The sequence below is a fragment of the Stegostoma tigrinum genome, chromosome 6 (assembly GCF_030684315.1).
Source record: "Stegostoma tigrinum isolate sSteTig4 chromosome 6, sSteTig4.hap1, whole genome shotgun sequence".
In the NCBI taxonomy this organism is placed as follows: domain Eukaryota; kingdom Metazoa; phylum Chordata; class Chondrichthyes; order Orectolobiformes; family Stegostomatidae; genus Stegostoma; species Stegostoma tigrinum.
In genome coordinates, this window is record NC_081359.1 from 101,627,113 (window position 1) to 101,695,534 (window position 68,422).

Here is a 68,422-nt window from a genome sequence, read left to right on the forward strand (position 1 = left end):
GTGGGAGGAAACCCACGCAGACACGGGGACAATGCACAGGCAGTTAGCCGAGGCTGGAATCGAACCTGGGCCCTTGGAAATGAGGCTACAGTGCTAGCCACTGTGCCACCCCTTGTGTCCTAGCCTCCTGCATTTTGTAGACAAGCACCCCAAAATCCCTTTCCGTTGCAGTGGTTTTCCACTTAAATAATCATCCTTCCTTCCTTCCCAAAACGTCCGGAGCAGCCAGGGCGCGGTCGTGATGTTTACCCGAAAGGAATTGCTAGTAATGACACCGCCCCTTTACTGGGAGGGAGCACCACTCCCTTCCCACGATTGGCCAAACTGTGACACACGGAGCGTTCATTGGAACAGCCTGCTGCCAATCAATTGGATTGACAGACCCCCCCAATGACTCTCACCCTTAACCACCCCCCACTTCTGCGGGTGGAGTCTCATTAAAGAAGTTGAGTCGCTTTTAATGCGGGTTACAGGCGTGCGGCGCTTATTTTATATAAAGGTGCTTTGCATGAAAGAGTGGGTAAGTTTTCTGCGGTAGGAGAGTGGCGTGTTGTGTAAGGGGGGGGAAAAAAGTTTTTTGACTCCGTGTTTCTTGAGAGGGATTTTTGTTTTCCAAGAACTTTTTCTTGCCTTCAGGAAAGCCATGTTCCCTTCAAGAGCTGTCCTCCTCTTCGGTTTGGCTTTTGTCTTCGTTGGAACGAAAGGTAAAACATTTTTCTTGATCTCCGCTCGTTATTTTGCGGTTTGTGTTGGTGTTGTTTTTATTTAGAAGCCAAAACAAAAGTCTGGAGGCAAGTCACTTGGGCGGATTGAATCCAGTGTTAGTAGAAGGAACCGCATGGATTTTCCGTTCTGAATCTTTCCCTTTTTTGTGCTTTGCATCTTCGTCCCTTTCTATGAGTTGAGAGATTTTCTTTAAGTTTGGTGCTCGCCGCAAATCGATTGGTGAGGCTGAACGAAGACTGGAAAAAAAATTAACTACGAGTGAATCTCAACAGCCAGTAGTTGAAACTCTCTTTTATAGTTTCCCACGCTGTACTCTTTTAAAAACTTGCAAAATTCCAGCCTGTTTTTCAAAAGGGCAGATTTTTCTCTTTAGTTTAATGAAGGAACTCGTGCATGGGAAGATACTTTTTTTAGTTGTAGCTCACCCTTTCAGTTCAGTGGTGCCAATGCTCCCCTCGTATTTATTTGAATAATAGGTCTTCACCCAATCCGCCCACTAAAACACCTTCCACGGATGTCAGTCGCCAGGAATTTGTTGCTACTTGCCCTTGAGAGCATGAACTTATGCTTTTTATAAAATATAGAACATGGACGTTGCTATTTTTAACCGAAGTTGCTTGGTGTGCTACTAAACGCAGAAATTGCTAGTGAGACTCTGCAGATCTAGCAGCATCTGTGGGAAGGAAGCATAGGTATTTTTTTCTTTTGACCCCAGTGACTCTTCCTTGCTAGGAAAAGAAATTATTTGTGCTGACTGCGAGGTTGGTAATAGGGGTAGGGGGATAGGTGAGCTGAAAGGTGGAGATGGAGCCAAAAAAGAGAGATGAAAGGGATAGATAAGGGAATGATGGATAGCAGGCCAAGACAGAAGAGAAACTAACTAAGTGATAAGATTGAGAAGAGCAGAGAATGGGTAATCTGTGCTGGAAGCAAACTCTGTACTGTGGTCATAGGCCTGAGAGCAGGTGAAAATGGGTTGGCAGTGCTGAAAGCAAGCCATGTCAGAGCAGGACTTGGTGTGGGGTTTGTGTTTTTTTTTAAAAAGTAGAAAGATGGAATCTGGCTATGAAGTTGTCGAGCTCAATATTGAATCCCAGATCTGCTGAATTTTGCCAGAAATTTGTTTTTCCATATCGCCAGCTTCTGCAGTACTTCATTTTAGTTTGTATACCTTGGTGTACATGTCATTCTTGGATATGTGGCTCTGCCAAGGTTAGAATTTGTCACACACCAGCTTGTTGCTTTTCTACCCATTTGAAGCTTTGAACATTGCAGTGTGTGAGGCAGACTTTATTCTAACAGGACCATTTTTTTTCAAAAAAAGTAAATGAAATGGAAAATGTTCAGCCACAGGAATCTGAAACCGCAATTAAATACACACACATTGCAACACAAAGTTTTCAGCTTTCTAGTATCTGCTCATACTATGTTTTTGTAACTTCCTGCAGTAAATCTCCTTCAGCTAAATGTGAGTTACTGTGGTGATTACAAAACTGGGCCAACAATATAGTGGTAACTTAATAATCCAGTGAGCAGATTACATCTTTAAAAACAAAACTTGGTATTTGTTTTTGAAATCAAGTCAAAATGTAGAGATCCTAATGGTTCACTTATTCAAGAAAATGGTCTTTTATTAACAACAAACATAGAAATTCCTGGAAAAGGTAAGCGCATCTGGTAGCATCTGTGGAGAGAGATCAGTTAATGTTTCAGTTTGAGAGTCCCTTCCTCAGAACTCTTATCTTTCATTAGTTTGTTCTGTGTGACTGATCCAATTCTAATAATAGTTGACCAACTGTATCAGAGATAATAGGAACTGCAGATGCTGGAGAATTCGAGGCAAAAGTGTGGAGCTGGATGACCACAGCAGGACAAGCAGCATCTTGGGAGCAAGAAGGCTGACGTTTCAGGTCCAAAACATCAGCCTTCCTGCTCCGAAGATACTGCTTGGCCTGCTGTGTTCACCCAGCCCCACACTTTGTTTACTCGGGGTTTGTATTTATTTTCAATTTTTTGTTAGTTTTCTATCATATAATATGCGTAGGTTTGAATTGAACATGTAGTTTATAATTTTGTCTGAGTTTTTCTGAACAGTGTGATGCATGAATACACAAATAATTAGCATTTTCTTGAACAAGTGACAATTTTGTAAAATAAGGCCCTATTGATGAGTATTTCATTGTAAATTTACATGTCACCTATTCTCAAGGTTTCATCTTGCAGAACATAAGATTAAAAAGGGTATTCAATTCTTTAATTTAAGAATATTGCTGAACAGCCCTGAGAATGTATTGGCCTGGAATGCATTAACATTTTTTCGGTATGAACTTCAGAATATTTACCAAATAATGGGACAAAAGTGTTTGAATCGTTATCAATAAATGCCACTCCTCTGAAGCCACAGGAAAAGCTGTCTGCAAATCTATGTGATGTGAAGCGTCACTGGACGTGAAACGTTAACTCTGCTTTCTCTCCACAGTGCTGCCTGACCTGAGTTTTCCCAGCAGTATGATTCAGCTTTCTAAGTCACTAGTTTTAATTTGTAAGCAATGCAAGATGGTGCTGTCTGAAAGGTTGGGACTATGAAGCTGATGAAAACTTGGCTAATTCACTTGGAAATGTCCTTTTGGCAATGAGAAGGTGTCTGCAGCTGCCTATAGGATCTGTTATTCTATCCTCACTGTTCACACTTTTCCTGGGGTGTTGGTGTGTGTTCAGACAGAAATTAAAAACAGAAGAACACAGACTGTGTTTGTTCCTTTTGATTTTTAAAAAAAACCTGGAGAGAGGTTTGACGAGTGTACATGATTTATGGAATCGGAATAATTTAGAAAGTTGATTGTTCGGTATTGTCCAGCTTCAAGTCCTTAATTATTAGGAATGCATTATCTTAAAGATGTTCTTATATTTTGAAATAAGACAGTAATCTGTTTGCTTCAATGATAACTTCAAAACTGGAATATTGCTTAACTGTGTGAGAGCTCTAACAAATGTGATTGCAATGGTCAAAAAGTGATAAAGATCTACAGCACAGAGATGTTTTGGTCCAACTTGTCTGTGCTGACCAGATATCCTAAATTTATTTTGTCACGTATTTGGCCCATAATCCCTTCCTATTCATATATCCATACAGATGCCTTTTGAAATGCTGTAATTGTACCAGCCTCCCCCTTCCTCTGGTAGCTCATTCCATACATGCACCACCCTCTATGGAAAAAGTTGGCCTTCAGGTGTCTCAAACCTTTCCCCTCTCATCTTGAACCTAAGCCCTCTAGTTTTGGACTCCTACGTGGAGGAAAAATACCATGGCTCTTCACGTTATCCATGCCCTTCACGATTTCATAAACCTCTATATAAGTGTACCCCTCAGCCACTGACATTGCAGGGAAAATAGCCCCAGCCTATTCAGCCTCTCTATATAACTCAAACCCTTCAACCCTGGCAACATTCTTGTAAATCTCTCTAAACCCTTTCAAGTTTAGCAACATTCTCCCTATAGTGGGGAGACCAGAACTAAACACCGTATTCTAGAAGTGGCCTAATCAATGTTGATTTGAAAGTCTGCAATAATGATAGTATGGAGTGTTCTAATAAATAAGTTGATTGTAAGTGAGTAGAATGAATGCAGGGCCACATATTGCCTGTTACAATGATGAACAGTCACAAGATATCTAAGGCTTGAGAGGTGTATTGCTTGAGTCACTTTGTGACTTTGAATCTTTTCCAACTTGAGTACCATAAGGAACAGAAATATGGAACTGTCGAGACCTTATGGATGAAAGAGGGTTTTCAAGGGATATGTGAATCCTTGGAATTGGTCAACTGTGAATTGACTGTTAATGACTGGAAGTGCAATTAACTTTGAAAGGGAGACAAAGCTTATGAGTGATAAGATGAGGTTTGTTACACCAATTGCTGGACAAGCTTATTTTGGAATTGATGGGGTGAAGTACTGGGCATGGTTTCTGTTTTTCCCAGAACATCTTTGTCCGTAAAGTGAAAAACTTGTCTGTGTGCCTCAAAGGTAAACACCTCTCTGTCACTCCTGAAAATATAAAAAGCCTTGCAACAGAAGAAGCTGTGCCGATTTCTCTGAAGCATTTTCGGGAACCTTAAAGTCTCCAAACATCAGCATTTCTGACATGCTCATAAGCTCAAGCTGATCTACTACTTCTATTTAAAGATTTATTTTTTTCCTTTGCTCATAAACAGGATGAGGGCATTGCTGGTCAGGCAAGATTTATTGCCCATTCTAACTACCCAGAGGGCAGTTAAGACTCCAATGCATCGCTGATTTAGGCCAGACCAAGTAAGGATGGAAGATTTCCTTCCCAAAAAGGACATTAGACAATGGATTCATGGTTATCATTTGGCCTCTTCGGTCTAGATATTTATTAAATTCAAATTCCACTGTGCTGTGGCAGGATTTGAACCTGGGTCCCCAGAACATTACGTAGGTCTCTGAGTTAAAGGTCCGGTGAGAATACCACTCGACCATCGCCTCCCCAAACTTAGACTATAGATGTTCAGGAAGACAGCTTACTGCTACCTTAAGGGCACTTACAGATGGACAATAAATACTGGCCTGCTATACAATTGCATGAATCAATTTTTAAATCAAGCCACAGTGTAAAACAGTTAGATTCCCTTGTTGATCAAATTATGTGATATGCTAGTTGAGAAATCTGCTAGGGAGCTGCCTTCCCTGTGTACAACAAGCCTACCTTCAAGTAGTTATAGATATTTTAATGACAATTAAGTCACACTTATGGAGTAGCTGTGACTTAAACCCAAGTTTAAAGAAGAACCTGGTCTCAGATTTGCCACATATTTTATCATGCAGGAGGAGGCACGACTTGAACCTGAGACTTTCAGACCAAAAGTAGGGATGCTATCACTTGTATGCCCTGTGAATCATCTAGTCCATACACACGAGTTGGCCTTTTAAAAAGGACCCAAGTCGTTTGCTCACTGTACTAAATTGGTGCTAAGTTAGGTCATATCAAAGCCATCCTGCGGGGTATAATAGTTATCCTGATGGTATCTTGTTTTGTTCTATATTGTAAATTCATGAACAGGACTAATGCTAAGGCATTGGTCCTGGAAAGTGCCCAGCCCACCTCTGTCTACCCACTCAGTTCAAGGGCAAATTGCAGATGCGCAACAAAGGCTGTGCTCACCAGTGATACCCAAGTCCCATGAAAGAATAAAGAAAGTCCACAGATGGAAATTAGTGGAGAAACTCGACAGGTTTGGCAGCTTCTGTTGTGAGAAAAGTGTTGAACTTTCAAGTCCAGTCACCTTTCTTCAGAACTGAGCAGTTAGGAAGAGATAATGGGAACGACAGATGCTGGAGAATCCAAGATAACAAAGTGTGGAGCTGGATGAACACAACAGGCCATGCAGCATCTCGGGAGCACAAAAGCTGACGTTTCGGGCCTCGCCCCTTCATCAGAGAGGGGAATGGGGTGAGGGTTCCGGAATAAATAGGGAGAGAGGGGGAGGTGGGACCAAAGGTAGGGAGGGGATAGGTCAGTCCGGAGAAGACGGACAGGTCAAGGAGGTAGGATGAGGTTAGTAGGTAGGAACTGGAGGTGCGGCTTGAGGTGGGAGGAAGAACAGGTTAGGGAGGCAGAGACCGGCTGGGCTGGTTTTGGGATGCAGTGGGGGAAGGGGACCGCTTTGCAGAACACCTCTGCTCGGTTCACAATAAACAACTGCACCTCCCAGTCGCGAACCATTTCAACTTCCCCCTCCCAGTCTTTAGATGACATGCCCATCATGGGCCTCCTGCAGTGCCACAATGATGCAACCCGAAGGTTGCAGGAACAGCAAATCGTATATGTTCTGCTTGTGAACCCTGCAGCCCAATGGTATCAATGTGGACTTCACAGCTTCAAAATCTCCCCCCCCCCCCCCCCCCCCCCACCGCTTCCCAAAACCAGCCCAGTTCGTCCCCCCCCCCCCCCCCCCCCACTGCAGCCCCAAACCAGCCCAGCCTGTCTCTGCCTCCCTAACCTGTTCTTCCTCTCACTCATCTCTTCCTTCCACCTCAAGCGGCACCTCCGTTTCCTACCTACTAACCTCATCCCACCTCCTTGACCTGTCAGTCTTCCCTGGACTGACCTATCCCCTCCCTACCTCCCCACCTATACTCTCCTCTCCACCTATCTTTTCTCTCCATCTTCGGACCGCCTCTCCCCCCCCCCCCCCCCCCCCCCAATTATTCCAGAACCCTCACCCCATCCCCCTCTCTGATGAAGGGTCTAGGCCTGAAACATCAGCTTTTGTGCTCCTGAGATGCTGCTTGGCCTGCTGTGTTCATCCAGCTTCACACTTTGTTATCTTAGTTAGGAAGAGATGGTGTGCGTGCGCATGGTGCTGTTGTTGGGGAAATAGGTAGGGGTGGAAGAGAGCTGGGTTGGTGGGAGGTGGGCAGGAACAGGAGGCAGGAGTGGGTCGGTAGAGAGGGAGCCCAGTGAGACATAAAGCGTGGTCAGAGATAATGGGAACTGCAGATGCTGGAGAATCCAAGATAACAGTGTGAAATGAACGCAGCAGGCCAAGCAGCATCTCAGGAACACAAAAGCTGACGTTTGGGCTTTGACCCTTCATCAGAGATAAATGGTGGGTGGTTATAAGGACTGTTGGTATCAAGCCGGGGCAGAAGCGAAGCTAGATAGTAGGAGCTATGAGAAGTTGGAAATGGACTGGCTGAAAGCAACTGCATGTTGAGAGAGCCTAGGAGTGAGTAATAGATATGGAAAGCAGTGTCAAGCTCTTAAAATTAATCAATTCTCTTGCTGATTCCTAAAGGTCACATTATCCCCAAGCAGAAAATGAGGCAATGGGAAGCTCAGGATCATTTTATTGGAAAGGAAGGTGTTTCACAAAGCAGTTACCCAGTCTGCATTTTGTGTCCACTGCTAGGAGGAGGCTGAAATGTAAAGGAAAACCTGTTCAGGAGAACAATAGCAATTACGTTTGAACCTCAGCAAAATAAACATTCATTAACCCTTAGTTCTGTCAGGCTTTTATTATTTGTGTAGTTTTAGCTGTTTAGGCAACTCCTGCATAGCAATAATTACTAGGTAACTGTTCTGTCTGCCTGTCTGGAGCACTTAACCTGCATCCAGAAAGATCCAAATTGTTCTCAAAGTATAGGTTTGAAAGCCTTTTTAAATGTGCTAGTTGTGCTAGAGTCGCAAAAGCAATTGAGAATGTTCTATTTATTTTAGATTAGATTAGATTCCGTACATTGTGGAAGCAGGCCCTTTAGCCCAACAAGCCCACACCACCCCTTGGAGCATCCCACCCAGACCCATCCCCCTATAAACCAAACGCCCCTGAACACTACGGGCAACTTAGCATGGCCAATCCCCCTAGCCTGCATGTCTTTGGACTGTGGGAGGAAACCGGAGCACCCGGAGGAAACCCACGCAGACACGGGGAGAATGTGCAAACTCTGCACGGATAGTCACCCGAAGCTGGAATCGAATCCGGGTCCCTGGCGCTGTGAGGCTGCAGTGCTAACCTCTGAGCCACCGTGCTGCTTGATGTACATTGACCTCTGAGAGCACTGGCTTGCTAATATTCACGCAACGTGTGGGGAAATCTGAATTTTCATGGTCTTGTAGAAATGGCATTCCTGTCTGAAGATGTTCCCCAGGCATTCTGGAACCCAGTTAGCTCCTTGCTCTGTGGTCGTAGCCCAGTATGTGCATGAAGTTTTGCCTAGAGTCCATCTTGTTGCATTGGCATTTTTCCAACATCTGGATGTTACTCTACCTGTGGGGAGAATGCTTGTTCAATCAGGCTGAGGGCAGCAGAGTAAGAGGCTAAATGCCTCCATGACTACACTGGGCTGATGGCTGCATCCTCGCCCATTTTAAAATGTGTGGTGAAGGGCTTTCCTTCCAACCCTGGATTGTGGCATTATCTGTATGTCTGTAACTGGAGTTGCTGGCCTGCCATGATTGTGGGTCCTCTGGGCATGCAGCCTTGGGAATGCATTTGCCACCCTTTTTTAAAAAAGATAGGGTTATTAGAAGCTTGCCTTTTAAACTGTTACGCACAGTGCTACACTGTCAGCACGGGTGTACCTGGGATTCTGTATGATATTGGGGTCCTGGCATTTGTAAGCAAAGTCCACTAATTAGTGGCCTGGTATGCTGGGAGGAAGAGAAATGTTAAACTGATGAACTAGAAACCCAACAGGCCCATAAATTCTTCATAGGTTTTAAATAAAAATGTCAGCCAGTTCTGGGCTAAATATTTGGTTGTCTGCAGGACATGCTGGGAAAGAGCAGTAAAATGAGCATTTTCAACAAAAAAAATCTTGTTATTTGTGGGCTTTATGAACTTTGTCACATTCTGTCAATGTGCTGAATTGTGCCCTTTGCCAGTTAATGGCAAAAATATATTCCAATTGCAACTAAATGCATTGTCAATTTTTGTTTTCAAGTACTTCTAACTCAACAACCATCATTTGTTGGCAGGGTGGGGGTGGGAGAGGTGTTGGGGGAAGGGTTGCTATTACTCCTTCTTAGAATTTGATTTTTAAGCTAGCAGCACATGAAGATTTGGTTTTTTAACGGGTTTTAAAAATGACGAGGTCAGTTTCTCCAGAGCCATGACCTGAAACCAGTACATGTCAGAGCAGGTCACCTAAGGCTTCCTGGAATGTCAATGGAAGCATGTTTATATTATGAGGTTCCACAACTAGTGAGTGAGAGGGGGCAAATAATTCAGGCTATATGCTGCAGCGGAATCTAAGATGAGCAAGTATTTTTCTTTTAATTTTTTGCACAGTGCTTTAGGGGGTTCATTCAAGGGAACTGGTAATGCAGTGGAAGTTGAGGCAAGTCTGCAGAATTAATGGCAAAGGAACATTTCTCAGGATTTTCAGTGTTGGGAGTAGATGGAATTTAGTTGTGCCGCATGTTTTGAAATCTTTCACAGTTATTTGGTCTGTATTTTTTTAAACTTGTTTTATACAATTAACTGCTGTTTTTATTGGAATAAAATCTTGTGCTTGTGTATTCCAGTGAAAGACTAAATTCAAAAATCCATCAAGCCAGATTTTTTTTCCAGGCTCTGACTTGGCCAGTAGTAACATCTGATATCATAACACCATGCGAGGATAGCTTTCTAGGGTGCTGGAAGTGGCTTTTGTTCTCTTTAGGTATGAAATGGGAAAGGATGCAAATTTTTAGGTATTATTTGTGTATTTAAGCCTAAATTTGAGCTCAAGATCTGAATATCAGGGTGTGGTTGATCAAAATGTAATTTAGATCAGGAACTGAAGATATCTGATCACTGCATGAATAATTTTGACCTTTGGTCTCTAACCTTTGGGTTGTGCTTAGATTTGCGTCTCCAGTCCCTTTACTGTAGATTCCAGTAAATCTACTGGATTGCAAAGGTCATTGGGAAGTAGACCGGCCCTTTTGGAGTATGTGGAACAAACGAAGCAGGGAAGCCCCAGATGCTGATATGATCCCAGTAATGGGAATGTTGCTGAAAATGGAATGTTGGATTTGGAATTAGTGAGAGATAATGGGAACTGCAGATGCTTGAGAATACAAGATAATAGTGTGTAGCTGGATGAACACAGCAGGCCAAGCAGCATCTCAGGAGCACAATTAGTGAATTGGAATTAGTGAGTTTGTAGAACAATACAGCACAGTACAGGCCCTTCAGCCCACGATGTTGTGACGAACTTTTCCCCTAAACCTGAGGTCTATCTAACCTCCACCCCTACCTTATACTATCATCCATAGGCCTATCTAATAACCACTTAAATGCCCCTAATAAGGCCGACTCCACTACCCTTTCCAGCAATGCATTCCATGTCCCTACCATGCTCTGAGTAAAGAACCTATCTCTGTTGTCTCCTCTATATCTACTTCCACTCACTTTAAAACTATGCCCCTCATAATAGCCACCTTGTAAAAGCATCTTCCACCAGCTACGCTACAGCCATGGAAATAGCATTGTTAGAAGCACTACACACTGAAGACAGGCACCAGGACAATGCACCTAGGTGAGCTGCTGACTTCTGCAAACCCTTTGAATTATTTGCTTTTGAAACTTTGTTTGGAATTGTTGTTTTATTTTTGCACTTTGGACAAGAGGACCAAATTCCTGTTGGTTATAGCACATCTCGGAGTTGGCATGTGCCACCCACGCACGTAGGGAATCTTAGAATCCCCATGAAACTGTGTGTTCACTCCAAATGGTTCTCCCTGACAAGGGAGAGCATAATTTATTCGGCTTTTAAAGAAGTGTGTTCTCAAACTAGTGTCCATATCCTCCTGGGGTATGCCGAGACTTGTCAGAGAGTCTTTGGGGAAATGTATAAGTGCACACAGGCTCAGTGCTGAAGGCAAAATAATTGAGTGTTGGCAACTTTCAGGAACTGTTGTAGTAAGCCAGGGTTGAAAACAGACTTCCTTCATGCTCTGAAGATAGAATCAGACCACAGTCTGCAGCCTCGTTGGAGTGTGTGAATATTTGGTTTTCAGGAGAGGAAGGAGCGAGCACTTGAATCTGATAAATACTGTGGCCGTGGCCACATGTTCGGCTGGGAAGTTCTAATGGTTTTTTTTCATATTGACTACAGATTGTGTCAAAATAAAAAAAAAACTAGTAATGACACAGCTTGTTTCCCTGACTGGAGCAGCCAACACTCCTGGGTACACAAAGCAGAGCACACTTTTGATTGGCTCATTGGCCTATTATAGGAATATCAGACGTGACAGAGCAGAAAGGAGCCATTTGGCTTGTCATACCCATTTTCATCCTCTGCAAAAGCAACTGAGCAAATCCCTTCCCCTCCCTTTGTAGCACTACACTTTTGTTTTCCCCTTGGGTGTCAGAGAGACACAGCATGGAAAAGGCCATTTGGCCCATCGAGGCAAAATCTATACTGATCCCACTTTTCATCGTTTGGTCCATACCTTCAAATTTTATGATATTTCAAGTGCTCATCCATGTACTTTTGTTTGTAAGAATGTTGAGGTTTCCCACCTTGACTGCCCTTCCAAGCAGTGCATTTCAAACACTCCCCTCCGCCTCTAGGTGAAATTGTCAAATCCCCTCAGTCTGTTGCCTGTCACTTTAAAATTATGCCCACTTGTCATTGACCCTTTACTCCCCTGTAGTTAGCAAGTATGTGTCAAAAATGCTCACCATAACAGGGATGGCCACTATTTATTATTCTTGAATGGATCATCAGTATCCACCATGGTTACAGTAATGCAGTCCAAGAATTTCACACCACTGTGGAGAATAGGTGTTTGCAAATCAAAGCCCTGCAAGAATTTTCACCATTTTTTTGAATTCTGAACATGAATGTACAGGTAATAAAATGTGAGGCTGGATGAACACAGCAGGCCAAGCAGCATCTCAGGAGCACAAAAGCTGACGTTTCGGGCCTAGACCCTTCATCAGAGAGGGGGATGGGGGGAGGGAACTGGAATAAATAGGGAGAGAGGGGGAGGCGGACCGAAGATGGAGAGTAAAGAAGATAGGTGGAGAAGGTGTGGGTGGGGAGGTAGGGAGGGGATAGGTCAGTCCAGGGAAGACGGACAGGTCAAGGAGGTGGGATGAGGTTAGTAGGTAGCTGGGGGTGCGGCTTGGGGTGGGAGGAAGGGATGGGTGAGAGGAAGAACCGGTTAGGGAGGCAGAGACAGGTTGGACTGGTTTTGGGATGCAGTGGGTGGGGGGGAAGAGCTGGGCTGGTTGTGTGGTGCAGTGGGGGGAGGGGATGAACTGGGCTGGTTTAGGGATGCAGTGGGGGAAGGGGAGATTTTGAAACTGGTGAAGTCCACATTGATACCATATGGCTGCAGGGTTCCCAGGCGGAATATGAGTTGCTGTTCCTGCAACCTTCGGGTGGCATCATTGTGGCAGTGCAGGAGGCCCATGATGGACATGTCATCAAGAGAATGGGAGGGGGAGTGGAAATGGTTTGCGACTGGGAGGTGCAGTTGTTTGTTGCGAACTGAGCGGAGGTGTTCTGCAAAGCGGTCCCCAAGCCTCCGCTTGGTTTCCCCAATGTAGAGAAAGCCGCACCGGGTACAGTGGATGCAGTATACCACATTGGCAGATGTGCAGGTGAACCTCTGCTTAATGTGGAATGTCATCTTGGGGCCTGGGATGGGGGTGAGGGAGGAGGTGTGGGGACAAGTGTAGCATTTCCTGCGGTTGCAGGGGAAGGTGCCGGGTGTGGTGGGGTTGGAGGGCAGTGTGGAGCGAACAAGGGAGTCACGGAGAGAGTGGTCTCTCCGGAAAGCAGACAGGGGTGGGGATGGAAAAATGTCTTGGGTGGTGGGGTCGGATTGTAAATGGCGGAAGTGTCGGAGGATAATGCGTTGTAACAGTCCATCTTCCGCACCTACACAGGCCCCAAACCCCACCTCTTCCTCCGGTACATTGATGACTGTATCGGCGCCGCCTCTTGCTCCCCAGAGGAGCTCGAACAGTTCATCCACTTCACCAACACCTTCCACCCCAACCTTCAGTTCACCTGGGCCATCTCCAGCACATCCCTCACCTTCCTGGACCTCTCAGTCTCCATCTCAGGCAACCAGCTTGTAAGTGATGTCCATTTCAAGCCCACCGACTCCCACAGCTACCTAGAATACACCTCCTCCCACCCACCCTCCTGCAAAAATTCCATCCCCTATTCCCAATTCCTCCGCCTCCGCCGCATCTGCTCCCACGATAAGACATTCCACTCCCGCACAGCCCAGATGTCCAAGTTCTTTAAGGACCGCAACTTCCCCCCCACGGTGATTGAGAACGCCCTTGACTGCGTCTCCTGCATTTCCCGCGACACATCCCTCACACCCCGCCCCCGCCACAACCGCCCCAAGAGGATCCCCCTCGTTCTCACACACCACCCTACCAACCTGCGGATACAACGCATTATCCTCCGACACTTCCGCCATTTACAATCCGACCCCACCACCCAAGACATTTTTCCATCCCCACCCCTGTCTGCTTTCCGGAGAGACCACTCTCTCCGTGACTCCCTTGTTCGCTCCACACTGCCCTCCAACCCCACCACACCCGGCACCTTCCCCTGCAACCGCAGGAAATGCTACACTTGTCCCCACACCTCCTCCCTCACCCCCATCCCAGGCCCCAAGATGACATTCCACATTAAGCAGAGGTTCACCTGCACATCTGCCAATGTGGTATACTGCATCCACTGTACCCGGTGCGGCTTTCTCTACATTGGGGAAACCAAGCGGAGGCTTGGGGACCGCTTTGCAGAACACCTCCGCTCAGTTCGCAACAAACAACTGCACCTCCCAGTCGCAAACCATTTCCACTCCCCCTCCCATTCTCTTGATGACATGTCCATCATGGGCCTCCTGCACTGCCACAATGATGCCACCCGAAGGTTGCAGGAACAGCAACTCATATTCCGCCTGGGAACCCTGCAGCCATATGGTATCAATGTGGACTTCACCAGTTTCAAAATCTCCCCTTCCCCCACTGCATCCCTAAACCAGCCCAGTTCATCCCCTCCCCCCACTGCACCACACAACCAGCCCAGCTCTTCCCCCCCACCCACTGCATCCCAAAACCAGTCCAACCTGTCTCTGCCTCCCTAACCGGTTCTTCCTCTCACCCATCCCTTCCTCCCACCCCAAGCCGCACCCCCAGCTACCTACTAACCTCATCCCACCTCCTTGACCTGTCCGTCTTCCCTGGACTGACCTATCCCCTCCCTACCTCCCCACCCACACCTTCTCCACCTATCTTCTTTACTCTCCATCTTCGGTCCGCCTCCCCCTCTCTCCCTATTTATTCCAGTTCCCTCCCCCCATCCCCCTCTCTGATGAAGGGTCTAGGCCCGAAACGTCAGCTTTTGTGCTCCTGAGATGCTGCTTGGCCTGCTGTGTTCATCCAGCCTCACATTTTATTATCTTGGAATCTCCAGCATCTGCAGTTCCCATTATCTATGAATGTACAGGTAATTGGGTCTTAGTTTGTTGCTCAACCCCAGTGAAAATGCCTGCCTGGGGTCAGGGTGGATTGCATGGAAAGCTATTTTACCCACAGAGCTTTCAACATAAAAATAAACACCTACCTTCCTATCACAATTATTAGGAAAGAATACAAGCTTCGAGTTTTTTTTCTAACCGGACTGCCTGTGTCTGTCATTTTATTCACCTCCAATCAAGTCCCCTCTCAGCCTTTACTGCTGTAAAGAAAAACAATTTGAGCTTCACCAGAGTCTGTCTCTTTCTTGTAGCTACAATTGCTGTATTCTGGGCAGTGCCATGGTGAATTTATACAGCGTGTCTGGTGCAATCACTTCATCCCTATAATGTGCTGACCAGGACTGCACATAGTACTCCATTGTGGCCTAACTAAAGTTTTGTACAGCCCCAACATAAATTCTTGCTTTTATAATCTATGCCATTACTGATTAAAGGCAAGTGCTTCTTGACTACCTTATTAACCCTGTTGATAAGCATCCAAGATCCCTCTGTTTCTGTGAGCTTCCTAGTACCTTTTGAGTGCTATTGAGTACTCCCTTTTCTTCCAAAGTGCATCATCTCACATTTATCAGAGTTAAATTCCATTTGCCACTGATCTGCTCTTCTGACCTACTCATGTACAGCTTCCTGCATCCCAAGACCTCCTTCCTTACTATTAACCATCCAGCCAATCTTAAGTAGCCTCGACTTGAAAGGCACCTTCTTGGGCAGTACACAGATTCGAGTTAAGGGTTTCTCAAACTGTGTTGTGACTGTCCTGGGAGTTGCCAGTGAAAAGTGTTGGGTTGTGAGCTCTGACTTGGCGAGAGCTCTCTGTGGAGGTCCAACCAAACACTAACTTGATGAGGCTCTTTCAGAAGTGTGCAGGTTTTATTATTGGTTGAGTTGACTCACCTTATAGGCTTGTATTTTTTGTAAAAATTATGGTAAGTTCAGTGCTTTTTTTAAAGTTCCAAAGCTGATGGTAAAATAGCTTTCCCTGCAACCTCCCTCTCCTGCCCCTTACTGTGCCTGAAGCAGGCATTCCCTCAGGGATTTAACCATCTTGAGAGCGACATGATTACCTAATTTCAGAATTCAAAAAATGTTTTGGTTAAAATTTGAGGCTTTGGCATTTAAACTCCTTGTGTTTGATTTGGGTTTTTTATTATTGCATGTACTAAGATACAGTGAGTAGAGAGCAATGGTAATTAACATTTGAGAGGCTTGTTCAGAAGTTTGATAACAGCAGGGAAGAAGCTGTTTTTGAATCTATTGCCGTGTGCATTCAAACTTTGTCTTTTTGATGGGAGTGGGTGGAAGAGTATAACTGGAGGAGAAGGTGTCCTTGATTATGTCGGTTGCATTTCTGAGGCTATGGGACGTATAGATTGAGTCAATGGATGGAAGGCTGATTTGCGCAATGGGCTGGGCTGTGTTCATGATTCACTGTCATTTCTTGCAGTCTTGGGAAGAGCAGTTTTCAAACCACGCTGTAATGCGTCCAAATAGAATTCTTTCTATGGCGTATCAGTAAAATTGGTAAGAGTTTGAGGACATGCTGAATTTCCTTAGCCTGACAAAGTAGATGTTATTGTGCTTTCTCGATTGACATGAGTGGACTGGGACAGATTGGGAGTGATCACAAACAGGAACTTGGCCAGCTTGACCATCTCCACCTTGTGTTCTCTATAATGTATTGAATTCTTGGATTGCTAACATACTGCATTTTGTATCTGTATGCTGAATATTGATACCCCATTCAACAATATAAAGCAGTGAGTGTCCCTCTTATGGCCAGCATTTTTGACCTTCCATACATGCTCTTGAAAGCAGCGTGTGGCCTCCGTGAGCTACTGCAATTCATGCCGATCTGGTACGGGGAGGAATTATTTGCAAGGAAGATTTGAGGATTTGTTTGGTGTCTGTGAAGGTGAATTGACATTTTCAAGCCACAGTGGTGTGCAGATTGTTAGGAAACATGCAGTTGGTGGTGCTGTCCTTTATCTGCAGCTGTTGTCCTTCTAGATGGTAGGGGTTATAGGAAGCTGGAAAAGCTACTGCAGTGCATCTTGTAAATGGAAGGCGCTGTGCATTCTTGATGGAAAGAGTGATTTGTTTATTATTTTTGGAGTAAGCTGTTTGAATGTTGGAGCTGCATCCATCATGATGAATAGAGAGTATACTGTCTCTTTACTGGTTTCTGTCTTTGTAAATAGTGGCCATGCTTTGGCAAGTTAAGTTGTTTGCATAAATTCCCACCTTTTGGACTTGCTGTTGTAATTGTGGCTGGTCCAGTTCACTTTCTGTTCAGTGGTGACCAATTGGATATTAATGCTGTAGGATTCAGTGGTGTCGATGTCATTAAATGTCAAGGAGAGGCAGTTAGATCCTCTTGTTGGAGGTGGTCATTGACAGTGAATGTGTGAAGCGATTTGGATATGACTTGCTGAACGTGCACTAGTTCACTGGTAATGCTGCTTCTGTTGGAGATGACCAAAATGATGAGTCACTGGATGTACTGGCTGAAGCATTCCAATATTACTGTTAGCAAATGGTGGTGAGCTCTTGCATTGGAATTTGTTTGACTAAACCCTGCATAACAAAAGCTCCCTTTTCACACCAGAATGAATTTGGAGACTGATAGTGGAGAACTCCTGAAGAAGTGGGTCTGAAGTTTTTTTGCAATGATGGGACATCCATGAATATGATATATTTAGGCTTAGTTTTTTTTAAACTTCTGTTTTTGACTTGAAGTAACATAGATATTATGCTGGCAGCCATTCAACCAGGGCATGTATTTTACAGTTTTAGGAGTATTGTGCTTAAGTACACGGGCCTGTAATAATAAATAAAGACTTTTTCTAATCTATAGGAAATATTTGATAGCCTGTTAGTGTATATCTACCACATGAGTGGATACATTACAGTCAAAACTCTATTGAGGAGCTAATGTATTATTGATGGGCTATGGTTATTACCAGACATGTTCTGTTGAATCAATATTTTAGTAGGCTGTGATAATGTTGCAAGTTGTAGTGTTTAAATGCAGGTTATAATGCTCTGTACCGAGCTTGTCTTGTAAATTTTGTATGTTCCTTCTTCCAAAAATACTGTCTCTTGAACTTCAACTTAGCAATAAGGTGCTTTTTTCTTTTGGTTTCCATTAGAGTTGTCAGCGAATTGATTGCATAGTAACCCAGCCCATACATAATGCTATATTTTTACATTATCAGTATGGCAATGCTACATGGAGCACTAGAAAAGCCCGTTGTAGCTTGTTATGGTAACAATGAGGCCCCATTTGGGTGTGGAGCCAGCCGTGAGCCTCTGATTTGTCACTTGGTACTTACCTGTCTGAACACTTTTTTTTCCTCCATATATATTTTCGAACAGAACAATGAAAATTACAGCGCAGGAACAGGCCCATCAGCCCTCCAAGCCTGCGCCGCTCCAGATCCTCTATCTAAACCCCCCCGAGCCTATTTTCCAAGGATTGGTACTCTTCTGCTCCCTGCCCATTCGTGTATCTGTCGAGAAACATCTTAAATAATGCTATCGTGCCCACCTCTGGCAGCATGTTCCAGGCACCCACCACCCTCTGCGAAAAGAATTTTCCAGGCATAGCTCCCTTAAACTTCTCCCCTCTCTCCTTGAAGTCGTGACCCCTAGTAATTGAGTCCCCCACTCTGGGTGGGGGAGGAAGCTTCTTGTTATCCACCCTGTCTGCACCTCATGATTTTGTAGACCTCAATCAGGTTTTCCCCCCTCAACCTCTGTCTTTCTAATGTAAATAATCCTGATCCACTCAACCCCCTCTGAAATTGAGTCTTGAGTTTTTAAAAATAAATGCTGATTTCCATTCTCTGAACCTACTTGTGGCTATTTGTGCTCTGCAGTGCAATCCAGTCAGCCCCATTCCCCTTGCTGTGTCCACCCAGCACTTGTCCTGATGTGCACCATCCAATTTCCTTTTTGGGAAAAATCGAGCATTGTTTCCACTTCCACTGCTATCCCATGGCAGAGCTCGAAGTGATGAATGACTATCTACATTTTCTTCTTTTAAAAGAAAAGTTCTTCCTGCTGTTTCTCCTTCTCCCCCCCCCCCCCCCCCCTATATTTCTTGCCCATGTTCAAGGACTGTCTGCTTTGGTCTTGCATCATTAGCAAATGGGAGTAGCTTTTTCTTTGACTGATTAAGCCATTCATAATGTTATGGTTCTGTCATTCTGTCAAACCACAGGGTTGAGAGTCCTGATCTTCTAAACTCCAATGAGTACAAGCCCACCTACTCAATGGTAATGAATGATCTTCAAAAGGAAGTTGAATGGCTGCTTGAAAGCAAATTGGCCTAGTTCGAGCTAGGACAGTGTTTCATTGTGAACTGAATGACTTCCTTCTGTCATCCTCCCTTCTGATCGGTACATGTGACAATAAACCAAAATACAGAGAAGAGCCTTGTTTATATGTGGTACAGGAAAATCATAGTAAGTGAAGCTTACGTTGCACAAGGTGTGTGCTAAGCAAGATCAATGTTAAGCAAGCCTCATTATTTGAGACTAGAGTCTATTCATCAGTCTAACGAAGGCCAGAAAGAAACTGTTCCTGAACCGGTTCGTGTGTGTTCAGGCTTCTGTATCTTGAGCAATGGGATTATGTTTCTGTCTTCCGATCTGGTTCTGGAGGCTTGGGGTTTTTCTTTGTTGAGAGCTAGTGTTCTTCATTGTGGAAACCCAAGGCTATTGACTATCTGACACTGTTTGCTTAAAATTATTAATTTCTCCAGTATGTTTTATTTGCTAATGTTCAATGGCTTTAAGTTTCTCAATCTTGTTGTCTTTTTGTTTCTCAGTATTTCCTGTGCAAGCTGTATTGCTTTCTACTGTGAAAACAAACAAAGCATTTATAATGAAAATAGAAACCTGAAATGGTGGGGGGGCACGGGGAAGAAAGTACTGGAGGAACTCCACAAGTCTGGCAGCATCCATGGAGAGAAAATCTCTCAGCAGAAGAATCGCATGAAACTTGAAACATTTTAACTGTCTCTCTGTACACAGGAGCTGCCAGACCTGCTGAGTTTCTCCAGCAACTTCTGTTTTTGTTTGATATCCAGCATCCACAATGTATTTTTATTTTATAGTATTTAGTCGAGTGTGAATGTCACTGGCTAGATCAGCATTAATTTCCCAGAGGACAGTTAAGACTCAACCACAGTTGCTGTGGATCTGAAGTCTGATGGAGCCCAGGTCAGGGCGGGAAGACCGATTTCCTTCCCTAAAGGATGATTTTGAACCAATGAGCTTTTATAGATGACAACCGCCAATGTTTTTGAAGTTTGTTTTGGAATCTGAATTTAGATTGCACTGCCAGCCACAGTGGGGTTTGAACCCAGGTCCTTGGAGCCATACCTGGTGTTCTAGATTCTGAATGTGATCACCACTATGTCACCAGCTCCCAGATATGTTTAATATCCATGCTATTTCTGAATTTGCAATTCTAATTTCCCATGTCAACTTCTAAGAGGCCCAATTATTTTGGGGGCAACAGGCAAAAAGCTCAGCCAAAAGTGGCTATGTGGGTGATCGAGAGAGTGGTGAATTTGTGATGGGGGTTGTTGAAAGAGTCAGGAGTTGTAATAAAGTGTGGAGGAGGAGGAGTTAGAGATGATTAAGAAGGGAATTTCTCATTCACTTGTGGGATATTGGCAGTGCCATCTTTGTGCTAACTGGCAGTGGCAACATACTGCCCCGGTGTTCCTGTGCGTAAGTGTGTTGCTCCACCTGACGCTAGTTCACAATAAATAGTATTTTATAATTGCAAATCGTTTCCATCTAACTTACAGTTCTGCTCGACGCAGCTTTGATAGCCTACAATGGCCTGGTGGCCCATGTTCAATGCTTCTAGTTGGCAAGCAGGTGACGGGGTGTGGATGCTGACTTCCTGCAGAGACAACACGGTGTGGAGCTGGAGGAGCACAGGTCAGGCAGCATCAAAGAAGTCGGAAAGTCACCGTTTCAGTTTGGCATCTTTTTCTTCTCTGCCTGACCTGCTGTGTTCCTCCAGCTCCATGCTGTATTGTCTCTGACTCCAGCATCTGCAGTTCTCGCTATCTCCGACTGACTTCCTGTAGCTATTGTTTGGGTGAAAATGTTTTAAACTAACTCTGCTTTCACACCTCTGCATAATAATGTGCACATGTTTAGAAACTTCCCTTTAATTCTTTGTACAGGAAAACATGAAAAGCTTTTGTCAATCAGCCCACTGTCACGAATATGGGCCCCAATGTGTTTTCTAGATGTTGAATTGCTAACTCATTTGGGATTTTCTTTTCTGGCATTTCAAAAGGAGAAAACTTGTGCAAATTGTTCTTAAACTTGCAGTCATGTTTGACCATGGAGTGAGCTTCTGATCTAATTTGTAAATTTACTATGGACACCTATTGCTGTTTCTGTAACTTTGCTTGACTTCATTTCTTTCTCAACTCATCCACTTCATTCAAGCCCTTTTACCTTGAGACTTGACTGTTCCAGTGCTATTTTGCTGGGCTTATGCATTTTTAATTCTGGAAGCTGGTCATCCAAACTCCAACTGTGCCTTAATCTGCAGCAAACTCCATTCACCTTGGCTTCTGTTCAAGCAAGTCTCGATGACTTTTATTTCAAAGGATTCTCATCTTTGGATGATACTCAATATCAACTGTTCCATGTTTAGCAGCCATGTCTTCAGTTGTCTAGGCCTCTAAGGCCTTGAACACCCTCCCAACATCCCTTCACCTCACTTTCCTCCTTTTAAGACATACTTTAGCTTTTGGTCACCTTGACTTAGGATCTACTGATGTGGCTTAGTGCCACACGTTTGCTTTAAGACTCCTGCCAAGTGTTGTAGGAAATTTTACAATGTTAAAGATGCTTTATTCATGTATTCCCCGTGTTGGTTCCGTATTGATGTTCAAGCATCAGAAAGCTGCTAGTTGTACAGGTGATGAGCCTTAAATCTTAAGGGCTGAATGTGTTGGTAGGTTAGCTCACCAGTGCACAGTGTACAGCTTAACCAGATTCTGTTTGCTGTTCACCTTCACCTCCTAACATTAGTTTAGACACAGGAATGTGAATACTTTATATTTTCTATTGCTGTTCCCTCTGGCATTCAGAGGGGAACCTGTCTCCTGTAGAGTTTCTCATTAGACTAATTTCCAACAGAATTTGAGCTCCTTGATTGCATGTGTATTTTTGTTGTTTACCACTTTTTTTGCTTTCTGTGGTTTGAGTCCTTACTTGCATCTAAATCTAAAAATGCTTGATTTCAGATTGTATATAAAACCTTAGACTCCTCTCTTCCCTTCCCTAACATCTGTTTCCGTTTCTGGGGATAAGCTGTCCATCAACATCCACTACAAATACCCTGACTCCTTTTTGGTTATGTGACAATACATTTTCAAATCCTTCTTCCTGTAAAGACTCCAGTTTGTTCTCTGTTTCAGAGATAATGGGAACTGCAGATGCTGGAGAATTCCAAGATAATAAAATGTGAGGCTGGATGAACACAGCAGGCCAAGCAGCATCTCAGGAGCACAAAAGCTGACGTTTCGGGCCTAGACCCTTCATCAGAGAGGGGGATGGGGGGAGGGAACTGGAATAAATAGGGAGAGAGGGGGAGGCGGACCGAAGATGGAGAGTAAAGATAGATGGAGAGAGTATAGGTGGGGAGGTAGGGAGGGGATAGGTCAGTCCAGGGAAGACGGACAGGTCAAGGAGGTGGGATGAGGTTAGTAGGTAGATGGGGGTGCGGCTTGGGGTGGGAGGAAGGGATGGGTGAGAGGAAGAACCGGTTAGGGAGGCAGAGACAGGTTGGACTGGTTTTGGGATGCAGTGGGTGGGGGGGAAGAGCTGGGCCGGTTGTGTGGTGCAGTGGGGGGAGGGGACGAACTGGGCTGGTTTAGGGATGCAGTATGGGAAGGGGAGATTTTGAAACTGGTGAAGTCCACATTGATACCATATGGCTGCAGGGTTCCTAGGCGGAATGAGTTGCTGTTCCTGCAACCTTCAGGTGGCATCGTTGTGGCAGTGCAGGAGGCCCATGATGGACATGTCATCTAGTCATCCCTAAACCAGCCCAGTTCATCCCCCCCCCCCCCCCCCCCCAACTGCACCACACAACCAGCACAGCTCTCTCTTCCCCCCCCCCCCCCCCCCCCCCCCCCCACCCACTGCATCCCAAAACCAGTCCAACCTGTCTCTGCCTCCCTAACCGGTTCTTCCTCTCACCCATCCCTTCCTCCCACCCCAAGCTGCACCCCCATCTACCTACTATCCTCATCCCACCTCCTTGATCTGTCCGTCTTCCCTGGACTGACCTATCCCCTCCCTACCTCCCCACCTATACTCTCTCCACCTATCTTCTTTACTCTCCATCTTCGGTCCGCCTCCCCCTCTCTCCCTATTTATTCCAGTTCCCTCTCCCCATCCCCCTCTCTGATGAAGGGTCTAGGCCCGAAACGTCAGCTTTTGTGCTCCTGAGATGCTGCTTGGCCTGCTGTGTTCATCCAGCCTCACGTTTTATTATCTTGTTCTCTCTGTTTCTCCGTTACTCATCTGCTACGATGATGCCAGCATCTACAACAAGACTTCCAAAATGTCTGCCGCCTTCCTCCCCGAGGATTCTCTCCCACCTTCCCCACCCCACCCCTGGCGTACACTGTGGTTGACCAAGGTCCTCTGCCATGTCTTCTCCTGCACTTCTGAACCTCTCTCTCCCTCCAATGATTGATGAAAGGGTTCCTCTGATCCTGAGTAATCACCCCGCCACCATCCCCATTCAAAGGACCATGAGCTTGCATTTCCACCGCCTCCAATAGGATGCCACCATCGGGGACACGTTCTCTTCCCCAACCACCCCCCCACCCCCACAAATTCCCATGCAATCGCAAAAAGTGCAACACCTGTCCACTTATTTCCTTCTCACCATCAAAAACCCCAGGTATGCCTTCCAGTGAAAGTGATTTTTCTTGCACATCACTCAGTCCAGTATTCCCTGCTCAGTGTGATTTCACCCCGTACACTGGGAAGATCAAACACTGACTAGGTGACCACTTTTGCCAGAACATGAATGTTTGGCAAAATGACCCTGAGCTTCCTGGTGCCTGTCACTTCAAAACACCACCATGTTCCTTTTTCCAACATTTCTGTCTCAGGCTTAGAATCACAATCATAGAACCAGGCCATTTGGCCCAACAAGCCCACACTGACTGTCTAGAGAGTGTCCCACCCAGGCTCAACCCCCAACCTGTTACTCTGTATTTCCCATGGCTAATCCAACTAACCAACACACTATGGGCAATCTAGCATGGCTAATCCAACCAACCAACCAGCACATCTTTGGACTGTGGGAGGTAACCAGAGCACTCGGAGGGAACCCACGAGGACAATGTGAGGAGTTTGCACAGACAGTCACCCAAGGCTGGAATTGAACCAAGCCCCTGGCACTGTGAGGCAGCAATGCTAACCAGTGTGCCACCAATCACCGCTTGCTGCCATGCTCCAGTGAAGTTCAGTGCAAGCTTGAACAGCACCACATATTTTCTGCTTGGGTACCCTGTAGCCTTCTGGACTCAATATTGCATTCAATAATTTTGGGGCCTCAGCACCTTCTCCCCATGTCCCCCATATACCAGGCTCTCGCGTGCGCGCACACATCCTCTGCCTGCACCTGGCTCCATCTCCACCTATCATTTAATCGTTCTCCCTCATCCCACCCTGTCTTCATATATACCAACCTTTTCCTACCTAATATCAGTTCTGAAGCTGGATCTGAAATGTTAACTTTGCTTTCGCTCCACAGATGCTGCCGGACGTGCTGAGTTTTTCCCAGCAGTTTGCTTTTTCTGATTTTGAGCAGCTTTTTTTCCTGTATTAGTCTTCCAACTGCTGCTCCTGAACAGTTTTTCTAACTGGCATTTCAATTGGCTTTCCTGGTTCTTTCTCAGGCTTTCGATGTTTACTAACTTAATTGCTGAAGTAGTTATGGAGTACTCCCTGGTCCTTTTCTTGTCTGATCTTTTGTCAGCAGCTTGCTGCTACTCCGAGTCCAGTTGAGTACAGGAACCTGAGATACATGGGCAGTATGGACATGTGTATACATGTCTGTAGTTCCTCACTCCATCATTGGGCAAGTGATTGTTCGCCCATTAATGCTTTGCACTAGGTGTGGACTGAACAGCTATGAGTCATGAATTGCTGGCTGATCTGGTTTGGAACAAAAGAACTGAAGCAGGAATGTAGCTTGGCCTCCTCTTTTAGAAAGCTGCACTCACTTTGGCTGTGTTGTTTTCCCTTGTAAAAGTGCCATCCCAGCTTAAGTTCTCTGACTTAGAAACTGTGGAATCAACTGCTGGTTGGCACAGACATTCCTTAAATGTTTAAATCTGTGCTGCATACTCAATCCTAATCCTCTCAGCTGACTCCTTCACCTTTTTATATACTGCATTACTGTGGTTTCAAAGGAAGAGGTTGGAGTTACAATGTAATTTGCCCTCCCCTGTACTCATTAAAACTCCTCCCATTCCCAACCATAAACATTTGACTCAATCGCTGTGATTTTGGTATCATGAACTTCTCACTGTCACTTTTCTGTTCTTGTGAATTTCAGCTGCAAAGTAAAATTATTTAGTGACCATTTACTTATCAAAAGATTAAATAAGCAAAGGCTCTACACCTTGAGCAAATGGTCACAACAGTGAGATCTGGGTAAATGTCATTTGGCCAGAATGTTTGCAATTGGCTGATCTTTAGATTTTCTCAGTGCTATCCTGGGAGGGCTTGGGCCACAATTTAATGTGTTGAGACTTTTTTAACCCTGCTACCCAAAGAGTCACTGGGGAATGTTTGGGGTGGGGTGGGGGGAGGGAAAGAAAGAACAAGAGGGGGGAAGGTAACTGCTACCCCTTGATTTGTCTCACCCTCCTGAGGGAGGGGCAGGGACAGGTGGTGGTTCTGCCTCTGGACTGCTGGACAGTCTGATGGGTTTTGGTTCTGTCATGTAGACAGTGACCCACATATCTAGCAAATTTCAGTGCCGTGGCCTGGAGAAGAGATCCAGGGATTAGGATGGATGGTTTGTAGTGTGTGTGTGTCTCCGTCCTGCTGGAATTCGTCTGCTCCAACCCCCCACCCGCGCCTGGTAATGTTTGAAAGGTGGAGGCTGGACAAAGGGCATTGGCAGGACCTAATGCTGGCTACTTTTGGCAAGGGGCTTGCATGATTGGTGCTTGTAAAGTTTTGCCATCTGCTTCCAGGTGTTTTGAGGCTTTGGCAAAGGACATTGACTGATTTATTGTCAGTGAAGTGAGTTTACATCTACAATAAAGTACAAGTAATTGAAACTTTAATGGAATATTTCGTCGGGTTTTTTTGGAAAAGTTCAATTGCACTCCATCTTGAACAGCCTTCAGATTTCGTCATCTCAGTGGTATACATTGGCACATTTACTAAAATATGACTAGAGAGTGAAAGTGTTGAATTCTGAGGACCAGTTACACACCTTTATTTGGACATAGAAAAGTGGCTCATTGGATCCATATTTAAAATGTAGATAAAGCCACAGCTGATTTGACTGCCTTTTGTGCACTTGATGTGAGTCATCTTCCCATTAAAATGTTAGATTGAAGTGTTTAGTTAGCTTTGACTTGGGTAGCTCATTTCCCATTGACCTTGAACTGAGTGACTGCCCATAGGTACAGGGGAAGGTATATTGTATTGCAACTCCATCTTTCTTTCTGAAATCCACAGTGGTGCAGAATATAAAGGAGTCATCATCTGAGATAACAAAGTGTGAAGCTGGATGAACACAGCAGGCCAAGCAGCATCTCAGGAGCACAATGCTGCTTGGCCTGCTGTGTTCATCCAGCTTCACACTTGTTATCTTGGAATCTCCAGCATCTGCAGTTCCCATTATCATCTGAGATGTTTGGTTTAGAGTGTGCACCCACATGAGTATGGTTTTAACTGTTTTCAGGAACATCTGGACTGTCTTCCAGTCTATAGACAGCTCAAGCTGAGATAGCACTTTATCAAAAAAGGACATGCAGCCAAAGTAAATGCAGCTTTCAGAAAGAAATGGCCAAGTAACATTCCTCTCCATTTCAGAGGGCTGTTCAGAGTTAACCATATGACTGAGAGTCTGGAGTTGCATGTAGGTCAGATAACGTAAGAATGGCAATCACCTTCCTAAAGGACATTTACAGCATTCACCGTTCTTTCGGTTTTTACTTAATGAATGTAAGGTTTATCATGTAGGGCTGCAGAAGTTACAGAACTACCAAATGAAGGAAAAACGTAATGGATTCAAATGTAGTGAATGCTCTCAATTGGATAAATTAATGCTGAACACTTTTGTTGTTGTTTTGAAGATTTGTATTTGTTTGTATGTTTACCTCATAACTAATTGTGAATTGCATTATATGCAGTAACTGTTAGAGGCAACAGTGTAGCTGTGGTGTATATCGAAGTTGTCAAAATAGTTGTAAATCTGCAATAATAAACAAATAGGAAAAAGTATGAATTTGAATTAATTTAATTTATTGCAGCATCTATCAGGGCTTTGCAATGCAATGACACACTTGAAATCTAGTCAATGCTGTAATTCAGGGAAAGTTTACAAATCTGCTTCTGTAAAGATCTGCCCTGTATATGGTCATCTCATTGTCTTAATTGTGTAAACGTTCCCACACCATAAGTAAACCAAACATCTGTCTTAAAATAATCTTCAAATTTTGGAAAAAAACAGTAGGGAGTAGGCCATCTGGCTGTTTTGCCATGACATCGTGGCTAATCATTGACTTAAATTCCACTTTCCTGGTTGATCTTCTGATATTTTAATTCTCTTAGTGTTCAAAGCATTATCCACTTGAGCTCTGTGCTCTCTAGATAGAGAATTCTCTAGGATTTTCACCCCACTGAGTGAAGAAATTTCTCCACATCTCCATTCCAGAAGGCAACTGGGCATGCTGAGACAATGTACCCTATTTGTAGACTCAAAAACCAACCTCCAGGCATCTATCCTATGAAACCGTACCAGAATTTTGGTTTGTTGAGTCAGATTTGTATGTGCCGACCAGGTTTCCAGAACTGAACTAGGCCCACTTGGCCCATTTCCCTCTCAACCTTTCCTATCCGTCTAACTATCCAATGTTGTAATTTATATCTTATCTACCACTTTTGGCAGCTCATACCATTTTGTGCACTACTCTCTGAACAAGTTTCCCCTTGGATTCCTCTTTTAAAGATCTTTCTCCCCTCACCTTAAACCTATCCCCTTTAGTTTTGGATTCCCCTACCTTAGGCAAAATACTTTGGCTGTTCACCCAATACATGTCCCTCATGAATTTATAAATCTGTCACCCCTCAGCCTCCTACATTCCAGGAAGAGAAAGGTCCTAGCATATCCAGCCTCTCGTTCATACTGCAAACCTTCCAGTCTTGGTAATGCTCTTGCAAATGTTTTTGCAACCTTTTTCAGCTTAATGTTCTTCCTATAGCAGGGCAATCAGAATTCTAAACATTATGCCAAATGTGATCTTACCAATGTCTTGTACAGCAGTAACGTGACTTTTCAACATCTGTACTCAATGCTGTGACTGAAGGAAGTGTGCCATATGTTGCCTTCATCACCCTGTCTACCTGTGACACAACTTTCATGGACCGATGTATCTGCATCCTTAAGTCTCTGTTTAACAACACTTCCAGGGACTGACAGTTAGCTGTATTAGTCCTGCCCAAATTTGCCTTGCCAAAATGCAACCCCTGGCATTTATCAAAATTAAACTCCATCTGCTGTTCCTCAGCCCACTGGCCCCTTTTAATCAAGACCCTGTTCTATGCTTGTATAACCGCCTTCACTGTCCACTATACCCACAAACTTACTAACCATGCCTCTTATTCTTATCCAGATTGTTTCTATAAATGATGAACAACAGTGGACTCTACACCAATCCTTGTGGCATACTGCTGGTCACTGGGCCTTCAGTCTGAACAACAGTCCTGTACCACCACCCTCTCTGCTAATATCAAGCCAATTTTGTATCTAGTTGGCTAGCTCTCCCTGGATCCTATGTGATCTAACCTTACTAACCAGTCAACTATGCAGAATCTTGTCAAAAGCCTTGCTAAAGTCCATGCAGATCATGTCTACCGTTCTGACTTGAGCTATCTTCTTGATCACCATTTCTTTAGAAAAACTGAATCCAGTTTGTGAGACCATTTTCCACTCTTAAAGCTGACTATTACTAAAAGTCCTTGCGTCTCCAAATGTATGTAAATCCTACCTCTCAGAATCCCCTTTAACAACTTAGCAAGCACTGATGTCAGGCTCACCAGTCTGTAATTCCTTGGCTTTTCCTTGCTTCCTTTCTTGAATAATGGCACATTAAACCATCCTCCAGTCTTCCAGCACTCACTGGTGGCTGCCAATAATATAAATATCTCTGGGGCCCTGCAGTTTCTTCCCTAGCTTCCCACATTGTCCTGGGGGTTTGTCTACCTGTGTTTTAAGAACTCCAGCACCACCTCGTCCATAATGTGGACTCTTTTCAAGACATCACTATTTATCTCCCAAGTTCCCAAGCTACCATGCCTTTCTCCACAACAAGCACTGACATGAACTAAAGTTTAGGATCTCATCCATCTCCTGTGATTGCACAAATAGATGGCCTCATTGATTGCTAAGGGACCCTGTTCTCCCTAGTTTTTTGCCCTTTTATATAATTGTAGAATCTCTTTTTGGATTTTCCTTTACCCTACCTGCCAAAGCTGTCTTATATTCCCTTTTTATTTTGCTTTTGCCCTCCTGATTTCCCTCTTGTGTAATCCTACACCCCCTATATCAAGGAATTTGTGAGATCTCGGCTGTCTATACCTGTTGTATGCCTCCTTTTTTGTTTTCTTGACTAGAGCCTCAATATTTCTAGTCATCCAGTGTCCCCCTATTCTGCTGACCTTGCCCTTCACACTAACAGGAACATGCTGGGTTCTGAACTCCTGTTACCTTGCTTTTTGAAAGCCTTCCACTTGCCCGACATCCCACAACTTGCAAACAGCCTCCGCCAATCAACTTTTGAGAGTTCCTTCTAATACCATAAAAAATGAATGAGATTAGTTCTCAATGTTCTAAACTCGAACATATTTAGACTACTGTGCTCAATGTCCCTTTGCAAGGCAAGGCTGTCATTTCAGAAATCCCCCCATACAGTGACTCTGTTTTGGTTGTACGCCCTCCTCCCTAGGAGACGTTGCACTGTCACAGGCACAGACTAAGGCAACAATGGTGGCTTCTGAATTCTGGCCTCTTTGACTTTTATGCCAGAACTGGATTCCAATGTCAGTGGCATCTTGCAATTCCTGCCATGGCCATGGGTGATTGTTGCTCGTTTAACTAACAATTGTAATTTCAACGTGTGTTTTTATCTTTCAGGGCAGGATGGTTTTGACCTTGCTGATGCTTTCAAAGATGGTCCCACTAAAGCCCCAGGTATGTGTAATGAATAACTTTTTGTTTTCTGAAGGAGGGTCTAGTCCCAAAACGTCAGCTTTCTTGCTCCTCCATTGCTGCTTGGCCTGCTGTGTTCATCCAGCTCCACACCTTGTTATCACAGATTCTCCAACATCGGCAGTTACCATTATCTTTGAATCAATTAATCATATGTTTGGAAGAAATCTACCCATACATCAAAGCTAAGATCCACCAGAAATAGGGTGTAACCCTCAAATGTGTGGTAATTAGGACCGTTTGATACATGTAGTCAAAGTGCATGTGTTAGTCTGCAATGACAGCACAATCAAAATAGAAGAAGCTTGCTGGAAATCTCTGCTTAATGGATTACCACCAGCCCCTGTCCCTGTCCCTGCTTAACAAACATGGATAAGATATTAGAACAGTCATTTTGAGAGTCTATTAGAGATCATTGAGTGCAATAGTGTATGGCAAGACTTTACTTTTTAATGGATTGAGTCTTAAAGGAACCTACATTAACCACTCAGATAACAAGGTGCAGAGCAGGATGAACACAGCAGGCCAAGCATTTTTGGAGACCCTCTTAGCGACAGCACCATGTTAAACAATGTGCCAAGAAATTGAAGATGCTGCATTGATGTTGGGGTTTTTGTCTTGAAATTTAATCATTGTTGTTATCCTAAAGTTGGAACGATATATCAAATCAGTTGTAGGTTGCTAAGTGCATCTTTATTTTTCGAAATACTTTTGCAGCGTTACTGTATGTGAAATGTTACTTCGCCCTAAGTCTCTCTGCAGTTCCTTTCTGCAACAGGGAAAAACTTTTCAAACCCACACTGAGTAGCTAATGTATTTGACCATATTTTCTGCAGATGTCCTTGAGAGAGTATTTCATGCAGTAAAAGTTGCCTTTCTAATTGCATACTATTCTCTTGCAGCCGTTGATCCTGATTTCCCTGATATTGGTAAGTTGTTTATAAATGCCTTTTACATGGGAATGGCTGCACTTAGAAATGTTTTGTTTTATTTCATTTGACCCTGTATTTGTAGGCTATTGTTTTGTGTTTACTTGGCAGTTTTCTTTGACCCGATTCAAGAAAAGAACTGAACATTTTAAGAGTATCATTTCAAGTACTTGACTTAGAATTACTTGTATACACATAACCTGAATGATGAATTAGTTTTGAATAATGTGGTACTTGCTGCTTATTGTGAGCATGTTGATGCTAGTGTTAATTCTATTAATTAAAATAATTATTGCATTAACAACTTCATTTAAATGCTGTTTTTCCCCTCACCCAATGCTTTAATAACTTCTTTCCACGTGATGGCAAAAATCTTTCAGATAGTTATCTGCATCTTCTTTCACTCTGCGCTGTTTTTATTTTCTAGTGTATTCACAAGTTGTACTAACTAACAATTGGTTTCTGTCCTCACAAAAGAGATCCAATTAACAATTTTTCCATTTCTTAAAAAAAAGTTTACACTGCTGGATGTAGATTTCTGGGGCGCTTTCCACTTCATGTGGTGATCCATAAGCTACATTGCTTATTTAAAAAAAAAACTTGAACTGTCACTACTTCTTTTATCGAATCCTCACAGCATGGAAACAGGCCCTTTGGCCCAACAAGTCCACACTGACCCAGACTCAACCCCTGTAACATATCTCTGAACACTATGGGCATTTTAGCACGGCCAATCCACCTACCCTGCTCCTCTTCTAGACTGTGGGAGGAAACCGGAGTACCCGGAGGAAACTCATGCAGACACAGAATGTGCCAACTCCACGCAGTTGCCGGAGGGTGGAGTTGAACCTGGGTCCCTGGTGTTGAGGCAGCTGTGCTAAACTTTGAGCTGCCATGCCACCCCAAGGCTTTCTGAAAATCCAAATTGTATAGTATCCTGGTGAGTTTGTGTTTAGCCAGACTGCAACTGCAACATCAGTTGAATTTATTTTAAGCACACTCTCTTCCTAGTTATAAATCTGTATTAGCTGTAAACTAGAACTCTGCCCATAAGGGCATAGGCAGTCTGAGTAAGAATGGGCCAGACCATGCCACACTTCTAGCTAACTCCTCCATTTTACTAAGACCATGGCTGATCTCCAATCCACAACTTGATATCTTTCTCAATCCTTTGCCTTCTGAAGGTATTTAATTATGGTAATCAGTGTAACTTGACAACACCACTGAACAATATATTACCAAAAATTCAATTGCTCTTTGGCAGCTCTGACTAGCACATTGCTGAACTTGACCAAATTCAACTTGGCAGTCCCAGTAAGGGTTATTTCAGAAGTAGGTGTCCATTGCTTGTCCTAGCAAGCTAAGGACAAGTGATATAATTGCAACCAGAATTGACTAACCCTGCATAGGGCAAAGTTTGGAATGTGAAAACTTAATTAAGGTTAAATCTTGCACCTACTTAATTATTACTATCTTTATTCTGATCATCTGACCATTTTGTTTATTTCGTAGATTTAGATTTTGATCCCGAGGTTCCTGCACCCCCGAAGGACCGCAATAACAATCGTAAGTTTATGCATGACTCCTTTGAGGGATTTCATGTTCCATGCCTTTTTTCCTTTCTCCTTACAATTTCTTAAGAGCTTCCTGACAAATCTGAGGTCCTTTCTACCTCCAGTGAAATAATTTCAAGCCATGTTTACTATTGCAATGTGGTGAAACAAAGCAGCAAATTTGTACATTGCCTCCTTAAGCAACAGTGGGGCAATTGGAACAGTAATTTTGGTTGGGGAGTAAGTATGGGCTAGGGGCACGGGAGGAGAAATAGTCCTCTATTGTTCAAGTAATGCTGTACCACCTCTGTCCATCTAAATTCAGCATTGCCTACAGTGCGACATTCTCTGTTCTGAGATAACAACCAAAACTCTGTGCAGAGTTCTCTGAAGCTGTTTAGGGCACAAGGTTCAGCTCCAGAAGTGCACATGCCAACGCTGAGCCTTGACTTGTGTTAAGTTCTTTTTTCCAAATTGTAGAGGAGTTGTTGATTAAATGTAGTTAGCCACATTCATGGACTTAAGCACACAATCCTGACTGACAATCCAGTATGACATTGAATGGCTGTGATACCGTTTGGAACCAACTACTGCGTAGGATGTTGCATCAAGTCTGTGTTCTGGTAGTTCTTGTATAGATGTTTACGATCTCATGGCACAGTTCACAGGCAAAAACAGGAAGAAATCTGGTTTTCCTGACAAATTTCCAACCCACCCCCTACGTATTTTCCCCCTACCAACAGCCCAGAAAACAGGAATTTCTGTTTGTGGGCTTTTTAAAAATTTATTTGTGGGATGTGTCATTGGCTGGTCAGCATTTCTTGCCTGTCCCTAGTTGCCCTTGAGAAAAAGGTGGTGAACTGTTGCAGTCCACCTGCTATGGGTTGACTCTCAATGCTGTTAAGGAGGGAATTCCAGGAATGTAGAGATAGGAATTTCTACAATCTGCTTTATCTTTGAACATGAGGGTTGTAGGGGCACAGCCCTCCAGAGTACACGATTCCAAAAATCTTCCACCTGAGTGAAGGAATTCCTTCTCAGTTGTGTACCTCGTTCCCCTTTTTATTCTGAGACTGTTTCCTGATTTCCAGTCAACCATCCAGGGCAAAATATTCTTCAGTGTAAATACAAAGAATATTGTAAGTTTTGTTTTTTAAATGAATACCGCCTGTCATTTTTCTAAACACTTAAAAATCAATCTCTGTCCTCATAGAACAGTCTGACCGTGCCAAGAATCTGGTGAAACTCGTCTGCACTCCTGTTTGTGGCAAGTGCATCCTTTGCTGAGCACGGAGATCGCAATTGCTCACACAGGTGTGATCGAGCCAATGCTGCCTGCAACTTGACTCTCATTCGTCCAGGGGAGTGTAACCCACTGCCCTCTGTCAAAAGTCGTGGATCCAAGCTTCACTCCAGTAACAAGTGCACTATGCAGACTTGACAGTGTAATTTGGAAGGTGTTGTCTCCCTTCAGACAAGGCTTCACCTGTTCTCTCGAGTGGATATTTTCAAGAAAAACAATCCTATTACACTTTTCTAAGACAATGTGGGGTACCCTTGTTACTGTTCATTCCTCAGCCATCCCCATTCCCCACTAGTAGGGGGTATCTCAAGCTAGAGGATGTAGTTATAGAATAATAGAACTAGAACAGTGCAGCACAGTACAGGCCCTTTGGCCCACAATGTTTTGCTGAACTTTTACCCTAAACTTAAGGTCTATCTAACATCCACTACTCCCTTATATTGATAAGGCGTCACTCCTTTAAAACTGAGATGCAAAGGAATCCCTTCTCTGTAGGAAGGTGATATCCAGGAGTTGAGGGCTGTGAAGAGTTGGAACAAAAGTGCAGTTGAAGTCTGGGTTAGACCAACCATGCCATTATAAAATGATGAGGCAGGATTGACCAGCCTACACCTGTTATTCCTATTGTTCTTGAATTTTTTTCCAAATGGATTACAGCATCCACCATGCTACTTGTGAAATCTTTATTTGCTCTGCGTTTGAGAAGGCGATAGCTTTGTCATTGTAATAACACCGTTTCAGATTCGTTCCTTTTTCTAAATGGTACACCTGATGAAATTGGACTTGTTAATGCTACTTTCTGTCTGTGGATGTTGCCAGACCTGTTGTCTCTCCAGCAATTTCAATGTTGCTTGTTTCACATCAGTTCTAAAATGGTTCTTTAGTTCATTCGCTAATCTTGCACACATCTAAAACAATATAACTCTGAAGAAACTTGTCTTAATTAATAACTTGATTGCACAACTTGATGTTTACTTGTGATAATGCACTGCCTAATGTGGATACCTTTTGAATGCTGTCTGAATCTGCTAACATCACTTGTCCCTCTTTGCCCCAGCTGATGAATTTGATTTAAATGATGCCCTTAACAATGAAGGTAAGTCCAAATGTTTTAAATTCATTGGCATGATAATGGAATGTATTTTACCCTTTTCTGTAATGCTGATTTAACTTTGGGCAGATATTAAATTGAAAATCTATGAAAACATGAATTGCTTCGCCTGGGCAGGATTAATTATAATGAAGCTAAATCGTCTATCTGTGGGGAGATTCAAAGCATTTAGTAGCCTAGTCTTGTATGTAATGAATGTGAGCCTGTTTATAGGAGAATTCAGTCCCTCCTGTAATTCTGAGATAATGGGAACTGCAGATGCTGGAGATTCCAAGATAATAAAATGTGAGGCTGGATGAACACAGGCCAGGCAGCATCTCAGGAGCACAAAAGCTGACGTTTCGGGCCTAGACCCTTCATCAGAGTTTCTGTTTTTTTTAGTTTCATTCGGTTGGTGGAACAGACAGAACCTTTTCTCATTATTTATTTGAAGAGGTCCTAAACATTGTTGGTACAAGCATACATATTTCAGCAGCCACTAAACTTTCTACCTCTTTTAATTTGTCAAGTTTTCATATAGTTGGCTCCATGGCCCATTCAACTGGCCTAGTCAGATTTCATTCTGAAGGAGGGTCACTGGACCCAAAATGTTAACACACTCCCACAAATGCTGCCAGCCCTGCCAAGATTTTCCGGCAAAGTTGTTTTAGTTTCAGGTATCTAGCATTTGCGGATCTTTTTGTGTTTTTTTTGGTCTCAATTTTATTGCTGCTTTAAATTCCCACCATGTATGTACTCAACAATGATATCCCTGTTATCTACCCCTCTGTTTTGATGTCAGTCCAACAGTGAACAGTGTTCCAAAGTTTGTGGTTCAGTTGTGGCCACTTTGCTCACTAGGTTCTGGGGGAACTGTTACCTTGATGTTCTGCTTGTTTGTATGTCAGTGAGCAATTCATTCAGCCCCAGCTTTATCATTAAAGGGTGGCACGGTAGCTCAGTGGTTCGCACTGCTGCTTCACAGCACCAGGGACCTGGGTTCAATTCCAGCCTTGGGTGACTGTCTGTGTGGAGTTCGCACGTTCTCCCCGTGTCTGTGTGGGTTTCTCTGGGTGCTCCAGTTTCCTCCCACAGCCCAGAGATATGCAGGTTAGGTGAATTGGCCGTGTTAAATTGCCCTAGATTAGGTGGGTTATAGGGGGATGAGCCTGGGTAGGATGTTCTGAGGTTTGGTGTGGACCTGTTGGGCTGAAGGGCCTGTTCCCACACTAGGGATTCTATGATTAAATATTTAGAGGATGTGAGCATGTATATTTCTATTTGGTTATTAAGGGTTCAGCCTCCCATTCTGTGCTCACGAATATACATGTTACTATTGACCTTAGCAAAATGCACTGTTGTAGAGAATACCTTGGCATATTTATAATCTGCTCTTGACCAATGATGGAATTCAAACCTCATACAGTATTTTTACTCTTGACAGACAAATATACACCAACAAAGCTTCCAAAGCAGCCAGCTAATGGTGACCCAGGTAATGAAACAAGATTTTTGATCCAGTGTAACTTCTTCTGGCTTTTTTTAGAAAAGTTGCACTGTTGTCAAAGTTTCTGGAAATTTGAAACTGCTTAATTGGAGTGAAATTAGCACTGATGCCTCAATGTAAAGATTAAAAATATGCCCTGTCAAGCCCCTTAAGAATCTTGTTTTAATATAAGTTATATGTTAACTTTTATTATATAATATAATATAATACAGTACCACGTGGAATTTCACAACAGCTTTTAAATGTCAAGTATTGGGCACCTAACCATAAGGATATAATTGGCCTGGGCTTCATTGCTGAGGTGGGTATGCTGAACCAGACCTAGTGCCAATACCTAGTGACTCCCCTACTTATCCCTAGGATTCTCTTATAATATCTGTGCCAACCCAAGATCACCACCACCCCCCTTCATTACTGCCCTTTTGTTCAATGCCAACTTACCTAGAATGTACAGATCTCGGAGTTTTGTTGTGTAGAAATTAAGTTCTCTGTATTTGTTACAGACATGAATGCGTACAAGTGTATGTATCTCATTTTTTAAAAAAGCCAGTCATGAAAGCAATTCCAATGCAGCCAAAGTCTCTCAAGTACTTAGTTTCTTTCTTGGTTCCTTCTTTTAGTTCCACATCAAAGACAGCTAATCCTTTAAACTCTGAGCTGTCGATCAGAAACTTTCACCTCATCTACAATGATAGCGGTCCTGGAAAATAGCTGAATGCTAATAATATTATAATGACATCACCTTGGGATTATATCAACAAACAATTATTGAAATTGGTAGCAGTTGGTTTTAAAAAAAAACTTCAGACAAAGGTAGTTTTTCCACTTTTAATGAATGCCCTGCCTGCCAATGTAATTAACTCAGCCACATTAGGGGCATTTAAACAGTCCTTGGATAAGCATATGGATAATGATGGGATAGTGTAGGGGGAGGGGCTTAGATTAGTTCACAGGTCGGCGCAACATCGAGGGCTGAAAGGCCTGTTCTGTGCTGTATTGCTCTATGTTCTAAAGACTGGCAACTTAATTTGACAGTTCTGCAGCCCTTATCTGCATTTCACAAGCATTTGCCACTATTCTAAAGAATTTAGATCAAATGCAATAGGGTGAGGTTCTTGCTGTAGTGAAGGTGGCTTTCATTTGAACTCTGCTCTAAATCAAAACGGCTGGAAAGAATTGAGTAATGAACCTTTCAAAGTAAAGACAGCTTGTTGGGATTGAGAAACTGCAGTGGCTGTTGCTGGGAAAAGCTGTTGAAGCTATGTACTTTTTATAATCAAGATCTTTGTGAATTGACCTGTGTGTTTTATAGCATGGCCTGTTAGTTCAGTTGGCTGCATGGCTAGTTTGCAACTCAAAGGGATGCTAACAGTGTGGGTTCAATCCCTGCATAGGTCGAGGTTGCTATGAAGGGCTTACCATCTCAACCTCCCCTTCACCTGAGGTGTGGTGACCCACAGAGTAAAACACCATCACTCATCTCTAATGGGAGCAGTCCTGGCAAAATCATTATAACATTTAAGGAATTTTCTGTAATAGACTTGTTCTTTCAGTGAAAAAGCATTGCAGCCCCATGTGAAGATATTCAGTAACTGACTGCCATGTGAACACATTTTAAAATGATAAAACGTATGATTTATCAAGCCAGGCTTTACACTGGAATTGGATTATCATCATCAGCTGGGGTTATATTGCTGCTTGGTGCTTTTTTAAAGCCCCTCCCAGTCTGATGTAACTGGAAGTCCATGGTGGCACTGCTGCCACCCAGTGGTTGAGTTGACAGCTGGATATGTATCTTGGAATCGTGACCAATCTGTGCCAGAAAATGATGTGAATGGTGCTTGTTTTAATGTTTTGGAGCAAGTGCTTCCTCAGTCTCTAGGAACATGATACTCATTCGGTGTTTGCTTTTAATATGGCAGATCGTCAGTTTGGGGACCTAGACCTCCTGGATGCTGCAGGCGTTGGCCCTGACAAGTTCATTCCCAAAGGTAATAGTCAAGTCTTTATTTGGTTCTTCTACAGTGTGCAAACACTTGAATAGATGGGTCACTTTTTCAGACTGTCAAAGTGTGTAACTAGTTAATTTGTAAGGAATCTGTGCTGAGTCCCTGACTATTTACAGGGTCAGAATTTTTATGGGACAGCGGGCCATTTGGTCCATTGTGTCTGCACAACCTACTTTAATTATTTGAATGAAGCAATTGGCTGCAGACTTTGTAGCCAGGACCAGACTATATCTTCCAACGTGACACCAGTCAAATGAATATGTAACAAAACCATAAGTTTATCACTGTTTAATCTCTCCACTGAAATGTTAACCATTTCTAACATCATTTAGTTGCATAGTACAAGCCCACCCTTCATTCTATGTTGCACAATGTTGATGGATTCCTGAAAATGTTCACTGAAGGTGGAAATATTGAGATGGCATTATTATAAAATTTTTACTTTTTGTTGCTTGCTGGACATGTGTGTTTGTGTTGCATAGCTGCTTCTATCTGGGACCTATGAATGGGGATGGAAGCTGTGGAAGTGCATGGAGTCAGGATGCGTTCTCTCAGCGGAAGCATCAAATTTAAAAAAAAAAAAAAAAAATTCTTAGTGCTTTTGTTTTTAAGGAAACCAGCTCTTACATGGCTGAGGCAGCAAGGAGTTTGCAAACTATAACTGGGATGCCTGGTTCAGTGAGATTAAGACAGACCTTTTAAAGTTCCGCTTGCTTTAGATTGCTGACTTTTTGTTCCCTTTTGCTATAAACATCAAAATTGTTCCTGTGTTTAAAAGTCCTCTGAAATATCCTCTGCGTTGTAGCTTATTGAAGTTTTGTTTTCTAAATAAACTACTTGGTTAACTGTATGTTTGGATCTCTGCTCACTATCCTCAGTCTGTATTTAACTTTTCTGTTTGGTGGTGTAAAATCCCTACAGTGTGCAAACAGGCCATTCAGCCCATCAGATGACACTGACCCTCCTGGAGACCTATTTCCCATGGCTAACACACCTAGCCTGCACATCCCTGAACATTGGGCTATTTAGCAATGGCCCATGCACCTAACCTGCTTGTCTTTGGCCACTTCCCCTCAAATTACTCTCTTTTTTTGATTAGAGCTGTAAAAGATGACCGTCTTGACACATTTTGTTTGAGCAAGCTAACTTCTTTTAATCTTTTTCAGATGATAAGCAAGAAAGTGATCAAGGTAAGGTTATAACATTATTATTGAATTAAAATAACCCATTTTAAAGACAATCCAATGAGGTTGCAATTCAGACAACTCTAGCCCTCTTCAGGTTTCAGGATCCTACTTGCTAGAAGCACCCAATTTTTCTCAGCTTACAAGGCATTTGCAAGTGGAGGATCTCAAACCCCATGGTTTGTCAAGTGATTGACAAAGTAGATAATGGGAAGAAATCAGTGCCCAGTGCAAGTCATAAGACTTGATTTGCGCAGGCAATGTCAAACTTTTTGAGCAATTTTCACGTCTGTTGGACATCCCAAAGTGATTTAATCATGCTTCCATCTTATTTGAGCAGCTGTCTGAGCCTGCAATGTCCAGGAGAGTGCAACAAGAATAGACTAGTAATTCCATCCCATCTGTTCTTCCACCACCCCAACCCCTCATGGAGGGAGCTGTGCTCCAAGACCGCATGAGTCAGTTGCTTAACACTGCTGTCCCTGATCATCTTAATGGTCCCATTGTGACCAGCAGCCTGTGGCTTCAGTTTATTATTGAGATTGAAAGTTAACCCTAGCGCTAATGTTGTGCTAATAACTTGACTTGCCTCTCTGCTTGCCGTTGTAACATGTCCAGTGTCTGTCCTGCCTAACCTTTTTAAATATGGTCCCTGCAGCTTTGTGGTAAGGATTTCCAAAGACATACAACCCTTAGAGCGGAGGAAGAATTTCTCTATCGGTCTTAAACCTTTTGTTTCTTGAGGCTGCGTGTGCCTCCTGTCACTAGAGGGAGTTGCAATAGATGCTTCAAATGCTCTACCTTGCTGCCACCTTGTGGATCTGACACTGGTCTAGGGGCAAGAATCATCTGTAAAAATATTTAATAGATGGGAACTTGTTATGGATGAATTAATAACTTTTCTGTCCAAAACCTCCTTTCCAGATGGTGGCAATGGTACTCTTACTGGCATTATCACTGGTGTCCTGCTGGCTCTGGGTGGTGGAGTATCAAGTTATATCCTTTACCAAAAGAAGAAGCTGTGTTTCTCTTTGACAGGTGAGGTTGTTTTGGAATGATCCAAGCTAATTTCATGCTCCTCCCAAATACAAGAAGTATTTGAGAGGAGCACAAAAGTTGTAGCAGCAAAATCTAATCTAGAAATTTTGGAAATTACACAAGATGTGAAACTTTTTTAATCACATCCACGTTTCAGTATCTGTCAGCTTTGTATTGAGGAGCTGATTCTATAATAAAGAATAGGTCTAATCTCCAGTGGGTTGTGTTTTTGTTTTGTTTTAATTTTCTTCCCGAAGTATCAGTGACAGAAATGAGCTACAAATGCACAGTACTGGGAAGCATAAATTTTCTGGTATCCACAGTAAGTGGATCATCTTGCTTATGCCAAATTCCCTGGGAACTAGGGTGTGTTTTGGAATGTGGCAAAGGAGTGAGTTCTTCGGTCCATCACATCCACTCTGCCACTCAAATTCTGGCTAGTTGTTTACCTCAATGCTGTTTCCCCAATCTCTCCATTCCTTTGGATGTTAGTATACAGAAAGCTATTGGCTTCCGCCTTGAGCAATGATTTGAACTCTTGTTCAGTCTCCATTCAACTCCCAGGTTTTTATGCCCTCCGGCTAGGAGAATCGTTCTCTCTGTAAACCCTATCATGCCGTGCAAGAATTCTAAGTTTGAATGAATTTGCCCCTCAATCTTTGAAACTCTAGAGAATATAGACCCAGTTTCCTCATTCAGTGAGATCATGGCTGATTTGAATCCTTGATTTCCCTTTCCTGCCTTTTCCCTATAACCTTGGCTCCCTTATTGATTGGTGTTTTTTTTAAACTGTCTATCTCGACCTTGAAATTACTTCACGACCCAGCATTGATAGTCTGCTGCGATTTAAAGAATTTCAGATTCATTACCTAGAGTCCAAAGCTGGACACTGTAGTCCCTGTGAAGTCTCACCAAAGTTCATTACAACTGCAGGAAGATATCTTTATTCCTGAACTCAAGTCAACTTGCAATGAAGACCATGGTACCATTTGACCTTTTGATTGTTTGCTGTACCCTTATGCTACTGTTTAGGGATTCATGGACAAGGGCACACGTCCCTATGGATGGCAGCACTTAAACCTATTGCTACTGAAGACATTTTCAGCTTTGTGTTTTCTACCAAAATGAATAACTTTAGACTATTCACATTCTATACCATCTACCATGTTTTAGCCCATTCATCAACAGCAGGCAGAAAGAAACACTGGGATACACCATGAAGTTTAGAGTACTTTGTTTTTGAAGCAGGTTTCATTCTTTTTTTTGTCTTCAAGCTCTTAGCTGAAGGCTTCACTGAACCGAAAGTGCGATCGGCAGGTATTGGCTGGGTTTAGCTACCATTAGTGGAGTATAGTTTGAGCATCCATCCTAATTATGTTTGGGCCAGGAATGGTAGTATTGGCCCCAAAATCATCTTTTGACAAGCAATATAAATGACTTAAAAATAAAAGTCATCTGGTATTATAATGGTGAAGATAAAATGGAGCTGAGTCAAAATCAGTCTTCAGTAATGCAGGGTGACAGTGGGAACACAACTCCCTCTCTTGCAGGGTATTTCACTCAGCTGACCTGTAGCTTCAGGACAGGTCCCGATGCTGAATTCTGGGTTTCTGTTTGCTTTCGGTGGCATACAGGACCTTGCTTGGTTTAAATGCCCCTTGAGGGAGCTCGGCTTTCATCTTTAAGGCTGCTCTTCCAGACAGTGCCAGTGCACTCTTTCTTTAAATTCACCTACTGGATGAGGGTGTTGCTGGCAGGGCCAACATTTATTTCCCGTCCCTAATTACCCAGAGGGCAGTTAGTCAGGCACATTGCTGAGTCTGGAATCACATGTAGGCCAGACCAGGTAAGGAAGATTTCCTTCCCTAAAGGTCCATAAGACATAGGAGTGGAAGTAAGGCCATTCAGCCCATCGAGTCCACTCTGCCATTTAAATCATGGCTGATGGGCATTTCAGTTCCACTTCCCTGCACTCTCCCTGTAGCCCTTGATTCCCTGTGAGATCAAGTATTTATCAATCTCTGCCTTGAAGACATTTAATGTCCCGGCCTCCACTGCGCTCTGTGGCAATGAATTCCATAGGCCCACCACACTCTGGCTGAAGAAATGTTTCCTCATTTCTGTTTTAAATTTACCCCCTCTAATTCTAAAGCTGTGCCCGCAGGTCCTCGTCTCCCTGCCTAATGGAAACAACTTCCCAGCATCCACCCTTTCTAAGCCATACATTATCTTGTAAGTTTCTATTAGATCCAGTGCCAGTATGTCCTTCCTGAGGTGTGGGGCCTGTCCACCTATCTTCTTATCATCGACAAACTTTGCCAGAAATGCCCCCAGTCCCTTCATCCAGATCATTAATATTTCAAGTGAACAGCTGCGGCCCCAACACTGAACCCTGCGGGACACCACTTGTCACTGATTGCCATTCCGAAAAAGAGCCTTTTATCCCAACTCTCTGCCTTCTGTCAGACAGTCAATCCTCAATCCATGAATGGCTAAGGATCCTGGGATTGTACTCATTAGAGTTTAGAAGGTTGAGGGGAGATCTATTAGAAATTTACGAGATAATGTATGGCTTAGAAGGGGTGGATGCTGGGAAGTTGTTTCCATTAGGCAGGGAGACTAGGACCCTTGGGCACAGCCTTAGAATTAGAGGGGGTAAATTTAAAACTGAAATGAGACGACATTTCAGCCAGGGAGTGGTGGGCCTATGGAATTCATTGCCACAGAGCGCAGTGGAGGCCAGGACATGGCCAGGACGTTACATGTCTTCAAGGCAGAGATTGGTAAATCCTTGATCTCTCAAGGAAGAGTGGGAGAGTGCAGGGAAGTGGAGTTGAAATGCCCATCAGCCATGATTAAATGGTGGTCTGGACTGGATGGGCTGAATGGCCTTACTTCCACTCCTATGTCTTATGGTCTTAGTGCTACGTAATGACCACAAGTCCAGAATAGCCTGCTCCCTTGTGGACTCCATCAGAAGCTGTTCCAAAAAAGCCATCCTGTAAACATTCTATGAATTCTCTTTCTTTGGATCCCCCGGCAACATTATTCACCCAGTCCACCTGCATATTGAAGTCCCCCATGATCACCGTGACCTTGCCTTTCTGACATGCCCTGTCTATTTCTCGGTGCATCTTGCGCCCCTGGTCCTGATCACTGTTAGGTCTGTACATAACTCCCATTATGGTTTTTTTTGCCTCTGTGGTTCCTCAACTCCACCTACACAGACTCCACATCCTCTGATGCTATGTCATTCAGTGCCGTAGATTTAATTTCATTCTTAACGAGGCAACCCCGCCCCCTCTGCCCACCTCCGTCTTTTCGATAAGTTGAGATTCCTTGGATGTTTAACTGCCAGTCCTGAACTCCCTCCAACCATGTCTGTGATGCCTACCACATCATAGTCATTCAAGATGATTTGTGCTGTTAATTCATCTACTTTGTTGCAAGTACAACGAACATTTAGGTAAAGTGCCTTTTAATGCTAACTTTCTTATCATTATTAGAGGTGTTGGACATCCTAAGACGTCTAAAGCTATCTTTCCTTTTTGCTGTATTCCTAGTCTGCCTCAAGCTTAACCCACCTGTACACATGCTATCCTGTTGCTTATCTTTCCATTTAACTCCATACTCGCTGTCACTTTCCCTTCTCCTCCTCCACCCGCGCGCCCGCCCCCCCCCCCAAAAAAAAACAACTCAGAAGTTTAAAGTCCTACTGACTGCCCTGTTTATCCTTTTTGGCTCAAACACTGGTTCCAGATCAGTTCGGGTGGAGACTGTCCCAACAGTACAGATGCTGCCCCCCCCCCCCCCCCCCCCCCCCCCCCCGTTGCAAAACTGATGGCAATGCCCCATGAAATGGAATCCCTCTTTCCCACACCAATCCCTTAGCCATGTGTTTACTTCCCTAACTTTCTTTTCCCTGTGCACATTGGCACGTGGCTCAGGCAGTATTCTGACGATTATGACCCTTGAGGACCTGTACTTCAGTTTCTTTCCTGGTGCTTGATAATCCCTGATCAGATCCTCAACAATTCTGTAAACTGTTGTTACTTCACTGGGGGAGGCGACGGTCTAGTCGTTAGTGAACCAGGTAAGGTTTTTCTAACAATCAACAATGGTCATCATTAGACTGTTAATTCCCAGATATTTATCGCATTCAAATTCCACCTTCTGCCACAGTGGGATTCAAACCTGTGTCTTAGAGCATTACCTTGTTTCTGGATGACTAGCCTAATGATAATACCGCTAGACTGTCACCTCCCCCAGTGAAATAACAACAGTTTACAGAATTGTATGTCTTGTGGCCATATAAATTTAGTTGCAGGAACTGTTGAGCCGATCTGCTTTCCATTCAGCAGGATTCCTCCTAACCATTCCATCATGCCCAATACTAGTCAAGAGATTTTAGGTTAGGGGAACGTTGTTTCTGCCCTGGAGCTGAGTTTAAAATCAAACAGACGTGTCAAAGTAGTTTGGAATATTTTGTGGAACGCGTGAGCATTGACTTGTCTCATTGGGTAACTGTGTCCTCACTAATTTGTCTGTGACTGCTTTTGTACAAGATCTCTTATGGTGAGCTATGATATTTAACAAAATATGACAGACATGTAAGGCCAGGTGAACAAACACTTCATGATGTAGGTTTTGAGATCCATCTTGAGGGGGAGAGAAAAGGGTGTAGAAGATAAAGGATGTTGGGCAACTGAATACATGATTGTAACTGGGTGGGACTGGGAGCGGTTATGGTGGTGGGCAAGGTGGAGCCTGCCAGGATTTGATAAGGGAAATTTCAAAATTAACAATACTCAACTGAATCAACAAGCACTGGTGTGATGGGTGACTGGGTCTCGAGGCACGTTAGGAGTTTTGAATAATTTCACCTTTATTAAAGGAATGATAATGTGTGAGGCCAACCAGGAATCTGTCAGAACAGTGAGAACCAGATTTTCCCTCAGAACCAACCAAACTTACAGGAAACAATGCAACTACTCTTAATGCTCCACACTCTCTCTCTTTATTAGGGAACTCAACTGAGCAGAACACCAAGCAAGAGAATGTACGTGGTCAGCGAGAGGACCCCCAGAGTATGTATTCAGTTTTGCAGTCAAGTGTAACAGTACACCTTCTTTCCTATCTGAAATGCTCATGAATTTCAAAGTGGAATAATACAATGGCAATCAATTCAAGTCTGCCTCTTTTTGCTTTGTTCCATTCTTACTGAGAGCTGGAACCTGGTTCTCTACTTTTGTTTAAACTTTGATTTGGGATCCAACCTGAAGCCTCCCCTCTTGTGCGCACTCTCTTTCATTTTGAGAAAGTGTCATTCAACTGTTTCAGAGTTACTTTTTATGGCTGCTGTGCATGCTAAGTAGTTGAAGTGGAATTAACTTCAGTTTGGCGGTTCCAGAGATGAAGCAAGCAGGAAAGTAGGATAAAGAGGATTCATTCTGGATTGAAAATAAAGATTGTAGAGGCTGTCCGTGAGTAAACAGGCTTTCACGGTAGAAGTTCAGGGTTCAGTCTCATTGCCACAACTGCCATCACCTCTGGCCAGCTAGCCAGGAGCAACAATTGCTCTCTGCAATGGCACCCACCACTCTCAATCCCTCAGTCATTTAGATGTACCATTGATAGGCTTTCCTGAAACCCTTGGCTGGCCTGTTGAACAATGCAGTAATCTTGTAGCACTCTCTCAAGCAGGAGTATGAGCATTCAGCAGAGTTTGAAGGCTGTACTAGAAACACTAATTGGCCTATGTAATTTAGTCAAGAAGCATTTTTGTTTTGATTTGGTTCAAATCAATCCTGTCCAGATCTGTTATGAAGTTCTGGTGCAGGTTGGACTTGAACTCTGGCCTTGTGGCTCAGAGGAATGGACGCTACCAAATGCTTCACTAGAGCCATAACTCTGTTTTCACCATGTTGTTTAGATTCATCTTAAATTTTACTGAATATGGCAGGTTTGTGGTGATCTGATTGCTGAACAAATAGGTCAGCAGATGAAAATAACTTGCCTTGTCAGGAATTTGAGAACAAGAGGGAGTAGTACAGTAGTGAGTTGGGCTATTCACTGGTGATGTCAGGAAACACCTCTTCAACCACATGGTTGCAGAAGCCTAAAACTCTTACACAGCCAAAAGCCGGGGCTATAATGAACTGAAATCTTGGAGATGAGATTTTTGACAGGCAAGGTCATTGAGAGACACAAAGTAAGTTGATAGAAATATGATATGGATCAGCTGTGATCTGTTTTGAATGACAAAACAAACTTGATGGCTGAATGGTTTGCACCAATTTTGTTGTTTATATAATGAATTGGAAACTAGAGAATGTGTGGCAGATTAGAGAATATGTAATTCTAGATTCAGCTTGGAACAAATGGACATAAATTCATACAATACTTTTTTATTGCTGGAACCAATGTTCAGGTCAATAAACCTTAAATAAGGAAAATGTACCTCTTTAAATTCAGTTGCCTCAACACTTGAACTGAAATGAGCAATTCCTTGGTACTTTGCCCACTTTTAAAGCAGCTTGGGGGCAGTAGTTCAGAGTTAGTTTGCCCTCGATTTTGCTGCTGGAAGGAAGCAGCTAAAATTACAGGTGGTTCCTGATTAATGGACATTTGAAGATGCAAGATCCTGTATTAATATTAAAAGAGCTGATGAGTGTTTTATTACATTTACAAAGGACTGTTTTGTATTGTGTTCTGAACCCGTGTATAAATCAATTTACGAACATACTTGAATGGATCCCGTTCATAATCCGGAGACTGCCTGTATGTAAATACTAGGCAGTTTCTGTCCTGGGTCTGATGTAAACCAACGCTGGTATTTCAAATAGCTAATCAATTGAACCTCCAAGTTTTTACATAATTCAATGGCTTCTTTGCCCCATCACAACGGACTTTTTTTGTGACTGACACTAATATAATTTTGACTTGGAGCATTTATTGTTTGATTAGCTCATAGAATAGAATTGCCTCCAGTGTGGAAGCAGACCATTCAGTCCACACCAACTCTCTGAAGCTTATCCCATCCGCACCCAACCCCTTTCCTATCCCTGTAATCCTGCATTTCCTGTGGCTAATCCACCTAGCCTGCACATCCCTGGACAGTGTGGGAAATTTAGCATGTCCATTCCACCTAACCTGCATGTTTTTGGACTGAGAGGAAACCAGAGCACCTGGGGCAAACCCATGCATGTGACTGTGTGTGTCCCAAGGCCAGAAGTGAACTCTGGTCCTTGGTCTTGTGAGGCAGCAGTGCTCTTCGCTGAGCCACCATGCTGCCCCAGCAAGTGTTAAAGCACCATTATGTTCATTTAAGCTGATGTGGAAAAGCGGTGGCTCACAAATGGTCTGTAGTGCTGGTATTTCTGTTCTGCCTTTGTCTAAGCACTGCAATATTTGAGCTTTCTGTATCAGACCTCGTGTGATGAACTGACTCTGGTCAGACCAAGTTTGCATTTGCTCCTTTGCCTCTTGATGATGACTGTGATATAAGAGCAGAATTGTTGTCATTTACCTTGAATCTGTCATCAACCCTGGCAAGTTTGTGTGGGTTGTTTTTTTTTTTTGGCTCCCCACCCACCCCATGCCCCCACTGAAGGGTAGTTAAGTTTTCAGTCCAGCAACCTCAATTTCTTTCCAGTTGCTGCACCCATTTCTGACTTCTTATTTTGGGGCATAGGTCTGGCCCCAGGAGTAGGTGTGGCATTCACTTCTGCTTTTTTTCAGCTTTTCCTCAGTACTAAGTTAGGTGCAGGTAGTAGCAGAGTGGGATTTGAGCCAGAGTTTCTAGCCCTGAGATAGGGATCCTACCCACTGCATCCCACCACCACCTTGTCCCTGAAGTGAAATGGGTGAATTATCATCTAGTAAATTCAGAACTGGAGTTTGTATTTAAAAAGTATTTATTGAAAAGTCATTGATCAAGATTTTTGTTTTTGGTTCTGCAGCTTACAGTACTCTTCTGCAAACACAGCCTGTCGGGAGTGCCTAGAAGACAGTGGACAAAGAAATTAGAAGCAAATACTTGACCAACATTTCTGTTCTACAGACTTGTTCCTTGTTTTAGTGTTGAGTGATTAACCTTTGACTTTTAATTTGTTTTCTTCTAGCCCTGGATTGGCACCTTTGCTTTTAAATGAGAAACTCAACTTAAAATCTGTTGAATGAATTCACAAAAGTGCCAAACTTTGCCTTTTTTATACACCACTAACTTGAAACTTTTTGGCAATGTCTGTGTACTTCTGCTGTGCTGTAAATTAGTTGAATCTACTTGTGCTTTTTTTCTTAGAAATTTTCAATCTTGGATATAACTTTGTCTATTCCTGTGTGCTAAAAATCCGTGTTCCATTGTAGACCAAATAATGACTTGTGTTTTTAAACATTTTGATCACGTTTGAGCACACGGTGAAATGACAGTTTGTTTTTTAGGCCTTGAAACAGATAATGTTGGAATTCTGCCACTTGCACAAAAAACCTGGTGTTTTTACTGAGTTTTTATTGCTTGTAATTGTCATGCAAATAATTTTATACAATGCTTCTGTAAGACTGATAGTGCTACAGTTTTTTTTTGCTGTGGTTATTGAGTAGAAATTTGATAGAGGATTTTTTATTATTTTGTTCCAGTGCCACTGCCTCCCTTTGAGAGGGTGGGGTCTTGGATGTTGTCAGGGGTTGCTGTTCAGCAAACTGATAATGGGGAGGGGTGATGAAATGTGTGCCTGTACAGATTATTTTATGTTGTTCTTTCCTACAGCCCCCATTTCTTAACTGGAGAATTCAAATATTAAATGTGGTAAATCAGAAAATGTTCACATGAATTTTACTGTTTTTGTACCTTATCAGATCTATGCAAAATTTAAATTGAGATATTAACTACTTTAGTGTGAAGTACTCCACGTAACCACTGAGTTCCAATGTAAATTGGACCAAACACAGTTTATACTTCAACCACAAGAGGGTGGATGGTTTAATTCTTTGCATTCCAAATTTCAAAATCAGTCTAGTTTGAACATGAGTTGGGGTGGGAAGTGTAAATTAAGAGGCCAGTGCATTCCAGTGATAGCTCATGATACTGCAGGAGACCATATGTTTTGTGAAGTTTCATCCTGCTATTTGCTCCAGACATGGTCTGTCAGACCCAGGTAATCACAGATAAGCTACTCGAGGATGTAACATATCATGTGGTGTCTAAATGACTTGTAACGATATGGATATCAGTGGAACTTTGGAGTGACCTGTAGCTGCAATATGCCAAGATTTTGGCCACTGAAAAGATACTGGGTTGCTGGTGCCCCTGGCACTCAGCATGATGCCCTGCTGCCACTGTGCCTTCAACCTGGAAGATGTTGCCATTTCTCTTCCACCTGGAATTAGCTGCACAAGCTCTGAAACTTGAAAACGTTGTGTGCTAATTGGCTGTGGTTTCAGGTCACTGTGTGTCCGACAACATCCGTGTGAGCAAAAGGGAGTCTTGCCGCTCAGCTCTGTTCAGGAGGTTACCCTGAGTTCGTGTTGATGCTGTATCCCTACAGGAGGGAGTGTGTTTACTTTGACAATCAAACTGAAATTGCTCATCAAGGATTTAACTGTAGTTTGGCCTAGATTCATCTCAAGACAGTTAGTATATGAAATAAGCAGAAAACCTGAAAGAGAACTTGTCGCCCAGTCTTGTATAAGCCCTTGAATTTCAAGAAAATACAGTAAGTGGAAGGACCTATGGGAGCATTGCTATACAGCATGTTCTTGGAATGCAAGTCCAAAGCTCCCGGAAAGTGCCAACACAAGTGGATAAGGTGGTGGAGAATGTGTATGTCATGCTTACCTTCATTGGTTGGGGCATAGAGTATAAAAAATTGGCAGTCATGTTGCAGCTGTAAAAATGTTTAATTGGCTGCATTTGGAACTTTGTGTGCTGTTCTAGTTGAGTGCTATAGGAAGGATAAGGCCCCTTTTTGGAGCGAGTACATAAAAGGTTTACCAAGAAGTTTCCTGGATTGGAGTGTATTAACAATAAGGAGAAGTTGGACCATTTTTGCTAGAGCTTGGAGGCTAAAGGGTGACCTGGATAAAAGTATTTAAAATGGAGAGGAGGGAATAGTATCTTTTTTGGCCCAAGGTGGAAATGTCAGCCGCTAGGCGTCATAGGTTTAAAGCGAGAGGCAAAAAGTTTTTAAACTAGGCAAGTTTTTTTGGTTTTATACAGAAGGTAGAACCCACTGTCTGGGGAGATGGTGGAAGCAGATGCATCAGCAAAGTTTGAGAATGTTTAGATACATGAACAAGCAGGGAATAGAGGGTTACAGACCATGTGCAGGCAGATGGGATTAGTTTAGAGTGGTATCATGGTTAGCATAGACTCTGAAGGGCTGATTTTTGTGTTCCATTTATTTATGAAGGCTCCAATAGAAAGATTGAAGGACATAAAATAAACACTGCCTTAATGTCAGATTTCCTCCCCCCCCCCCTTTCTTTATACACTTGTTTATCATTTAAAACCAAGGATTTTTTTAATAGCAGCTACTTTATTTAAAGAGATGAATTGCTTATTAAAAATGCAAATTTGACACTTTTTGTTTTTTGAGATGGAACTCTTGTTCGGGCCATGTTACTTCCAATCATTTTGGTTGAGATTGCTGCATATGGGTAGGGATAGAGAGGTTGCTGAGGGAGGGACCAATCAGGAGAGATGGTTTTTCATTGCTGTGTTTCACGTATGGAACTGTAATGATAAAACAAATGTTACAATTTGTATATATGTAACGTTGCTGTAATAATTGATTAAATTGCACTGTCTGTGACCCCAGTTGTTTATCTGATTCAAATAAGCAGATGTCATTTCAGGAAATTTCAAGTTTAAGACATGTTCCTGGGTTTTAAATAATCTCCAGAAATAGTCATTCCTGGATTTTGTTACCATGCACTGGAAATAACTTGCCTGGTTAATATACTCCTGCTCTGCACTGCAGAGGGATGCCAACGACATGCATTCAATTCCCACACCAGTTGAAGTTGCCATGAAGGACTCTCCTCCTCAGCCTTTCTCCTCACCTGAGATTTGGTGACCGAGGTTAAACTCACCTGTCACCTCTCCAGTGAGAGAACATTCTGATGGTCTGTCAAGGCAATGAGAACTTTACCTTTTTTAATGCTGTATATCCTCAAATGCAGTTCATTTAATCAGGAATGAACGTGCATTGATCTGAGGAACACATTCCAAAAGTTCTGCTTTTATCTGAAACATTTCTATCAAATTTTCCCCAATTCATTGCATTTTAGCAATATCCATTATTACAAATTTTTGAGCCTGCTGCTTTGCCCTGGGATCAGTAGCATTGCTTATTCCCTTCAGTGGTCTGATCACAGTTTACAGAAGTCATCTTTTATCTGCTTCTGCAGTCGTCTGTGTGCCTCAGTAGATTCTGTGGGTGATGCAGACCCAACATGCCATCTTTGTGTATTAGCTGGCCATAAGAAATGGGGGCAGCTGCAGACCATTTTATCGATCTGGCAACAAGATGGTGGGTTGTAGAGAAAGGTGGGCACAGCAGGGGATAATGCTTTATTTCCTTCCTCCAATTCCATCTTTGATTGAATCTCCTCCCTGTTTCCTTACACCACAGTCCCCCACTACCCCCAACCTGCTGATGTTAGCATCGCCCTTTACTAGTCTTTAAGTATTCTGTTGGCCACATGAGTGTTTCATTGGCAGATGCTAGTTAAAGTCATGCTGGTTTTGGTTGTGGAAAGGCACTCTTGGTGTGATGATACTTCTGGCTAGAAGAAGAAACAAGATTGTGGGTTTAGAGCTGGGTATCATGGGGGACACCAGGTTTATTTTTCCTCTTCCAACTCCATTTTGATTTAGCCTCTTCCCACTCTCCCTACTCCTCCCTCACTCACTTTTGATGGTTTGCATCACAAATAATGGGCTTTGCACGTAAATATCTAATTGGCTGTATGTATGATTAAGAGTTAGAAAAATGGTCAAGGTGATCTGGTGGTAGGAAAGCCATTTCTTTTTATACAGATCACGTTTGGATATAAAAAAAGCTTATTAAAAAACGATTTGTGGACCTCTGTGACTCTACGTCTACCTCTCCCTCACCTTGGGTCTGCAGTGCCTGTAAAGAGCACCAATTCAGTTGAAAACACTGATTTACTGGTAGTAGTTAATAGATGGAAAAAATAATACCATGGGTGATTTTAGTTACACACAACTGGTTTATTTTCCCCTCGGGAGCAATTCTGGATATTAGAACTAGAATTGTGGCCCTCCTTCCCGTCTTATTTGATCTGTTTTGCCTTTAATCAACTGATAAGTGTGATTTACTGGCGGTAATAGGTGGAAACCAAATACTATGTGTGGTTAACACATTAAACTCTTCAGTTTTATACAGAAGCTCTTCTGGATAAGGGGGGAGAAAAACAGATTCTGGACTCCGCTGTCCTGCCTCTCTGCCAGAATCTTTGACTGACTTTCTTGTCAATCAAAATCATATTCCAAACAAAATTACATATCTTCCATGATCCAGCTTTCACTGCTTTGTGTGGAAGTAAATTGTAAAGACTAGATGACTCTTAGAGATGAAATATTTCTTTGACTTAATTGGAAGACTTATTATCTAGAAACTGTTCCCTCTAAGTTCAATAAGGAGTCGCCCTTCCCTGCCAAGACCCCTCAGTATTTCAGTAAGGTCACCTCCTGAAGGTCATCAGATGTCTGCCCCTCTCTGGGCAAAAGTTTTTTTTTTCCTGGAACCCCTTATAAACCTTAACTTTAAATGTTACCCTGCTATTGTTCCCCTCCATGTCTATGCCCCTTGGAGTTTTGAATGCCTCAACCTGATTCCAATACCACCCCTTCTCCGGAGCCCCCCCTACGCAGCCTGCTGTAAGGAAAACAATCCCAGCCCATTTAGTCTCTGAATCACTCCAGCCCAGGCAGCTATAACGTCCTGATGAATCTGTACCTGAAACAAAAACAAACTAATGGAGAATGTAGAGAGCAACCAGAGGTAATGTTTCAGGTCTAGTGACCTTTCTATGTTTCCATGATAATCTCTTATGGAATCTCTCCAGTGTAGTTATATCCTTCACATAGTATGGACACCAGAGCTGCACAGTACACCTGTGGTATTTGATGCCTTGACTGATAAGTATCCTATACTACATCACTTCATCCAACTATCCTGCTGTCTTCAAGGATCTCTTGGCATGTAAACTCAGGTCCCTCTGAAATATTTAGGCCCTTACCATTCATTCTGTACCACTTTGCCTTGTTAGTCTTCCTAAACTGCATCACCTCATTTTTTCACAACTAAATTCCATTTGACATTGTTCAACTTCAACCCATCGATGTTGTCATATAGTCTAGGGCTTTCCTCATTTGCCAGCCTGTAATCTTCATGTCTTCTGCAAACTTTAATGATCAGATCTCCTCTGTTCATGTCAGGATCATTTATGGCACTAGAAATAATGAGGGACCCAGAATCATCCTCTGTAGAGCCGTAGAGATCTGCAGCAATGTCACGTGCATGGCAAACAATTCAAATTCCTTTTTCTAGCACTTGGTCCATCCCTTATATGCCTTGACAGCACAAGGTTTCTGCCTCTGCTATTGTCCATAGTGTTCCAGATTCCTGTCATCTTTTGGGTGAATTCGTCTTATCTTGATTATATCAGAGTTCAAAGGTGTTAACAACTTTTAATATAACTCCATAAATCATGTCTACTAATCCATTAACCCACTAATTTGTGGTTATAATACTAACTGCAGATTTCCATGTACTAGCCAGCCTCCATTCAAATTGGTTCTGGGGTTTGCTACCATATCAGGTTACAAACCACTTCAATTTGTGGGTACACCCCATTTGAAAGTGTTCTCATGCATAACGCGCTAGTCAAACAAGACCGACATTCCACTCCAAGGTGCAGTCAGGCATGACGGGTAACCACGCTGCACAGACACTACAGGATGGAGACAGTAGGAACTGCAGATGCTGGAGAATCTGAGATAACAAGGTGTAGAGCTGAATGAACACAGGCCAAGCAACATCAGAGGAGCAGGAAGGCTGATGTTTTGGGCCTAGATCCTCCTTCAGGTCCTCTAATGCTTGGCCTGCTGTGTTCATCCAGCTCTACACCTTGTTATCTCTTAGTACAGATGGAGCCTTTTAGCACCCCCATACCAAAAACCGCGTTGTTCGATATTAAAATCCAACTGAATAGCTGCTATTACCAAATCATTTATCTTCTCCATCCAGCTAGACTAACTCCAAGTATCAGACAAAGGTGATAACTGGACAGCCCTGCAGACTTTTCCCGTAAATTATGTAGCAAGGTACTTGCCCCAAGTCTTATTCAACATATATATAAAACTTTACCCCACTAATAGAACTAACAAACGCTATGCAGCATATGTAAACCAACCTTTAACTTACTAATAAAACTAACGGCGCTATGTCCAGACCCACATGCTCTTGAATGAATGAATATTAACAAATAGAACCCATGGATGGGCACAACCATGAAACTAACTAAACAAGACTAACACTTTTTGAATTATACAAGAACAAACCAGACAGATACTCTAACCTCATTAAAATAACTATTAATACTCAACAATAACCGGTAACATTTTGCACATGTTTAAACCATCTCCAATTTCCTGCAGAACAGTTTTTGTACAATGTCTCCTGCTTAACACTCAACTGTTAGAATTCAAACATACATTATCATTCTGTATGAAAAGGCTGCTTTCAAGCTATGATTTTTGGGGCATTCCATTTCACCTTACACTGTGCTGCTGTGAAGGTGCAATATTGCTGCTGCTTTGGCTACCCACTGATCCTGGTCATCTGGTTCTTTGAACATGATCTCACATCCCTTAAACCTCGTGTTCCTTAAATCAAAGTCCCCTAGCCATTGCTCCCTCCATGAAGGGAAAAGTTTCTGCCTGTCTAGCCTATTTGTGCCTAATATAGCTTTATAAATCTCATCGTGTACCCTGTCCAATCTTCACTGCTGTAAGGGAGATTGGACACTGAGGTTGTCGTCCTAACTGAAACTCTCCAGCTGAGGCAACAACTTGGTGAATCTTTGTCTCCCCTCACTCTCCAACAATGTCGATTCTAGAACTGCAGTGCTCTAACTGTGGCATAACCAATGTTTTATACACCTGCTCTTAAGTACTCTGCCTCCGGTAATAAAAGATAAGTATACCATATGTTACCCTAACCACTTTATCTAGGCTATCTTCCTCACTATTTATCACCCCACCATTTTTTTTGTAAGATCAACCTTGCTGCATTCAAGCCAACATTTATTTCGATAAATTGCAAACAATATGGTCCCAACACTGACCCCTGTCGGACTTCACTGGACACCGACATCCAGTTGGAAAGCAACCCTTTGACTTTTACCCTGTGCCTCATGTCACTCAGCCAATTGAGAATCCAATTTTCCAAATTTCCTTGAATTCCACAGGCTCTTATCTTTTTCATGTGTCTCCCATGTGGGACCTAATCAAAGTTGATGTCCATGTAGACTACATCAAAAGCATTGCCCTCATCTGTGAACTTTTCAGAGGTGACAAGATGTAATCAAGTAGTTCAGACATTATCTCCCTTTAACCAGGCTATGCGGACTGTTCTTGATTAGTCCCTCCAAGATTCTACAGACTGGCCTGTAGATGTGCTGTTTATTCCTTACTCCCTTCTTGAATGTGACAGTCTTCCAGTCACAAAATGATCATGGCAGATGGTCAAACAAAGTCAATTTTGGATCCATTTTGCTAATTGTCAGGATCCGATGAGCCCTTACCCTCTTAGACTTCAATAATGCTTTTGACAACTAACTAGTCTGCCATGCAAGAACCTATGAGCTTCTTTGGCTTCCCCTCGTAGCTTGAGGTACTCCATCCTAGTGAATCTCTGCACCACGCCCATTGCAATCACCTCCTTGTACTGTGGTAACCAGAAGTTTTTCTACAGCTCTAACATAACCTTCCTGCTCTTATTATCTATGCCTCAGCTGAGAATGGCAAGTGTCCCCTGTGCTGTCATAATCATCCTATTAACTTGTCCTTCCACCTTCAGGGATCTGTATCCCAACATCCCTCTGTTCCTCTGAGTTTTCAAGTGCCCAGCCATTGAGTCGTCCCTTGTCTTGTTCCTGCTTCCAAAATGCATCACCTCCCACCTCTCACATTGATAACATTTGAATTCAATACAAACAAAGCCAGCCGAATGGATGAAACATGTCATAAAAACCCAAGTGATACAGTCTTGTCATTTAGGGAAGGAAATCTGCCATCCTTACCTAGTCTGGTGCACATGTAATTCCCAGACCCATGGCAATGTGGCTGACTCAATTGCCCTCTGGGATGATATGTGCTGGTTCAGGTTGAATTGAGAAAATATGTATAATATTAGTTTTGATGTGTATAGATACCTTCTCACAGGTTTTCAAGCCACCTTGTCTTCAACGATTCTGATCCCTGGAAGGTGAACTGCACAGCGCTCTAGTGAAATGTTGTAAACAGGAAAAAGCTGATTTATTTTAGATCAAATCTACAAACGAATTGAATAGCTTTTTCTGACTGGATTCTACTGTTCTGTTATTAAAAATAGCACTAATGGTACAAATGCTTTGAAAGAAAGCCACGTTTAAACTCACTAATCTCTAATCCCTTGATGTCTAATTATGAGCATCATTGGTCTCTGTATTTTTTCATTGAATCCCCACAGTGTGGAAATAGGTCACTTGGCCCAACAAGTCCACACCACCTCTCTAAAGAGCATCCTACCCAGACCCACTCCCCCACCCCTGCATTTCCCATTGTCTAACCCACCTAATCTACACACCCCTGGACACTACAGGTAATTTAGTACAGCTAATTCACCTACCTTGCACATCTTTGGACTGTGGGAGGAAACCAAAGTCCCCTGGAGAAAACCCAGAGGGTTTGAGGAGACTATGATTATTTACATTAGAAAGAAGGAGGTTGAGGGTGGACCTCATTGAGGTCTACAAAATCATGAGACACATAGACAGAGTGGATAGCAAGAAGCTTTTTCCCAGTGTGTGGGACTCAATTACTAGGGGTCATGATTTCAAGGTAAGAGGGGAAATGTTTAAGGGAGATATGCTTGTAAAGTTCTTTACGCAGAGAGTGGTGGGTGCCTGGAACGCGTTGTCAGTGGAAGTGGTAGAGGCGGGCACGATAGCATCATTTGAGATGTATCTAGACAGATACGCGAATGGGGGATAATGGAACCACAGATGCTGAAGAATCCGAGATAACACAATGTGGAGTTGGATGAACACAGCAGGCCAAACAGCATCTTAGCAGATACATGAATGGGCAGGAAGCAGAGGGATACAGATCCTTTGAAAATAGATAGAGGATCTGGATCAGTGCAGGCTTGGAGGGCCAACGGGCCTGTTCCTGTGCTGTAATTTTCTTTGTTCTTTGTTCTTTGCAACAAGTAAAAATCCATTTATATGTGGCCCTGGAGGAATTGAATTAAAAGTCATAGGCATGCTATAAGTAACATTTCAGTGCAGGGAAAAGAAACTATACACTGGAAGCATTTCATTTGCTGCATAATAAATAAATTTTCAATTTAAACTAAATCTTTATTCACACCTTATTTTTACTAGAAATGTACAGTAATTTTTATCAACCTTGGAGAGCTAAAAGGGGCTATAAAATGTCCTTGGCCAGTAGGGTTAAGGAGAACCCAAGGCATTTTATACATATATTGGGAGCAAGAGGGTAGCTAGGGAAAGAATAGGCCCACTCAAGGATAAAATATAAGCGTCGAGCCAGACGAAATGGGTGAGATCCTTCACATTGGTAAACACCAAAGAGAGGATCGTGTGGGATGTTGCGGTTACGGAAAGGTGTGTGAATACTCTCAGGCACGCCATCAAAATGAAGGAAGACGTATTGGATGTCTTGAAATGTATTAAGGTAGACAAGTCTCCAGGGACATATGGGGACTATCCCAGGATACTGTGGGAGGCAATAACTGAAGCCTTAACAGATATCTTTGCATCCTCTTAGGCCTCAGGTAAGGTCCCAGGGACTGGAGAATGGCCAATGTTTATCGTTTGTTCAAGAAGGGGAACAGAGATGGTCCCAGATAACTATAGGCAGGTGAGCCTGATGTGAGGAAGCTGCTGGATAAGACACTGAGGGACAGGCTTTATTCGTGTTTGAAAGTGAATGGACTTATTAACAATAGGCAGCATAGAACATAGAATATTACAGCACAATACAGGCCCTTCGGCCCTCGATGTTGTGCAAACCTGCCATACAAATCTGAAGCCCATCTAACCTACACTATTGCATGTACGTCCATGATTTTACAAACTTCCATAGGGTCACCTCAGACTTCAATATACACAGACCACAATGTTTTAGTTTCCTTATTTGATGAGGAGAAACCTACAGGAATACTGCCCTGAATACAGAGAGACCTATTGAGATTGAAATGATTTACTTGTAAGATCATAGATACATATGATAAACTGCAAACAGTAGCAGCTGCTTTCTCTAGTGCAACCATTTGCTTTCCTACACATCAGAATGTCAATTAAAGAGACTGAGTCATTCTCTCAGTCTACTTCAATAAAATAGCCAGCAAGTTCAAACAAAACTCAAACAATACTGTCATGCACAGGAAGGAGGCTGAAGAATGCATCTGAATTTATCAAAATGACACACAATGTTGGCCAGCGGTATCATCATGAAAACTCTATTTAAAAACTGAAAACAATTCACTCACATCTGCAATATTAGATCATAACTAGTTACCTTAGTTTCAAAAACAGAAATTGCTGGTAAAGTTCAGCAGGTCTGGCAGTATCTGTGAAGAAAAAAAAAATCAGAGTTAGCGTTTAGTGAACTTCTGTTTTTGGTCTTGATTTACAGCATCTGCAATTCTTTTGGTTTTTATATAGTATTTACTTCAGTTTCACCACAAGAAGACATCTAGGAGAAGCTGCAGCCAGGCCACATCACAAAGCACAGGCTCTGTCTTTCATGTAAAGAATTTTGAAAAATGTTGGAGAAATGATCTCAAATTGCCATTTTTCTACATTACAGTAACAAGGCAAAGAAACGTCTTATGGAAAGCAACAATCTAATAATGACAATGAAATAATCTATCAAAGTTATTGGAAGATCAAACAGCATGATATGTGATCAAGAGAGAGTCACTACGCTGATATCAGGTGTGGGAGGAACGGTTTTAAGAAGAGAGATTGAGTGGAATGAGCCTGTGCTCATTGGAATGTAGAAGAATTTTTTAAAAAATTCATTTAAGGGATGAGGATGTCCCTGGCTATGTCAGTCTTTATTGCCCATCCATAATTAGATTGCCCAGAAGGCAATTAGAGTCAACCACATTGCTGCCCTTGCCAGGCCAAGTAATGATGGCAGTTGCCTTCTCTAAAGGGCTTTAAAGATCTAGATGGGATTTTCCTGACAATCAACAATGCCTTCATGATCATCATTAGACTCTTAATTCCAGATTTTAATTGCAATCAAATTTCACCATCTCCCATGGTAGTAATTTGAACGTAGGTCCCCAGGTGTCTGGATTACTAGTCCAGCAACAATACTTCTAGGTCATTGCCTTCCTGGAGAAGTGAATTTATTGAAACATAAAGATTCTTAATGGACTTCACAGGGCAGGTGTGGAAAGACTGTTTCCCCTTTGGAAGAGTCTAGAATCATAGGATATAATCTCAGAAAAAGAGGTTGCCCATTTAAGACAGACGTCAGGGCGAAATCTCTTCTCTCAGAGGATTCTGAATAGGTCCAAATCTCTTATTCAGAGTGCCGTCAATGCTGGGTCATTGAGTGTATTCACGGCTGAGATGGACAGATTTTTATTCAGTAGGGGAATCAAGGGTTATGGGGAAATGGCAAGAAAGTGGATTTGAGGATTATCAGATTAGCAATGAACTCACTGAACAGACTAAATGGTCTGCATCTGCTCCTATGTTTTATTGTCTTATTTCTAACGGTCAGAGAAAATGTACTCATTCAATTATGGTAATTTACAGGTAGCGCATCTTTTACGCATGACACCAGGTACTATCAGAAAAAGATGGTAAAAGCTTATTTGAATATGTCAACGATGCCAACCAGTCATATATTTAGATGACATTGAGCCTGAAACGAAGGGTAGACACTACAGACCTCGCAGAAAGCTGTCCAGTCAAGAATCAAAATGAAAAGAGAAACTACTGACGTTCTGGTTTGGCACAAACACAATAGAAAGGAGAAAAAAAAGGAACCGCAGATGCCAGAAATCACAAACAAAGGTAGAAACTGTGGGTAAAACTCAGCACCTGTGGAGGGAAAGCAGGATTGATGTTTTGGGTACAGTGACCCTTCTTCAGAATGGAAATAGAAAGGAGCATTTCAGTGCCCTGATAGATTGCATTTGTGAAGTAAGAAGCTTGGAGGAGAAGATGTGATAGTACACAAACATAAATATAAGAATCAATGTATGCAGAATATTAAAGGCAAAGACTTTGATGGGAGCAGATAGATGTAGTATAAGGGGCGGAAAGGGCCATTTGTAATGACAGATCTTTGACAACAGAATAAAGGGATAGGTGGAAAGTAGAATTAAGATCAGATCAGATCAACCAAGATTTTATTGACAAGTGGAGCCATCTAGAGAGGTCATATTGTTTAATCCTACTCTTATTTCTGATATAATTATGATCTCATGAGAATTGTCACCTGAGCAACCATTCTCTACTGCGAGTTCAGAATCCTGAAAAGGATATTTCACATTTGTCACAGAACAGAAACAGTCATTTTGGGTGGCATAATGGCTCAGTGGTTGGCACTGCTGCCTCACAGTGCCAGGGATTGGGTCTGATTTCACACCTTGGCAACTGTCTGTGTGGAGTTTGCATGTTCTCCCTGTGTCTGTTTGGGTTTGCTGTGGGTGTTCCAGTTTCCTCCCACAGACCAAAGATGTGCATGTTAAGTGGATTGGCCATGTTAAATTGCCCATAGTGTTCAGGGATGTGCAGATGAGATGCGTTATCCACGGGGAACCCAGGATCTGGCCGGGATGCTCTTCAGAAGGTGTCAGTATGGACTTGATGGGCCGAATGACCTGCTTCCACACTGTGGGGAATTTATAATTGTCTTCTACTTGATAACCATTGAAATGGTTTAGTTGAATCAAACCTCATATATAACCGTAATGATCATTTCAATTTGGATTAATTAAACTTAATTAACTTAAACTAAGTTACGATTATTTAAGTTTAATAACAAAAGTAACTGAAAGGTTAAGGTTCAAGTGAAAATAGAGTGAATGACCTGCCTGGATAGCAGAATACTGTGATTATTATCAATGTTAGTTCTTTTACATTCATTCTCAGGATGTGAGTGTGTTTGGCAAGGCTAACATTTACTTCCCATGACAAAAATCCTCAAGAACGTGAAGGTGAGCTGCCTTCTTGAGCTGCAGCATTCCTTAAGGTGTCGGAACACCCGTAGCTTATTTCATTGTGTAATGATCTAATACAATCGAGTGATTGTATATTTCAGAGGCCAGTTAAGAGTTAGCCATATTACTATGAGTGTGCAGTCATGTGTAGGCTAGACCAGGTCAGGATGGTGGAGCTCCTTTTTCAAAACAAAATTACGGCTGTGCTTAAAACACAGTACTGTTGCTTTAAAACAATCCAATAAGTTTTATTGCTTTCTTAATGAAACAACTATTTGGCTCCAGACTTGTTACAAATTGAATATAAATTCCCCATCTGGTAACATGTGGGATTTGAACTCATATCTCCTAGGCGTCTGGGTTACTATCCCCATAACTGAGCCTTGTTCTGAAACTTAAATGTTTCAGATACACAATCACCAAAAGAGAAAAGATCTTGAAATTATGTTTTGTTGTATGATCTCGGCTCTCTCAAGTGCATTGCAGTCCAAGAAATTTTTCTGAGCTGTCGCCACTGTTGTAATTTAAGAAACTGACATTGATTTTCACACACCAAAAGCAGTAGGTATTATGGCCAGATTAGTGATGTTGGTGGACGATTAAATTTTGATCGGAGCACTGGGAAAAATCATGTGTTCTTCCTCGAAATTGTACATGGAATGTTTCATGCCCAGTGAAGAGAACAGAAAGGACTTTGGCTTAATAGCTCAGCTGAAAGACAGCACCTCTGTTCTCATTATTGTGCTGGAGTACATTAGTCGAATACAATAAGAGAAGCCATCAAACATTCTCTTCATCTCCTAAACGATGAGATTTTACTTTGCTGCTATATCCACTAGTTTAGCAGTGTGTTATTATTTGCAGAGCAGTGGCCATTCATCTGCCATCATTCGTGGAATCTTTTTGTGTAATACTGACATCAAAGCCATTACTGTGCTTCAAGGCAGTCTATTGTATGTCAAACAATCCTGAAATGCTTGTGAATAATTTGATAAAGCACTCTACAAATAGGAGTCTTTATCACTGTTTCACAACTGACCTTGTGATAGTGAGGAGAGATAATGGGAACTGCAGATGCTGGAGATTCCAAGATAATAAAATGTGAGGCTGGATGAACACAGCAGGCCAAGCAGCATCTCAGGAGCACAAAAGCTGACGTTTCGGGCCTAGACCCTTCATCAGAGAGGGGGATGGGGGGAGGGAACTGGAATAAATAGGGAGAGAGGGGGAGGCGGACCGAAGATGGAGAGTAAAGAAGATAGGTGGAGAGGGTGTAGGTGGGGAGGTAGGGAGGGGATAGGTCAGTCCAGGGAAGACGGACAGGTCAAGGAGGTGGGATGAGGTTAGTAGGTAGCTGGGGGTGCGGCTTGGGGTGGGAGGAAGGGATGGGTGAGAGGAAGAACCGGTTAGGGAGGCAGAGACAGGTTGGACTGGTTTTGGGATGCAGTGGGTGGGGGGGAAGAGCTGGGCTGGTTGTGTGGTGCAGTGGGGGGAGGGGATGAACTGGGCTGGTTTAGGGATGCAGTGGGGGAAGGGGAGATTTTGAAACTGGTGAAGTCCACATTGATACCATATGGCTGCAGGGTTCCCAGGCGGAATATGAGTTGCTGTTCCTGCAACCTTCGGGTGGCATCATTGTGGCAGTGCAGGAGGCCCATGATGGACATGTCATCAAGAGAATGGGAGGGGGAGTGGAAATGGTTTGCGACTGGGAGGTGCAGTTGTTTGTTGCGAACTGAGCGGAGGTGTTCTGCAAAGCGGTCCCCAAGCCTCCGCTTGGTTTCCCCAATGTAGAGAAAGCCGCACCGGGTACAGTGGATGCAGTATACCACATTGGCGGATGTGCAGGTGAACATCTGTTTGATGTGGAAAGTCATCTTGGGGCCTGGGTTGAGGGTGAGGGAGGAGGTGTGGGGGCAAGTGTAGCATTTCCTGCGGTTGCAGGGGAAGGTGCCTGGTGTGGTGGGGTTGGAGGGCAGTGTGGAGCGAACAAGGGAGTCACGGAGAGAGTGGTCTCTCCGGAAAGCAGACAGGGGTGGGGATGGAAAAATGTCTTGGGTGGTGGGGTCGGATTGTAAATGGCGGAAGTGTCGGAGGATAATGCGTTGTATCCGGAGGTTGGTAGGGTGGTGTGTGAGAACGAGGGGGATCCTCTTGGGGCGGTTGTGGCGGGGGGGGGGTGTGAGGGATGTGTCGCGGGAAATGCGGGAGACGCGGTCAAGGGCGTTCTCAATCACAGTGGGGGGGAAGTTGCGGTCCTTAAAGAACTTGGACATCTGGGATGTGCGGGAGTGGAATGTCTTATCGTGGGAGCAGATGCGGCGGAGGCGGAGGAATTGGGAATAGGGGATGGAATTTTTGCAGGAGGGTGGGTGGGAGGAGGTGTATTCTAGGTAGCTGTGGGAGTCGGTGGGCTTGAAATGGACATCAGTTACAAGCTGGTTGCCTGAGATGGAGACTGAGAGGTCCAGGAAGGTGGGGGATGTGCTGGAGATGGCCCAGGTGAACTGAAGGTTGGGGTGGAAGGTGTTGGTGAAGTGGATGAACTGTTCGAGCTCCTCTGGGGATCAAGAGGCGGCGCCGATACAGTCATCAATGTACCGGAGGAAGAGGTGGGGTTTGGGGCCTGTGTAGGTGCGGAAGATGGACTGTTCCACATAACCTACAAAGAGGCAGGCATAGCTGGGGCCCATGCGGGTGCCCATTGCCACCCCCTTAGTCTGTAGGAAGTGGGAGGAGTCAAAAGAGAAGTTGTTGAGTGTGAGGACGAGTTCCGCTAGGCGGATGAGAGTGTCGGTGGAGGGTGCCTGGTCGGGCCTGCGGGACAGGAAGAAGCGGAGGGCCTTGAGGCCATCTCCATGCGGAATGCAGGTGTACAGGGACTGGACGTCCATGGTGAATATGAGGTGTTGGGGGCCAGGGAATTGGAAGTCCTGGAGGAGGTGGAGGGCGTGGGTGGTGTCACGGACATAGGTGGGGAGTTCCTGGACCAAAGGGGAGAAAATGGAGTCCAGATAGGTGGAGATGAGTTCGGTGGGGCAGGAGCAGGCTGAGACGATGGGTCGACCAGGGCAGGCAGGTTTGTGGATTTTGGGAAGGAGATAGAAACGGGCCGTGCGGGGTTGGGGAACAATGAGGTTGGAGGCTGTGGGTGGGAGGTCCCCTGAGGTGATGAGGTCATGAATGGTGTTGGAGATGATGGTTTGGTGCTCGGGTGTGGGGTCATGTGTTGGAGATGATGGTTTGGTGTCCTCCGACACTTCCGCCATTTACAATCCGACCCCACCACCCAAGACATTTTTCCATCCCCACCCCTGTCTGCTTTCCGGAGAGACCACTCTCTCCGTGACTCCCTTGTTCGCTCCACACTGCCCTCCAACCCCACCACACCAGGCACCTTCCCCTGCAACCGCAGGAAATGCTACACTTGTCCCCACACCTCCTCCCTCACCCCCATCCCAGGCCCCAAGATGACATTCCACATTAAGCAGAGGTTCACCTGCACATCTGCCAATGTGGTATACTGCATCCACTGTACCCGGTGCGGCTTTCTCTACATTGGGGAAACCAAGCGGAGGCTTGGGGACCGCTTTGCAGAACACCTCCGCTCAGTTCGCAACAAACAACTGCACCTCCCAGTCGCAAACCATTTCCACTCCCCCTCCCATTCTCTTGATGACATGTCCATCATGGGCCTCCTGCACTGCCACAATGATGCCACCCGAAGGTTGCAGGAACAGCAACTCATATTCCGCCTGGGAACCCTGCAGCCATATGGTATCAATGTGGACTTCACCAGTTTCAAAATCTCCCCTTCCCCCACTGCATCCCTAAACCAGCCCAGTTCATCCCCTCCCCCCACTGCACCACACAACCAGCCCAGCTCTTCCCCCCCACCCACTGCATCCCAAAACCAGTCCAACCTGTCTCTGCCTCCCTAACCGGTTCTTCCTCTCACCCATCCCTTCCTCCCACCCCAAGCCGCACCCCCAGCTACCTACTAACCTCATCCCACCTCCTTGACCTGTCCGTCTTCCCTGGACTGACCTATCCCCTCCCTACCTCCCCACCTACACCCTCTCCACCTATCTTCTTTACTCTCCATCTTCGGTCCGCCTCCCCCTCTCTCCCTATTTATTCCAGTTCCCTCCCCCCATCCCCCTCTCTGATGAAGGGTCTAGGCCCGAAACGTCAGCTTTTGTGCTCCTGAGATGCTGCTTGGCCTGCTGTGTTCATCCAGCCTCACATTTTATTATCTTGTGATAGTGAGGATCCAGTTCTCAAAGAGATAAGATTGCGTGTTGGTTTAGCTCTGCTGAAAATGTTTCGACAGCTGAACATTTCAATTGTTCTAACTCACTCTGGGTATAAATGGCAGGGGATTGCACATTTTGTTACCATAACTATCATCTATTGTTTTAAAATGAGATTGTAGGGTTTTCTCTTGGAACTGTCATTCCATACTGATTTAATCTCAATCCAACTCCGTTGTGAGATTTCTTAAAATAATCCTGTTTTATAAATCTCTCAGGGTGATTTAGCATCAGCGTGCAAATGCTTCATGTAAAGGATAATGGAGGTTGATGATATCCAGTGTAGGTGTGCATATATTTTGGCTGAGGAAATGAACGGCATTATTCATGAGTGTGATGATGTGGCCACAGAAATCACTGACACTAATTGCTTCAGCTCGCTAATATAGAACGGCAACTTGGATAATGATCTAAAAACTGATCATGGCCCATCACTACAGGAGCTGAGGAGAAAATTATTTTAAAATGTTTTATAGAAGCATAGAGTCAGACAGCATGGAAACAGACTCTTCAGTACAGCCTGTCCACGGTGAACATAATCCCAAACTAAACTAGTCCCACCTACCTGCTCCTGGCCCATTCCTCTCCAAACCCTCAGATCCTTACCTAAGTGTTTTTTAAATGTTGTAACTGGGCGTGTATCCACCACTTCCTCAGGAAGTTCATCCCACGCACAAACCACCTGCTGTATAAAAAAATTGCTCCTTTTTTTTATATCTCTCTCTCCTCTCACTTTAAAAAATGTCACTTAGTCTTGAAGTTCCCCATTCTAGGTAAATTCACCGACCATTTACTCTATACCCCTCATGATTTTAGAAACCTCGATAAAGACACCTCTCAACCTCCTATGCTCCAGTGGAAAAAGGTCCCAGCCCTTCTTTATAATCCAAAACTTCCATACCCAGCAATGTCCTTGTAAATCCCTTCTGAACCAACATCCTTTTGAGTCAACCATTACCAACCTCACTACAGTCAGAATATTGTGGGTGCAACTTGTAGTCCAGAAATTTGAGTACAAAATCTCAAGTGCAATTCTGAGCAAACCACAGATGCCACCATTGGAAGTAACTTCTGCCAGGTGAATCATGGAAGGGAAGCTTTATCAAGATGAATCAAATGGCCCCAAATAATATTCTGACAAATTGGGGATGTGGTGTGGTGAAAATTTACCCCTCTACCAACATCAACAAAAACAAATGTCACTGTCACATCACTGTGGGAACTCGCAGTGTACTCATTGGCTGCCAGGTTCCCAAAATTAGGGACTACCTTCAAAAAGGGCTTCGAAAGCTATCTGAAATGTTTTGGGATATCTTAAGGTCATGGCATGGGCTGTATAATGACAAGTCTTTATTTCTTCATTAGAAATCTACATTTGCAGAATGAACACGCTTTCTTAACAAGAATGCGTTTCAAGGTGAGCGGGGAAAGATTTAAAACGGACCTGAGGGGCAACTTTTCACTCAGTACGTGCTGTGCGTATGGAATGAACTGCCAGAGGAGGTGGTGGATGCTGGTACAATTACAGTATTTAAAAGGCACCTGGATGGGTCCGTGAATGGGAGGGGTTTAGAATGATATGGGCCAAATGTTGGCAAATGTCAGCATGGACCAAAGGGCTTGTTTCTCTGCTGAATATCTCTATGATGCGGTGACTCTAAGCCTGTTTGATTATGAGTTTCAGCTACGTTACCTTAAGAATAGGTCAGAAAATAGGCATGATGTGGCAA

General features: G+C 43.4%; 1 protein-coding gene across 1 annotated transcript; it reads left to right on the top strand.

Moving 5' to 3' along the window:
* The first annotated feature begins 450 nt into the window (after positions 1–450).
* On the top strand, positions 451–51,687 carry LOC125453484 (CD99 antigen-like protein 2). The gene is made up of 12 exons (XM_059646812.1): positions 451–520; positions 618–704; positions 30,189–30,245; positions 31,166–31,192; positions 32,705–32,758; positions 35,106–35,144; positions 36,583–36,633; positions 38,568–38,636; positions 39,821–39,844; positions 40,763–40,876; positions 45,901–45,963; positions 48,838–51,687. Exons 2-12 carry the CDS (start codon positions 644–646, stop codon positions 48,879–48,881), a joined length of 603 nt encoding a protein of 200 aa, XP_059502795.1. The 5' UTR covers positions 451–520; positions 618–643; the 3' UTR covers positions 48,882–51,687.
* Positions 51,688–68,422: the final 16,735 nt, after the last annotated feature.

Bases quoted from the DNA above. Each gene is read 5' to 3' on its own strand.
- LOC125453484 (XM_059646812.1), top strand. From the start codon at position 644: ATGTTCCCTTCAAGAGCTGTCCTCCTCTTCGGTTTGGCTTTTGTCTTC. The intron at 705-30,188 runs GTAAAACATTTT...TTTATCTTTCAG, and splicing joins TGTCTTCGTTGGAACGAAAG to GGCAGGATGGTTTTGACCTT. The intron at 30,246-31,165 runs GTATGTGTAATG...ATTCTCTTGCAG, and splicing joins TGGTCCCACTAAAGCCCCAG to CCGTTGATCCTGATTTCCCT.